Genomic DNA, 72,089 nt, shown 5'->3' on the forward strand with positions numbered 1-72,089 from the left:
TAGCCGTGTCCCTCGGTAAAAGGACGACCCGGGGTTGTACTTCGTCCTTATGACAACTAGAAGCGGATACTTAATAAAGCACACCCTTTCAAGTGCCAGATACAACCCGGTGATCGATCTCTCACAAGGCGACGACGAGAGGATCTTCGGGTAGGATTATACTATACGTTGTTACTTGGTGAACTTACCAGCTACTCTCTTCTACATGCTTCAAGATGGAGGTTACCAAAAGCGTAGTCTTCGATAGTACTAGTTATCCCCCTCTTATTCTGGCATCCTGCAGTTCAGTCCAAAAATACTACCCATTTCATTGATACCATTGCATATGTAGTGTAGATCCTTGCTTGTGAGTACTTTGGATGATTACTCACAGTTGCTTTGCTCCCTCTTTCCCCCCTTTCCATTCTTCTCAGACATCGCAACCAGATGTTAGAGCACATGAGCCAGATGCCACCGATGACAACTCCTACTACACCGGAGGTCCCTACTACTACGTGCAGGCCACCGCCGACGACCAGGAGTAGTTTAGGAGGATCCCAGGCAGGAGGCATGCGCATCTTTCGATCTGTTTCCCAGTTTGTTCTAGCCATCTTATGGTGCCTTGTTTAATTTATGTATGTACTCAGATATTGTTGCTTCCGCCGACTCGTTTATGATCTAGCTTGTGTATTCGAGCCCTCGAGGTCCCTGCCCTGTAATATAAAGCTTGTATTATTTTATTTGTGCCTAGAGTTGTGTTGTGATATCTTCCCGTGAGTCCTTGATCTTGATCGTACACATTTGCGTGCATGATTAGTGTATGGTCAAATCGGGGGCACACAGTAAACTGATAATCTAGAGCGCACGAGTAATGTCACTCATGCATTTGTGCCCTAGTGCAGTGCACCCTCCACATGATCAAGTTGTCGTGGTTGTAGATCTGCACCTCCAGACCAAGGCTGGAGATCTACAGGACGAGGAGGTCGCCGTGGACGACCCTGTGGCAGCGGCAGAAGTACTGCTAGCCCCGGCTAGGCACCATCTTCCCATGGATGTTCTGGAGCTAAACCAAGAACTCCCACAACTTGTTCACCAACAGCCTGACGACGCGTGGGAGCTTGACCACTAGACACTCCTTCATCACCTGCATGAACCTGGGAGAGATGATGAGCATGGAGAGATCCTCCATGTCCTTGATCTAGACATAGAAATGCAGCGGCTCTCGGGACCCCTCCGCGTGCCGATCCTCGGAGGTCGTCCCCTTGAACGCGGTAGGCTCATGAAGGCGACCCTATCAGGAAGGTTAACCCTCTTGAGCTAGCGGTTTGTGGGCATCAGGTCCTCGACGCCAACCACGACCTAGGCTCCTCCAACGGCTACATCCCACTCTGTCTTCATGATCTTGTCAGGTAAGATGACATGTGCTAGTGCAACAGCATTGGGATCTAACACTGATTAGTGGTAGTTGCACAAGAAAAAGTGTCACTAATGAGTGACACTTGATATTGGGCAAAGTGACACTTGCTCTTGCGTAACTGCCATTGATCAGTGTAGTTTCCTAAACATCAGTGGCATGATCTAAAACTAGCACTGCAAGTTGTGCCCACTTCCACATTTGAAGCATGCTACATTGGTAGTAGTACCTAAATGAGCAAGCACATTGGTCCTACAACGTGTATGAGCATGCACCTTTTGTCCTACCTACCATGAACACCATGCACGTAATGAAATCATGCATATACCCTGCCTATGCCAGCACCAATCTACCCTCAACATCAAGCACAAACCCTGCCTATGAACATGAAGCATATGTTGGCTCCATTCTACCATGAACAACATGAACATGAAGCATATGCTTACCCAATGCTAACTACAATGTAACTACCTATCTTGCAAGCATCAATCCATCATCGGGGAAGCAAAAAACAGCACCTACTATGCATGAACACCCGAGGAAGTGCATGAAGCAACAGCAACAGTCAAGAAGGAATCGATTGGATTTGAACCGATTCGATGGAATCGAATCCAGTCGATTCCAAGCCATGCCTAATGCAGAAAACCCCAATCTACATCTACGAGCAAAGGGGAAAATTGAAACTTACCGGAGCGGGTGTCGTTCGAGCGCAGGCCGGCCGGGGAGAAGACCCCGGCGGGAGGAGATGGAAGGTGAAGAGGAGGACGAGCCGGCAACAGCGACGGCCGTCGGCATTTGATGTCGCTTGAAGCCACGTCGGTATTTCCCCAAAGAGGAAGGGATGATGCAACACAGCGGCGGTAGGTATTTCCCTCAGATATGAAACAAATGTTATCGATCAGTAGGAGAACCAAGCAACACAACGTAAACAGCCCCTGCACACAAATAACAAATCCTCGCAACCCGCCGTGTTAAAGGGGTTGTCAATCCCTTTCGGGTAACGGTGCCAGAAATTGGTGTGTGAAGGGAGAAAGTTGTAATAGATTAAATAAATAGATCGCAAATAAAATAATGTGCAGCAAAGTATTTTGGGTTTTTGGATTAATAGATCTGAAAATAAATGCAAGAGAAAAATAGATCGCAAAGGCAAATATATGAGAAAGAAGACCCGGGGGCCGCAGGTTTCACTAATGGCTTCTCTTGAGAAAAATAGCAAACGGTGGGTAAACAAATTACTGTTGGGCAATTGATAGAACCTCAAAATAATTATGACGATATCCAGACAATGATCATTATATAGGTATCATGTTCGAGATTAGTAGACCGACTCCTGCCTGCATCTACTACTATTACTCCACACATCGACCGCTATCCAGCATGCATCTAGTGTATTAAGTTCATGGAGAAATGGAGTAATGCAATAAGAACGATGACACAATGTAGACAATATCTATCTATGTAGAGATAGACCCCATCGTTTTATCCTTAGTAGCAACGATACAGATGTGTCATTTCCCTTTCTGTCGCTGGGATCAAGCACCGTAAGATCGAACCCACTACAAAGCACCTCTTCCCATTGCAAGACGAATATATCAAGTTGGCCAAACAAAACCCAAATAGCGGAGAAGAAATACGAGGCTATAAGCAATCATGCATATAAGAGATCAAAAAACTCAAATAACTTTCATGGATATAAAAAGATAGATCTGATTATAAACTCAAAGTTCATCGATCCAAACAAACACACTGCAAACAAGTTACATCGTATGGATCTCCAAGAGACCATTGTATTGAGAATCAAGAGAGAGAGAGAGATGAAGCCATCTAGCTACTAACTACGGACCCGAAGGTCTACAAAGAACTACTCACGCATCATCGGAGAGGCACCAACGGAGGTGGTGAACCCCATCCTAGATGAAGTCTAGATTGGATCTGGTGGTTCTGGACTCTGCGGCGGCTGGATGAATATTTTGTCGACTCCCCTAGGGTTCTGGTATTTTTGGGATATTTATAGAGCAAAGAGGTTGTCCGGGGGCACCCGAGGTGGGCATAACCCACCAGGGCACGCCTGGGCCTCCTGGCACACCCTGGTGGGTTGTCACCTCCTCGGGACTCCCCCCAGGTGCAACCAGGGCCCAACATGTTCCTTCTGGTCCATAAAAAATCTCCGTAAATTTTCGTGGCATTTGGACTCCGTTTGATATTGATTTTCTGCGATGTAAGAAACACGGAAAAAACAGGAACTGACACTTGGCACTATGTCAATAGGTTAGTACCAAAAAATGATACAAAATGACTATAAAATGATTATAAAACATCCAAGATTGATAATATAATAGCATGGAACAATCAAAAATTATAGATACGTTGGAGACGTATCAGCATCCCCAAGCTTAACTCCTACTCGTCCTCGATTAGGTAAGTGATAAGAACAGAATTTTTGATGTGGAATGATGCCTATCATGTCATATCATATTCTTTTGTTTATAGCATGGACATTTGGACTTTTAGTTGTTCAAAGCAATAGTGTAGTTTTGACATGATAATTTAGATACTCAAGCATATCAACAAGTAACCATGTCTTTCAAAATATCAACGCTAAAATAAGTTATCCCTAGCCCATCATGCTCAAACATTGATCCATTCATGAAACACACTCGAATATTAGCTACACCCAATGCTTAAGTATGATCATATTGCCTCCTAGTTGGTGCTTTTATAAGAGAAGATGGAGACTCAAAATAAAAATTGCATAAAGTGAAAGAAAGGCCCTTCACAGAGGGAAGTAGGGATTTGTAGAGGTGCCAGAGCTCAAAGCAAAAAACTTAGAGATAAAAACATTTTGAGAGGTGTATCCATCCCACCAACGAATACGACTTAGAGTTCCCAATACTTTCATTGCACAGATATATCATAGGCGGTTCCCAAACAGAAAATAAAGTTTATTCCTTCTCCACCATAACTTTCACTTTCCATGGCTAATCGTATCCATGGGTGCCCTCCATACCAACACTTTCCAAGGAATTTATTGTTTGACAACATAAAGTAAATTCATTTTTTGCATTTCGGGACTGGGCATCCCTAATACCTTTGCCTTACTCTCGTGCAATGACAAGTGAATACACACTCGTCTTGAGAGTAACACATCTAGCATGGAGAATATTAGCCACCCCTCACCGCTCCGCGAGTGAAACAAACACACAAAAGAGAAGTTTATTTTGAAAATTAGAGATGGCACATGAAAATTTGCTTACAACGGCAAAGAATACCGCATATAGGTAGATATAGTGGACTCATGTGGCAAAACTGGGTTAAAGGATTTTGGATGCACAAGTAGTGATCATACTTAGTGCAAAATGAATGATAGCAAAAGATTGGGAAGCGACCAACTAAGAAACGAATAATCTCATAAGCAAGCATTAAGCATAAATAACACCGAATAATGCACCATAATTAGGATATAATTTTATTGCATGACTATTGACTTTTGTACTTGCATAGGGAATCACAAACCTTAACACCAATATTCTTACTAAAGCATAATTACTCATCAAGATGACTCACATATCACATCATCATATCTCAAAAGTATTACTAAGAATCAAGTTTATTTTGTCCAATGATCTTCATGAAAGTTTTTATTATATCCTTCTTGTATATCTATCACTTTGGGACTAATTTTCATGTATTGCTTTTGACAAGCTCCAACAAATATAAGTGAAGATCACGAGCATAATAATTTTTTCTTTCTCTCAAATTAATTTAAGTGAAGTAAGAGATAATTTCTTGAAAATTTTACTAACTCTCAAATAAATCTTAGTGAAGCAAGAGAGCATTTCTTCAAAAATACTAAAGCACACCGTGCTCAAAAAGATATAAGTGAAGCACTAGAGCAAGTCCATTGCTCATAAAAATTTAAGTGAAGCAAAGAGAGTAATTCTAACAAGTCATGACATAATTTTGGCTCTCACAAATAGGTGTGTCCAGCAAGGAATGATGACTTCAAACACAAAATAAAACAAGCAAGGACTCATATCATGCAAGATGCTCCAAGCAAAACACATATCATGTGACGAATAAAAATATAGTTTTGAGTAAAATACCAATGATCATTGGAAGAAAGTGGGGATGCCACTCGGGGGCATCCCCAAGCTTAGTTGGTTGCTCATTTTTAGATAATAGTTTGGGATGCCGGGGCATCCCCAAGCTTAGGCTCTTACATCCTTCCTTCATCCATCGTAAGATAACCCAAAACTTGAAAACTTCAATCATACAAAACTCAACAAAACCTTCGTGAGATCCGTTAGTGTAAGAAAATAATAAATCACTACCATAAGTATTGTATCAAACCAATTCATATTTTGTTTTTGTGTTATATCTACTGTATTCCAACTTTTCTATGGCAAAAACTCATCATATAAAACCATAGAGCCATCAAAATAAGCACACAACACAAAGAAAACAGAATCTGTCAAAACAGAACAGTCTATAGAAATCTGACTATTTCGAATACTTCTGTAACTCCAAAAATTCTGAAAAATTAGAACGACCTGAGAAATTTGTATATTGATCTACTGCAAGTGGAATGGGTATTTAACGCTCTCTGGTAAAAAAAACAAAATTAATTTCGTGAGTGTAAAAGTTTCTGTTTTTTCAGCAAGATCAAACAACTATCAGTCTATCACCCAAGAAGATCCTAAAGGCTTTTCTTGGCACAAACACTAATTAAAACACAAAAAACACAATCATAACAGTAGCATAATTGTGCTAACTCTCTAGAACAGGAAGCGAAAAAGCAAAAAATAAATTTTATTTATTGGGTTGCCTCCCAACAAGCGCTATAGTTTTACGCCCTTAGCTAGGCATAAAGCAAGGATCTAAGTTTTTTCTTCCAAAGTTTTGGTAACTTTTGTAAGGGTTTTCTCAAACCCGGGAGTCTCTTTACGCTTCCCTAAATTCTCCGGAAAAGAAACCATCTTAAGATCCAAAATATCCAATCGCTTATTACAAAGAGTAATCAGGGAATTCATGTGATTGATACTACCATTGAGGTGTTTGAAGGGTTCATTATATTTTTATTTCAACCATATGCTTATGCAAATCACCAAGTTTTGTCCAACATTTGAGCTCCCTCAGGGGTAAAAGGAAACCCCTTCTTTTGAGGTGGAATTCCCAGAATTCCCTCTAAGATTTCATAGGCAGCATTGGCATGAAGATCAATGAAGTTTCCTTTAGCAGCAAAATCGAGAAGTTGTCTATGATGCAAAGCCAATCCTATGTAAAATTTTTGAAGCAAAACTTTAACATCCCCCTTTAAGTTGGAAATACGATACGATTCCATAAGCCTATACCAGGCATCTTTCAAGTTTTCTCCTTGTCCTTGCTTGAAGTAAAGGACTTAAAAATCTGGTGACAAAGGAGGAGTAGGGACGCTAGCCATCGAGACTAGAAAGCAAGATAATGGCAACAAAAAAAAAGAGGCGAATAAAACGGCAAATTTTTGTGAAGTGGGGGAGAGAAAAACGAGAGGCAAATGGCAAATAATATAAATTGCGAGGAGATGAGATTTGTGATTAGGAACCTGGTATATGTTGAAGATCCTACCCGGCAACGGCGCCAGAAATTCCTTTTGATGTCGCTTGAAGCTATGTCGGTATTTCCCCAAAGAGGAAGGGATGATGCAGCACAACGGTGGTAGGTATTTCCCACAGATATGAAATCAAGGTTATCGAACTAGTAGGAGAACCAAGAAACACAACATAAACAGCCCCTGCACACAGATAACAAATCCTTGCAACCCCACGTGTTAAAGGGGTTGTCAATCCCTTTCGGGTAACGGTGCCAGAAATTGGTGCGTGAAGGGAGAAAGTTGTAATAGATTAAATAAATAGATCGCAAATAAAATAAAGTGCAGAAAAGTATTTTTGGGTTTTTGGATTAATAGATCTGAAAATAATTGCAAGAAAAAAGTAGATCACAAAGGCAAATATATGAGAAAGAAGACCCGGGGGCCGTAGGTTTCACTAGTGGCTTCTCTCGAGAAAAATAGCAAATGGTGGGTAAACAAATTATTGTTGGGAAATTGATAGAACCTCAAATAATTATGACGATATCCAAGCAATGATCATTATATAGGCATCATGTCCAAGATTAGTAGACCGACTCCCGCCTGCATCTACTAATATTACTCCACACAACGACCGCTATCTAGCATGCATCTATGTATTAAGTTCATGGAGAAACGGAGTAATGCAATAAGAACAATGACATGAGGTAGACAAGATCTATCTATGTAGAGATAGACCCCATCGTTTTATCCTTAGTAGCAATGATACATACGTGTCATTTCCCTTTGTGTCACTGGGATCAAGCACCGTAAGATCGAACCCACTACAAAGCACATCTTCCCTTTGCAAGATAAATAGATCAAGTTGTCCAAACAAAACCCAAATGTCGGAGAAGAAATACAAGGCTATAAGCAATCATGCATATAAGAGATCAAAGAAACTTAAATAACTTTCATGGATAAAAAAAGATAGATCTGATCATAAACTCAAAGTTCATCGATCCGAACAAACACACCGCAAAAGAGTTACATCATTTGGATATCCAAGAGACCATTGTATTGAGAATCAAGCGGGACAGAGATGAAGCCATCTAGCTACTAATTATGGACCCGAAGGTCTACAAAGAACTACTACTCACGCATCATCGAGAGGCACCAATGGAGGTGGTGAACCCCATCTGAGATGGTGTCTAGATTGTATCTGGTGGTTCTGGACTCTGCGGCGGCTAGATGAATATTTCATCGACTCCCCTAGGGTTCTGGTATTTTTGGGGTATTTATAGAGCAAAGAGGCGGTCTGGGGGGCACCCGAGGTGGACACAACCCACCAGGGCGCGCTTGGGCCTCCTGGCGCGCTCTGGTGGGTTGTCCCCTCCTCAGGACTCCCCCCATGTGCAACCAGGGCCCAGCATGTTCCTTCTGGTCCATAAAAAATGTCCGTAAAGTTTCGTGGCATTTGAAATCCGTCTGATATTGATTTTCTGCGATGTAAAAAATACGGAAAAAAACAGGAACTGGCACTTGGCACTGTGTCAATAGGTTAGTACCAAAAAATGATATAAATGACTATACAATTATTATAAAACATCCAAGATTGATAATATAACAGCATGGAACAATAAAAAATTATAGATACGTTGGAGACGTATCAGCATTGCTCTAGTGTTCGTGGCCACGCATGAGGTCGAGGAAGAGGACATCGTTGTCCATGGCCTTGTCGTGCTACCGGGAGAAAACCCTCGAATGGGGGTAAAAACCCCCCGCCCACAGGTGCCCCGAGCAGCGACACGGTGGATGTCCCCTCCGGCGGCAACACAAACCCAGGACCACGAGGTCCGGATACGACGGCGGAGTCGGAGCGGCCGGCACCGCATTGGCTAGACAAGGGGGCCTGGTGCAGAACGGCGACGACGCGCGGATGGCCGCCATCAGGTCGATCCCTGAGTTCGTGAGGCCAGCCAACCACCACTCTTGGATGCGGTTGCTGCCGACATAGATGGGGGTCAGGGGACGGTGCGGCGGCGGGCGAGCCATTAGAGGAGAGCAAGGGGTAGTGAGAAGAGTGAGAGAGAGTGGTGTGAATTTAGGAGTGGGCAGTGACACGAGAGAGGGAGGGAAGTTAATTATGAGACATCCCACCCGTCTCTCGCACTCCCCGAGGCCTGCGATGAAGAGGCACGCGTGGCCGCCGTGAGCCTTGTTGGTGATAAACTGCCGAGGTCATTCCGCGCGGGCCTGGCCTGGGAGTGCTTTAACTTCCGTGCGGCCCGAGAAGTAAATACATCCGAGGTAATCAAACAAACATTTTTCTTCCCGCGCGGGGCTGATTGGGCCTAATGCGTGTTACAAAACACGCCCTTTCTCTCTTCCTCACCTCGATCCCCTATTTCTCATCTTTGATCGGTACCAGCAGAGGAGCACACCGGCGTCAATTTCCGGGGGTTGAAGGGGGAGTTGGCAAACGGGAGGAGCGCAGTGAGCAACGAAGCAAATTGATCGTGGGGTTGGTGTTGGGGAACGTTGCAGAAAACAAAAAATTTCCTACGGTTTCACCAAGATCCATCTGTGAGTTCATCTAGCAACGAGTGATTGGATTGCATCTACATACCTTTGTAGATCACGCGCGGAAGCGTTCAAAGAACGGGGATAAGGAAGTCGTACTCGACGTGATCCAAATCACCGGAGATCCTAGCGCCGAACGGACGGCACCTCCGCGTTCAACACACGTACGGTCAGCGTAACGTCTCCTTCTTCTTGATCCAGCAAGGAGGAAGGAGAGGTTGAGGGAGATGGCTCCAGCAGCACGACGGCGTGGTGGTGATGGAGCTGCAGTACTCCGGCAGGGCTTCGCTAAGCACTATGGAGGAGGAGGATGTGTTGGAGAGGGAGAGGGAGGCACCAAAGGCGTGTTGTGAGAGGCCCTCCTTTCCCCACTATATATAGGGAGTCCAAGGGGGGGCGCCGGCCCTAGGAGATCCAATCTCCTAGGGGGGTGCGGCCAAGGGAGGAATCCCTCCTCCCCAAGGCACCTAGGAGGTGCCTTCCCCCTTTGGGACTCTTCCCTTCCTTGAACCCTAGGCGCATGGGCCTCTTGGGGCTTGTGCCCTTGGCCCATATAGGCCAAGGCGCACCCCCTACAGCCCACGTGGCCCCCCGGGGCAGGTGGCCCCACCCGGTGGACCCCCGGGACCCTTCCGGTGGTCCCGGTACAATACCGGTGACCCCGAAACTTGTCCCGATGCCCGAAATAGCACTTCCTATATATAATTATTTACCTCCAGACCATTCCGGAACTCCTCGTGACGTCCGGGATCTCATCCGGGACTCCGAACAACATTCGGGTTACTGCATATACATATCCCTACAACCCTAGCGTCACTGAACCTTAAGTGTGTAGACCCTATGGGTTCGGGAGACATGTAGACATGACCGAGATCGCTCTCCGGTCAATAACCAACAGCGGGATATGGATACCCATGTTGGCTCCCACATGCTCCTCGATGATCTCATCGGATGAACCACGATGTCGAGGATTCAAGCAACCCCGCATACAATTCCCTTCGTCAATCGGTATGTTACTTGCCCGAGATCCGATCGTCGGTATCCCAATACCTCGTTCAATCTCGTTACCGGCAAGTCACTTTACTCGTACCGTAATGCATGATCCCGTGACCAGACACTTGGTCACTTTGAGCTCATTATGATGATGCATTACCGAGTGGGCCCAGTGATACCTCTCCGTCATACGGAGTGACAAATCCCAGTATTGATCCGTGTCAACCCAACAGACACTTTCGGAGATACCCGTAGTATACCTTTATAGTCACCCAGTTACGTTGTGACGTTTGGCACACCCAAAGCACTCCTACGGTATCCGGGAGTTACACGATCTCATGGTCTAAGGAAAAGATACTTGACATTGGAAAACTCTAGCAAACGAACTATACGATCTTATGCTATGTTTAGGATTGGGTCTTGTCCATCACATCATTCTCCTAATGATGTGATCTCGTTATCAATGACATCCAATGTCCATAGTCAGGAAACCATGACTATCTGTTGATCAATGAGCTAGTCAACTAGAGGCTTACTAGGGACATGTTGGTGTCTATTATTCACACATGTATTACGATTTCTGGATAACACAATTATAGCATGAATAAAGACAATTATCATGAACAAGGAAATATAATAATAATGCTTTTATTATTGCCTCTAGGGCATATTTCCAACAGTTGGAGCATCAGCACCACTGCTTCCCCGATCCCCTTTTCTTATCTCCGATCCGTGCGAGCAAGGCAAATAGTAGAGGGCATGCTGGCGTTGATGCCCGGGGAGTCAAGGGGAGGTGACCGACCGGTGGAGCGCGACGAGCAGTGCATCAGGTCGGTCACGATGCTGGAGCAGCAGCACCGCCGCTTTCTCCTTCCCTTTTGTCAGAGCTTGAGCGATGTCGTGTTCGGCGTCGTGGTTGATGGTGGCGGTCGTGTTGCTTGGGACGCCATCACCCGCCTCCATTGTTGGACGACCATCAAAGATTTCCCCAAGTTTAAACATTAATATGCCGCCCAAAAGAAGAATGAAGGGCTGACAATCGTTGTTGAGCATGAAGAAGGAGAGAAGTGGCCGAGGGGTAAGACCAACTCCAAGATGGACGAGAAGCATGATGTAGCATCGTTTGCCTTGCAAGAAACTTTGTAAGGTATGATGACCCAAAAGGAAGCAACGGATGAGAGAAAGCGCTAGTAAAAAGAGGAGCAAATGACGGTCTACATCAAGCTCCAAACGAATAAGCTCGAGATGGAGGAGGGCGTCAAAAGGAGTAAGCTCGAGACTGAGGAGGCCGTCTGAACGAAGAAGCTCGAGATTGAGGCGACCAACACGAACACCAAAGCAACGAAGGTGGTGCTATCCTTCATTGCTAAAGGGTTGGAGATCATGACGGTGGACTTCAGCAAGATGTTCCCGAAGAGAAGAAGTTGGTTCGAGAACAAGCAAAAGGCGATGCACGAGCGAGATGATTGAGATACGACCAAGAGCAACATCATTTTGTATGATTGAGATGATTGAGATAGTGCCGGCATGAACTAGGGCCGCGAGACATGAATTATGGTCCTTTTTTGTGCGCTGGCAAGTGTGTCGGCATGAACCGTGAGGCTGATCATTTTGTAGGCTGACATGTGTGACGACCGTTGGCGCTCTGGCCGGCATGGCCATGGCTATGGCCGCGGGCTATCTTAGTTTTTCTTATTTTTCCTTGCAAAAGGAGCATGACGCCCCGTCGAAATGCGTCCGTCGATTGGACGCTGCGATCAGATTTGCTCCGTCGCAACCGGACAACAGTCCTTTGCCTGAACCAAATGGACAGAACCCGTACAAAATTGACGTTCATTTGGGGTCGCGCGTTGGCCTAATGTTTGACACTTTTGACAGTAGGGTTGATAGAGACCACTCTAGGGCACACGGACTAGTATCGCTGCCTTCGTGTGTGAGCCAGGCCACAATAACCTGAATCATGCGCTAAGAGAAATTGCTACCGGACTGTAGGTTCTAATAAAGATTCACACTCCCGTCTGAATGGAGACTGAGGTGTCCAACAAACAAACAGGTCATGTGCCACGCACTGTACGAGAATCCAAGAGAGGCTGCACAGAGCCAAGGGACCGTGGGCTGTGGGCGGCCTCCACAGTTGGCTCGTTGCCCGGGATCGTGTACCCACTGCAGACCGGTTGGTGCCTCCTTTATTGCCTTTGTGCCCATGCGCAGATACTTCAACTTGAGACTCATATTGCAAGGACCATATGTCCATGTCCCAAGCACCTCTTTCCCTTTTGCCTCTCCTCTCCACACATCCCCTAGTTAGTAATTCATTTTTGCACCACTCAAATGACACTGAAACCGGTTTCATGTGCTTACTACGCCGGTGACTTTGACACGCAATTTTCCTTTTTTTGCTTGAACTTCCTTCCGGTCATTGCGTTTTGACCACGAATGTAGAGCGACTCCAACTGCCCCGCAACGGCGCCTGCCCCAAAACGCAGAGGTGTCGCCAGGCGAGCGGCTTCTGGAGTTCTGGTCCTGCGTTTCTGTTACCTTGTCTGGCGCAGCGGCCATGAAGGAGCAGCACATGCTCGCCCTGCCCGGCCCGGCAGCGCTCATGGCCGCTTCTGCGCGTTCCTCCAAGCCGTTGCTCCAACCGGAATCTGGAGGCTGAAAACCAGAGAGGAACGCTCCGTCAACGGAACCGGAGCAGATTACGGCTAGCAGCAGCAGTAGCGCTCATCGTTCTCGTTCTCACCGCAGTCGGAAACGCGTCGCCAATGAGACTTTTTAATATTCGAAATTATCTTGCATTAAACAGCCGGGCCGTGCATCAATCTCTCCATGTGAGCTGTCGTGCGTTTTTGGAAGCAGTGGCCGGGGCGGGAAGGGGCCCGTGAGCGATCGGGACCAGCCGGTGAAATCTCGGGCGAATTGAATGCGGCGTCGTCGTCGTGATCACCGATCACACCGGTGCCGGTGCAGTGGCGCAGTGCAGACAGACAGAGCCAGCAAAGGCCGTCGCGTCGCTGCGTATCTCGACGCACATGCGGTGCCTCCGGGGGCAAAGGATTCGGCACGCGTCGCGTACCGTACCCAGAGGAACGTGCGAGTGTCCGGCCGACGACGCCGCGGGAGGAGACGAGAGGAGAGGTCTTGCCATGCAGCCTCGCTGGAGCACGGCACGAGGAGGGGCCCCTGCCGCGTCACCGGTCAGGTCAGTGGTCACCTACTCCACGGTTGGATGTACCCTTACCCTATGCCACCTCTTGGCACGCCCGGTGGGTGGAGTGAATGCTGTGGCTGTGAGCCGGTGACCTCTGTGGGTCTATATCTACTCTCTCAGTCCGAAATTATTTGTCACATGAATAGAAATAAATGTATCTGGAACTGTACATTCATTTCTGCGGCAAAAATTATATCTATATATATAAGGGCATTTTAGCTTGTCTGAATGTTTGTCTATATGCAGCGACGGAGTCGCGTCGAGCTCAAAAGTGGAGGTGATTCGTCAATCTTTTCTTCGGTGGCTGCTGTGGTGGTGTCGGAAGCAGGTGACAGACGTGAGTGTCAAGCTGAGAGATGTTTTGCTATCTTTTTAGTTTTGTCATGTCAATACTTATGTAACTTGTAAATTGATCTTTATGATATGAATGAGACATGTGTTACCATGAAAAAAACGTTTGTCTATATGAGATAAAAAAAACGTTCTCCAGCAGATTGTTTATATGATAGTATACCGCTCCACATTGTGTACATGTCGATGGACATTGTCTAAATATAGACGATAGGTAGACATTGTACAAATTTGGACTATGCAATAGTCAATCTGCTGGAGAGCGCTTTCGCTTCATATTATATTTCGTACACACAATCATTTCAATAGTTACAACAAGATATTAAACTATAGGAAAGAGCATATAGACAATTTGCTGAAAAACTAATTGTGTATATGAAGGAATCATTTTAGATCATTATCTATATGAACATATATACAACCAAATATATACAAGCCATTGGAGATGCTCTTAATCATTTAGTGTGATGTCTTCGACTGAATGTATCCCAATCGTTCTAATTTTCCATACTCTAGTTGTACCTCAAAAAGGAAGAAATGTTACCAGGCCAAAACACTGAATCTTATATCTCGCCCGTAGCGAGGCTAAACCTCCCAATGCAATATCTCGCCAATCCCCCAAGGTTACTCGCCTCTGTTTGAGGCTAGCAAGCTGGCTTAGCTCTACCGAGGGGTTTTGGGGAGCTTTTATGGTCTCGTTTGGATCTGTTTTAGAAGTTACTGTGCGGTTTTCTTTCTTTGTTTGTTTCTATGTGTTTTTCTTCTGTTCCTAAAAAGGTGTTTTCTTTATCGGTTTTAGCTTTTTTTCCCTTTCTTTTGAACACGTGTTAATTATTTTTTAATACACATTGTACATTTCGCATATAAACACGGAACATTATGTTTGGTAGACGCTGAATATGTTTTCAATACATGATGAATTAGTTTTTTCAAAACCATGTTTGGACATTTTTCCCGATACATGCAAAACATTTTACAAATACATGTTGAACACATTTATTTCCCAAACTACTTGAACATATTTTACATCGCATAACCTTGTTCTTGGTAGTGCCACGATCATATTCTCAAATGAGAGGGGCATTTTTCTGAATGGTACAATTTAGAAAAAATATGTGCACATTTTTTAAATCATATAAATATTTTTTAAATACGACAAACATATTCTCAAAAGACGTGATAATTATTGAAAAAAACACATGAACATTTTGCAAGTGCTTTTCAAAGTTGTGACTAACATTTTTTTGAAGGGTGTAATTTTAAAAAAAGAATTATACGATTTATTTACATTGTGTAAAAAAATTAGAAGAGTAAATAATATTCTTTAGAAACACATGTACATTTCTAAAATGTCACGGACAATTTTTTTTTAGTGTGCTCGAAACGTTTTAAAAGTTGTGCGAACATTATTTACACTGCATGAGCATTTTTCAAGATGTGCATTGAGCGGTTTTGAATTTTGAGTAAACTAATTTCAGAAATATATTTATTTAGAATATTTCCAAAATACAAATAAAACTAGAAAAACAGAAACTAATGAACGAGCCAAGCGACATGTCCCTACGAAGCCAGCTCTCTCTCACATGGGGAATCATATTCCCCGTGCGGGTGCAAAATTCTATATGTAAGGATTCCTAAGATGACCTACGGGCGACGATTAGCGGGTCTGTCCATCAGCGCGGCTGCACACTGCTGCTCGTCTCACGTTGTTGGTTTGCTCTGCTATGTTTCTTTTCCTTTTTGTTACTTGTTTTATCTTTTCATCGATTTTAGTTTTTTCATTTTACTTTGGTTTTCTTTGTTTCATCGGTGTTTTTTTCCTTTTTTGTTATACTTCCAGTTTCTTTGTATTTTTTTGTTTCTTTTCGTTTTCTTTGGTTCTTTTCTTTTTTTAGTTTCTTTATCGGTTTTATTTCTTTGAGCACATGTCTACATTTTCTCAGTAAACGGTATACATTTTTAGAGAAAATATGAAATATTTTCTGATACACATTGGATATCTTTACAACACCTTTCCGAATACACGGTAACATTCTTCAAATACACATACGTTTTTAGAGCACACGTGAAACATTTATCTGATACATGCTGCACGTTTTCAAATACATGATGTACAGTTTTTTAAACACATGTTTCGAACACTTTTCAAATAGTTGGTAATTTTTTGAATATTCATTGTACATTTCTAATGATAATAATTTTTTAAACTACGTGAAAATTTTATTTTACAATCTATATTATCTTAAAATTTCATGGACATTTTTGGGAAACATGTGAGTACATTTTTGAAATGCCACGTTCATTTTTTAGGGAAACATGTGAATAATATTCTCAAAATGTCACAAATATGTTTTTTAAACGTGGGAGTATTTGCACGTACATTTCTTTAATTGCACAAAACTTTGGTTCCTTGCTTTTCTTTTTGTATTTTTATCTTTTTTCTTCGCTTTCTTTGGTTCTTTGCTTTTCTTTTTGTTTCATTATTGGTTTTTATTTTTCTTAATACATACCTACTTTTTCTCAGTACATGATGTGCATCTTTAGAGCACACACGAACCATTTATTGATACACGTTGGATAAGTTGCAAATGCATGACATATATTTTTTAAACACTTTGTTGAATACACGGTAAGATTTTCCAAATAATCATACGTTTTTAGAGCGCACGGGAAAGAATTTTCAGATACAAGTTGGATATTATTCAAACACATGATGTAAAGTTTTTTAAAACACTTGATTTGAACGCTTTCTCAAATATACGGTACATTTCCCAAATACACATTGAACATTTTTAATGCCAATATTTTTCTAAACTACACGAACATTTTATTTTACACTGTACATTTTTTTTAAATTTCATGGACCTTATTTAGAAACATGTGAATATACTTTTAAAATGTCACATACATTTTTAGTGCAAATAAATATATTTGTAACCTACTTGAGCATTTTTTTCATCATATATAAAATTTTCAAAATGTCACAAGCATATGTTTTAAAGGCGGGAATATTTCCACATACATTTTTAATGGTACAACACTTTTTTATACTATGCAATCATATTTTTTACATTGTTTACAAAGCTTGCAAAAAATGTTGCATATAATTTTTGAAACGCTTGAACATTTTTCATTCTCATGAACTTCTGTTTGAAAATTATAAAAAAAATCAAGAACTGTGCTAACATTTTTTTACATTATGCTGACATGTTTTGAAATCAGTAGTTTTAAGTTTCGTATGTAAATTTAATTTTTTTTCATATATAAAAAGAGAAAAAAATTGATGGACGAAAGGGTGATGTCAGCCTGAAGACCCACGTCCTGCTCGGCCGGCCCACTACCGGTACCCTAAAAGGCGAGGTAGCCAGAGAACGTATCTTGTGCACCCGGCCGACTCATGCACCAGGTGTTCCGGTCGAAAGTGAGCCATTGGATTAAAAAGAGAGGGACATGATGCTCTGCAAGGGGAGCTATCGGTACATTTTGCACAATAAACCTCGAAGTCCTGTTCAATTCTGTCCTGCCCTGGCTTCTCTCCCGTTCCCTATATTCTTTCCCCTGTCTTATCTCATGTGCCACCGGACCATGGTGGGTTAGAAAAAGAAAAAAAATCGCCCATGTCATATCAATTCTTCCTTGTTATGTACACAGCGAAGGATCTCTCTCTCTCTCTCTCTCTCCTACGAGATGGCAACTGATGAAATTGAGTTCAGATCGTATCTGGTTGGCTCAGTCTTTGATTTTTTTTGGCACCATGTAATCAAGAATGTACACTTGCGAAAAAAATTAGTATGCGACCTTTTTTTGTAGTTTAGAGGGGCAGTTGTTGTACAGTTCTTGTGCGTGCTGGTGATGCTCCAGTCTGAAACACTTGATGTTCTTGCATGGAAGCATCTAAAGAAATGTATTCAGAGATCTTTGGTTCAGTTGCAAAACAACATCATTCACAACAGCTATTTATAAATATATTTCTCTCATATACTTAATATTACATAGTTGTAACTGTTGAGCTTTTCAATTGTTCGAAGAATAAATTACATGAAATTTTTGCATTTTTCGCAAAAGTCAGTAATGAGCAATCACGCAATAGTTACAACAACTGATACAAGAGCACAACTTGTCAATTTTTCTCAGGTGTTATGCACGGTTTGAAACAGAAGCTCGACCAAACAAATGTATAAATGAGGACGACACATGCCATCATATACAATCTACAGCAGAGCAACACTGCTACCTGAAAAGCAGCAGAGATTCATATATCTTAAACGTTACACATTCTATTGCATTGTCCATTTGAGGTTTCTCGAAATTCAGGCATGGGGCATGTCAAAGTTTGTATCGCTTCACTGCTGCAGGACTGCTATCCGGCTACAAATAGGCCTGAAAATAAAACATGGTATAATCAATCATATTTCTTGCTAGGTGATTACGACGAAAAGTAGGCGTTAAAAGGCAGAACAGGTAATCTTCGGAAAAGTTTGCAAATTACATCTGGTGTATATCCAGTCATTTCACAGAGCTATACCCCGTCATACCTTTTCCAAGTTTGCAGTGCATCACCATAGATAAACTGTGCACTCATAACAGAAAGCATTTCAATGTTTACTTTAGTAAGATTACATAACTTTCTGCATGTATTTGGCATGTCACATTCACTTCTTACATACAAACCTTTTTGCAGTGGACAATGTAAAGGCCTTTTCCATTTAATATCAGAAATGTGGATCGCAAACATCTAAAACATTACTAGTTCATGTACAAGAACATCACAGGAACAACTAGTAATTTACAAACTCTTCCTGTATACAGATGAAGTCCTAGGTACATATATGATTTCCCCAATTACAGGAACAACTGGTAATGTTCCTCTGAGCCCGACTCCACAGGAACATTACTAGTTCTGAGTAAATATATGATTCGGCTCTGAGAAGTTGTCCTAGGATTTAAGAGGGAACAAAACATTGCATAACATTTATCAGTTGTACACACTATTTTTCTTTGATAAATCAATTTGGTTTTCTTAATTTTTCAGTTCTTGCCAACGACTAGATTGTATTGTTTGCGTGCATCATTTTTTCCCTTTCCCATGGTAGAATCCTACTGCAGAACTAACTGTTTTCCAGTGGTAGTATGGAGGACAATACCGATGAAAGGAATTGGGGCTACTGTTGTTTGTCAAACCTTCTTAGCTAACCAGACACAGTTTACCATTGCAGTTTCACCTAGACATTTGAAGTGGTGAAAGGGTTTATGGTGGTGGCTGTTGTATATAGACAGAAGGGCGGATATAACAACACATCGATCGATACCATTTTGTTTATATGAAGGGTGTAACTTGAAGATCTATAGCAATGGATTAGGTGCTAAATTCTGTACAATATCAGTTAAAAACAGAGTAGATGAGGCTTAGCATTGTACTCTAAGTGATGTGGTATACGTACAATTAATTTTATCTAGATTCTGTACAATAGCAATGGTGCTGTAGGTACAATTAATTTTATCCTAATGATGCGGTAATATTCTCAAACTGTTGCATATGTCGTAGTTATTCTAGCCAGTTGTCGCTCTGCATCTTATTTGATCTATTGCCTACTGGAGTATGCAAGTTGTGATGTCTTGTTTCGTCCTGCGAATTATGTGTTGATATTTTCCATCAATCAGAAAATTTGCCCGATTACTAGGAATTAACAAACTCTTGCCATACACAAATGAAGTCCTAGGTAAAGATTGATATGCCATAGAAACTTTTCCTAAGCATCACAGGAACAACTAGAGTACTGGACAATGTTAAGGACCTTTTGCTAACATAGTTACTCTGAACATCGTGTGTTCACAGATAATTCTATACAGCTGAAAGATCAGACCACGCAGAGCACATCCCCTAATCTATTTTCAATATAACAATAGTAATTAGTTGTTAAACTTTACCATTATGGCTGCATCTTGCACATACACTCAAACAGTACTCTAGTTTCCAACGTGCATAAGCGAAGCTGAACCGAGGAATCAGCGCATGAATCAATACTCTAATTCGATGTACATACCTTGGATCCTTGAGCTGTAAAGGCCGATGGTCCTCTCCTATGCGGCCATATCGTCGATCCACAGAGGTACAACCCCACGTCGCTGCAGAGGCGCAATGGCAGGGAGCCGCCGCCGGACATCATGATTTGGATCTTTGGGCGCTCGTGCTTCAACGCCGAAAGCAAAGAGGAAGAGGTGCAGGAGAGGGGGGGGGGGGGGGGGATCCGCCCAATTTTTTCAGTTAACCCTAGCGGCGGCAACCTCCAGCAGACATGAGTGGTGCAGGACAGAGGAAAGGGGGATTGACGAACTTTGTTCGGGATTTGGATTCGTTCGATTTAGCTAGACATGAAGGCCTGTTCTGCAAAATGTACCAGTAACCCCCCTTGCACCGCATCCTGTCCCTCTCCTTTTAATCCAAGGGCTCACATTCCACCGGAGCACCTGGTGCACGAGTTGGTCGGGTGCACAGGATAACGTTCTCGAGGTAGCCATCTGTCTCGCAGCAAGCGGCATGGAAAACCCTATACGCCGCATTTTGCGGCAAAATGTCGACCTGTCGCATACCCATCGACCGTTCGTGGGCCAGCCCATGTTGGATGCCTCCTACAGAGAAATTCGTTAAAAAAATGAAGAGACGGAGGAATCGAACATCAAACCTCCCACAACTGGAGGTGCGTATCAAGCCACTCTAGCTTAACAACACTTGTGTCTTACACATGCAAAAAGGTCTGCTATTATCTGTTTCTTTCTTTCACGTTTTCCGTTTTCCCGTTTCTTTCTTTCTTTTATTTTTGTTCTAGAAATATCGCAATTTCAAAAAAGTTCACTATATTCAATACTTTATTCGGCTTTTTATAAAAAATGTTTGATTCTTTTTGTTCATGTTTCAATAAACATTTTGTTCTTTTCAAAAAAATGTACGAAATTTGTTTGTGTTTCAAAATGTGTTCGGTGTTTCCAAATTTGTTCGTGATTTTCAACGTTTTCAAATTTGTTCAAGCTTTCCAAAAAATGGAATTTCACATTTGCTGTCATTTTTCAAAATTTGCATGTTATTTTCAAAAAATGTTTGCGTTTTCAAATTTGTTCAAATTTTCAAAAAAGTTTTGGAATTTCACATTTGTTCCATTTTTCAAAAAAAAATCGTGTTTTTCAAAAAATTATTCGCATTTCAATTTTTTTCATGTTTTCAAAACTTGGATAGAAAATTTATAAATGTTCAAGAATTTCAAAAAATGTTTATGGTTTTAAACTTTTGTTCATACTTTCATGAAATATTCCATTTTTATTTTTTTGTTCACCAATAAAAAAATGTTTGCTGTTTGAATATTTGTTCGGAATATCATGAAATGTTCCATTTTTCAAATTTTTGTTCACAAATTCAAAAAATGTTAGCGGTTTCAAATTTGTTTGGAATTTCATAATTTGTTCACATATTCAAAAAATGTTCACGGTTACAAATTTCTTTGGAATTTCATAATTTGTTCACACGGCTTCAAATTTGTTCACAAATTCAAAAGGTGGTTCACATTATCACAAAAACAATTTCTGACTTTTCAAAATTTTTTGTTCACATATTCGAAAAATGTTCCTGTCTCTATTTTTTCATCAATTCAAAAAAGGTGCGCACTTGTTTAAAGAGACATATTGAAAGAAAGTATACTTTTAAAAAATCAATACAACAAGTAATTTCGGGTTCGCTACAGTAATTTGGATCCGGCTTGCCTGCTCCCTTCCCATGCTCCCATCCGTGCTCCCACTTCATCCTACGGTTGTCTTTTTTTCTCTTTTCTTTCTAATCTAATCTAATCATCTCCCCCCTGATTTTACGAGGATGGGGCCGGACCTTATTTTGTTCCAATCAAATCAAGCCACATACGCGGAGCACGGATGGGCACACGCCGGGGGAGCAGGCAAGTCTCGTCCCAGTAATTTGTTCCTCGTCGCGCCTGCCTTTCATTTTTGCCTTTTTCGTCCCGCGGTGAAGCTTCATGGGCCGGCCCAGTCGAGCTGCCCCTGTGCATCTGGCCGCCAATTTGACGCAAAGAGCGTCCAATAGGAGCTCTCAAGTGGCACATGGCCACTCTTCCGTGAGGGTCGGGGGATAGAGGCCATACGTGCACCATCGCCGCAAAAATAGGCTGGTCCATTTCCTCTGTTTTCGGTGTTTTGCTTCTCTGTGTCCCAACCGGTTTTCTGAACATTTTTTTTTCTCTGGGATTTTCTTCTTCTTTTGTAGGTTTCCCCTTTTTCTGTTTTTTGTTCTAAAATTCAGGACATTTTTGGGAAATTCTATATAATTGATAAATCCGGATGTAATTATTTGGATACATCAACATTTTTCGAATTCTTGGAACACCTCTTTTAATTCTTGAACATTTTTTGAATCGGTCAATTCCCGAATTGGCAACATTTTTTGAAATGCACAAACATTACTTGAATATGTGAACATTTAATGAAAATTTAAAAAGATATTAAAAATCTGTGAACATTGTTTGAATTTGTGAAAAGCATATTAATTAATAATTTTTTTGAAAAAAAGTGGAGAACACTTTTCAAATTTGTGATCATTTAGTTGAAATTATGAGAAGAATGTTTAAACTCCAGAAACATTTTTTAAAATTCATGAAAATTTATTAAATCCGAAATTTAGTTTAAAGTAGAAAAATGAAAAAAGATAAACAAAAGATAAAAAAACGAAAAAGAAAAGTAGGGGCGCCCCACAAAAGGGCCGACCCAAAGGGGCGCACATTGAATCGTATGGGGTGCGCGTTTGGGTGACTCCTATCGCCCTAAATGAGGATTAGGAGCTCCGTCTCACATCAGGTGAGACAAAGCGATGCTTGGCCAAAACCTAACAGACATAAATGTATCCTTATCAGGAATTTGAGGCCCCGGGACAAAATATAAAACGTGGCCCTAAAATTATAAAATAAAAATCATATAACTTTGAACTATCCTGGAAAATATATCGTTACTAGATGCCAAGACGAAGCAACTAGCAGGCGGGGCTTGACTGGGGGAGAGCAGCGGCCGCCGATGAATTGCAGCAGACCGGCAGACTTTGACTTGTCGGTCCGTCGAACCAGAGAAGGCGAGAGGCGGCGCGAGTGTGCGGGAGGGAGGGCCGTAGTCCTAAGGCCAACTCCACCGCGCAACCCTATCTTGTTCGGCCCCGTTCATTTAGAGTAAAACGGACAAACAAAACGGCCCAGCGCGCGATGACCCGGATTCATCTTGTCCGTTTTGTGTTCAGGCCGACCCATTTCGAGCGCAAACTTGCGTCGGGTTTGGGTCGCGACGGACACCAAACGGACTCGCGCCTCGTCCGCGTCCGGGCCGTGTGGCCGGCGGTCACCTACCTCCCATCCGCACATCAATGCGCACGAGCGGGCGACCCCACCTGTCATCCGCACATTCAAATGTCGTCGTCCTTCTTTAAAGTGGGAAGCGTGGACGAGTCGTCGTCCACACTGCCCCACGCCATCCCGCGGCCTCCTCGAAACCGGACAGCGACGAACCCAAACCCTAGCCAAGAACTCGCCGGCTGGCCGCCCGCAGCCATTGGCCTCTGGAACTACGGCCGCAAAGGCAAGCACGACCGCGAGGTTGGTTCCTCGTCGGGACGCCGCCGCGGCTCGGTGAAGAAGGAAACGCCCGCGTCGCCATCGCCACCACGTCGGGCCCCCGCGCCGCCCGCATTCTCCATCGCGCCCCCGGCCGCCGGCGAGCGCGACCGGCACTACATCGAGGCGGCCGTCTGCCGCCGGTATTGGGAAACGAGGACGCTGCTACCCTGGAGCGACGTCCACCTCCCCAATAAGTGGCACCTGTCGGCCAACCACGTGCCGATCCCGCCCTCCCGCAGAGCGGCCGTGCGCGCCGCCAGGAGATCGAGCGCCACCGCCGCCTCCTCCCGGACGACCTCTACTACGACGAGAGGTACGCCCAGACTCGCCATTGTGGGACACTTGGCTTCGCGATGAGCACGACGTGCGGCGGGCGTTATTCTTTGTCGGCACGTCGACAGGGCCGTGGCGGCCACGTGAGCCCCGAGCGGTTCCCCAGGCGCGCGGGCGTACGCGGGTGTGCGGCCTGACGCCCACGCCGTCGCCGTCGCCATCTCCATCGCCACCCCCACCTCCTTGCATGACGGCGGAGGAGGAGGCCCGGCTCATGGCGCGTGTGCTGGAGGACTCCAAGCACATGCACGACGAGCGCCAATGGGCGGACCCCGAGGAGACGATGGTGTTGGGTAACGTAGTAATTTCAAAAAATTTCCTACGCACACGCAAGATCATGGTGATGCATAACAACGAGAGTGGAGAGTGTTGTCTACGTACCTTCGTAGACCGAAGCGGAAGCGTTGACGCAACGTAGAGGAAGTAGTCGTACGTCTTCCCGGTTCAACCGATCCAAGCACCGTTACTCCGGCACATCCGAGTTCTTGGCACATGTTCAGCTCGATGACACTCCCCGGGCTCCGATCCAGCAAAGCTTCGGGGAAGAGTTCCGTCAGCACGACGGCGTGGTGACGATCTTGATGTTCAACTGTCGCAGGGCTTCGCCTAAGCACCGCTACAATATGACCGAGATGTAATATCATGGAGGGGAGCACCGCACACGGCTAAGGAACGATCACAAAGATCAACTTGTGTGTCCTAGGGTGCCCCCTTGCCCCCGTATATAAAGGAGCCAAGGGGAGGGGGCGGCCGGCCAAGGAGGGCGCGCCAAGGGGGAGTCCTACTCCCACCGGGAGTAGGACTCCCTTCTTTCTTAGTTGGATAAGGAGAAGGGGAAAGAGGAGGAAGAGGGAAAGGAAAGGGGGGGCGCCGCCCCCCTTCCCTTGTCCTATTCGGACTAGGAAGGGGAGGGGCGCGCGGCCACCTCTTGCCTCCTTTCCTCTTCTCCCTTAAGGCCCATGTAGGCCCAATAACCCCCCGGGTACTCCGGTAAAATCCCGTTTTCACCCGGAACGATTCCGATATCCAAATATAGGCTTTGAATATATCGATCTTTATGTCTCGACCATTTCGAGACTCCTCGTCATGTCCATGATCACATCCGGGACTCCGAACAACCTTCGGTACATCAAAATACATAAACTCATAATGAAACTATCATCGTAACGTTAAGCGTGCGGACCCTACGGTTCGAGAACAATGTAGACATGACCGAGACACGTCTCCGGTCAATAACCAATAGCGAAACCTAGATGCTCATATTGGTTCCTACATATTCTACGAAGATCTTTATCGGTCAGACCGCATAACAACATACGTTGTTCCCTTTGTCATCGGTATGTTACTTGCCCGAGATTCGATCGTCGGTATCTCAATACCTAGTTCAATCTCGTTACCGGCAAGTCTCTTTACTCGTTCCGTAATACATCATTTCGCAACTAACTCATTAGTTGCAATGCTTGCAAGGCTTATGTGATGTGCATTACCGAGAGGGCCCAGAGATACCTCTCCGACAATCGGAGTGACAAATCCTAATCTCGAAATACGCCAACCCAAGATGTACCTTTGGAGACACCTGTAGAGCACCTTTATAATCACCCATTTACGTTGTGACGTTTGGTAGCACAAAAAGTGTTCCTCCGGCAAACGGGAGTTGCATAATCTCATAGTCATAGGAACATGTATAAGTCATGAAGAAAGCAATAGCAACATACTAAACGATCGGGTGCTAAGCTAATGGAATGGGTCATGTCAATCAGATCATTCACCTAATGATGTGATCCCATTAATCAAATAACAACTCTTTGTTCATGGTTAGGAAACATAACCATCTTTGATTAACGAGCTAGTCAAGTAGAGGCATACTAGTGACACTCTGTTTGTCTATGTATTCACACATGTATTATGTTTCCGGTTAATACAATTCTAGCATGAATAATAAACATTTATCATGATATAAGGAAATAAATAATAACTTTATTATTGCCTCTAGGGCATATTTCCTTCAGATGGCCCTCTCCGCGGCCGGCGACGTCGCCATCCCCGAGCAGGAGATGGCGCCGAAGGAGGAGGTCGTGAAGGAGCCGCCGGTGGCCGCGTTCCACCCTGACCTGGTGGGCCAGGGGTGGAGCTGGTCGTGCTCCGCTGAGCAGATGGCGGCCGCCCTGGGGGCCGTCAACTGGTGCCCCATGCCGCCGCGGTCGCCGGAGCGGGAGGCCTCGCCTCGGGAGGAGGTGGTGCAGGCACCGCCCATCTTCCAGCCCGCCGCCCTCGTGCACCACGGACCGCCGGCCCACCTGTGGACGCCGCCGGACTACGTCGACCTCGTCAACGATGACGACGACACCGGCGGCCAGTGAAGACGGCGACGACGACGGCCACGACATTGACAGGCGCGGCAGGAGCGCGCGGGAGGCGTTTTTTTTATTTTGGTTTTATGTTAATTATGAAACTGGGCCTGAGAAACTGGGCCATTATATGGCCATACCCTATATAAGTTTTATGTTTTTTTAACTGTGTTTATTTACTTTTTTAGTCATTTCATTTAAGTTTTTTAATTTTTTTTATTCACGTCCACCCCGGACAGGTTTTGAGATGCGGCCGCGCGTTGGACGCACCCACGACCCATCGGACATGGGCGAATCCATCCGCGCCCCAAAGAAATAAAATCTGGACAAACCGAACATCCGTTTGGAGTCGCGCGGTGGAGATAGCCTAAGGCTAAAGCCCGTAATGGGCGTCCGCAGAGATTGCAGGGGATAAGCGTCAATGTGCGGGCCAAAACTGGTTTCCTCCAGTTTTCTTTTTGACAGGGGCCCTGTGCGGTGGGCCACTTCGGCCGCCCTCATAGACGGGCCTGATCCTTACGATGGTAATGTTTTCTAGCCCTTCATCAAGCACAGCCAACCCATTTACTATCGTTTTCTCAAAAAAAAAAATTTTACTATCTCCATTAAAAAATACGTATAAGACGTTTTGGTAGGCCATTCGGCCTATGGAAAGGCCTGCAGTTTTTATAGAGAGAGAAAGGGCACCCGCCCCTGTCCATTTCATAGAAATGTAAACAACAAGGCCTGCCCAGCAAGGCCTGCAGGATTTACTCAAGAAAAAAAAAGGGAAAGGCCTCCAGGGGCAATAACTGAGCAGAAATGTGCCAGTACGAGTATTATCTCAGAATAAACCACACAGAGTTCCGTCCCAAACAGGCAGAGTATGTCATTTATAGGCTACACCATAAACATGGGGGCTAACGATATATGCAGATGACAGGCGCACCGCGTTCAGGCTCAAGCTCGAGAACCCGGCTTCCTTGATGTTTTCAGCTGTTTTCCTGGTGAGGTGGCACCCGTCAGCGACAAATTGCTGCAGAGGATCAAGGGCACCTTGCACGAACTGGAGGAAGGAACCATCTACGAGCGGACAAAATGAGCAGGAAATCAAGCAATGCACAGCAGCACAGGGACATATGTCTTCAACATAGAATAACAATTAACAAGCAACCACCAGAGGTTATGCATGCTAGTAGCTGGGGGTACCTGCTGCAGCAACATGCTCAATGAATAGGTAGAGACCACCGGGCTTTAGGACTCTCTTTATTTCTGCAGAAGTTAATGCCCAGAGTTATTCAAATAGAAAATGGTGGTTCTTAAAAGGAAAGGAAATACCGAAACATAGAAATGGAACTTAGGTCAGTAGCCAACTAGCCAATAACCTCAACTCATGGTGAGTGTGATGCGTAAAAATGGAGGCCAGAGTGTGGTCTGTAGTCTTTTTGAAACGAAGGTAGAGAGATCTCTACATAATATTCAAAAAGGCCAAACAGGCCAAGAATACAAACGCAGCAATCTCAGACCAAAGGTTGAAGAAAAGAGCTGCCAATGCCCGAAAGCAAAGACAAAAACCACAAAGAAGCCAAACAGAAAGATAAAAGGAAGGGAAAACTTAGGTGCCCCAGTCAAACAACATACTCCCTCCGTCCCAAAATTCTTGTCTTAGATTTGTCTAGATACAGATGTATCAAATACTAAAACGTGACTTGATACATCCGTATCTAGACAAATCTAAGACAAGAATTTTGGGACGGAGGGAGTACTATGTAATATTTATTTATAGCAAATGCAATGCCAATAATCCATGCATCATTATTCAGTAATGCAAATGGTACTCCTAAGGAAATGATAATGACTTTTAACTAGACAAGAATTGATGACATAGCATCATAGTCATTTTACCATTGAAATGTTTTTTGACTAGGAATTCGCCAACACACTGCTCTGCAATTCAATGTTCTGTATGTAGGAGTTATCGGTAAATGAATGCCCTATGTTGAACAGTATATCGGGTTAAATATTTCCATCTTAGTGCATCAACAGAGGACAATCCAGTTAGGCAGTTACCATTTAGCCAAAAAATAATAGTATGATGCGTTTTGTCTGTTGGAAGGCAAACTGATGGTATAGAGAATGTGTCATAAAGTGGTATCTTCTTAGCCAATCTAATTGCAACAACAACAAAGTCTTCCAGTCCCAAGCAAGTTCGGGTAGGCTAGAGTTGAAACCCCCATAAGATGTCGAAACCTAGTCATGGTTTTGGCACATGGATAGCTTAGCCCATCTAATTGCCTTACCAACAAAACTGAAGTTCTCAGATGACATAAACTTAGAACTATGTTACCTCTTAATGCCATATCAGTGTCCTTTACCGAACACAGCACCAATGTACCAATAACTGCATCCATGGAATCATCCTCTGCTGGCAAAGCTTCGGCGACCTAGGTAAAGCCATGCATACAAAACAGTTCTCATGCTAACAAAATGTAAGCAGACACCTAGTCCATGATCATAACTCATAAGGCATCATACTTCCATACCCCTCTTCTGAAAGTGAAATTTGATTGCGGAAGCCCGGCAGAATTTGCTGCTGCTCTAGAATACTCCTCCATGTACATGTTAGGATCTACCCCAGTTACATTTACACCATCAGCACTTGCATAGTACTTTAAGTTGGGGCCTGTCCCAACACCAAGCTCCAGAATGTTCTCTCCCGCAACTGACAATTGGGAGAAGAGATTCGATTTATACTGCGCAATCTGCAAGCTTCACCAAGTGAAATGTTTAGTGAGAACATAACACGTTGTAAATATCACATCTCCGTTCCTGAAAACATATGACTGTATTTTTTATAGTAAAACTAAAACTACTGATCAGGTGATCATGGATATAACAAATAAGTACTAACACTTAACAGAACAGCACTCCAAGTGCCCACTTCTGACATTTATCTTCTCACCGGATGAAAATAAAAGTATGCATTACTTGAGACGCTTCACGAATCACGAGTTCACTATGTCATATTGTGCAATTCAATCAGATAGGAAACCAGACCGGCAATATCACAGATTGAAACATCCGAGAATTTGGGTTCGGTGGGTTCAGTTAGCTGCCCAGTTGCTGACACAGACTTGCAATCCTATGATGAGTTGTCTCATGGAAGTTGGTTAACACGTGACAAACTTGGGAATGATAAAGCAGTGGAACAAATATTAGGGGAAAATTATATACCTCGGCTTCATAAGACTGCATGCCCTTGTCCATGGCCGTCGCGTAAAGCTTCTCGTACCAGCCAGGCCTCGCTGGGTGCACCCGTTCAAGCATCACCTGCACCAAGCCACACCAAGTAAAATATAAGATTGTCACGAAGCCATGTAATTTGCATCGCAGATAGTGAATTGGTGACCGGAATAAGATTGGGCGTGAAGGAGCTTACGGCGGGGTCGATGGCTGGGGCGGCGAGGCACGGGGGGTTGACGAGATGGAGGAGGCCGGCGGCAGAGGATGCACCAAGGAGGTGGCGGCGGCCGCAGCGGCAGCTCCCAAGGATAGCTACTAGAGTGCTTCTGCGGCGGGGTTTGAGGTTAGGATGTGAGCCGCGGCTGGGGACGGCGACCGCCGGGAGCGCGACGAGGCACCGCATGCCGAAGATGTTGGGGAACGGGGAGAGGAGTACGTGAACCAGGCTCGAAGGCGTAAACCACAACGCTCTGACACGGTTTTTTTTTCTTTGATAATCTGACACGGTTAGGCTTATAAATTGCCGGGACATCGAAAGCCCAAAATCCCATATTTAGTTAGGTCGAGCCCATCAATATCTGGACATACTCCTTTTAACGATATTCTATGGGCTTTCCCTAGGCAAACGATATTCTATGGGCTTTCCTAGGCAAACGCCCGACGCGGCGAATCCTATTCCCCGCGTAGCTCGGGGAATAGTAATCAAAGGTGCACCCTCCGGCACGCCTCGTCCTCTGTACAAAGAGACGACCCGTTGTACCTTTTCCCCCACTGGTTTCGAGGAAGGCTAGCAAATTCGAAGGAATCATTGAATGAAAAAGGAGCAAAGAATGAAAAAAGACAGTCTCTACTAGTCTTCACTCTTGTGGTTTTCTCTTTGTCGGTTTTTGTTTTCTTATTTGAAACCTTTCTTGAACCAGTTTTTTTAAACATTTTTCATTATTATTTTCATTTTTTTAAATCTTCAACTTGCAAAGTTTTCTTAAATCCCCGAATATTTTTTGAAATTCTTGATTTTTTAAGAAAATGATGCACACCTTTAAAATTTTGAACAATTTTTTTAAATACGTGAATATCCTGTAAAATTGTGAAAATTTTCAGGTTTGCAAATAAATTATGAAATCACTAAAGATTTTCAAAATACATATCATTTTTTTTATTTCATGAACACTTTTCAAAATCACGATTTTTTTAGTTATGAAATTTTTCATAACCGTAATTGTTTTTTGAAATTGCAGATAATTTTTGAAATCATGGACATTTTTTAATTCATGATGTTTGAAAGTTAAAAACATTTTTTTGAATTCGTGAACAACCCCGAACATTTTTTATAAAGTCATGAACATTTTTTCAGATTTGGGATTCATGAACATTTTCGAAGTAAAAACAAGCAAAAAAAAGAAACAAAAAACAGGGCACCCCGTCTCGCACTTGGGCTGGCCCAAAGTGCGCACACGAGAAGGGGGGGGGTGGTGCGTGATTCCTCGCTTTGCACGACGCGGCGCGAAGAATAGGAGCTCTCGCCCGCGTAACATCGTGTCCTAGGAAGCTCGAGCTCGGCGAGACGAGGGTGGAGCTACGGTGGTGAGCAGAAGTGGTGGTTGACGGACAACGAAGAACTGAGTATGAGTCGACGACGACACAATGGTGAGCCGTGACTATGCATGTGTAGGCGAGGAAGGATTGCGGCGGAGAAGTGGTGACACAAAACAACAATTTGCGACAAACTTGGTGGTGAACGTACGACGGGGAACGGGCCTGAACCAACGAGGACGTGACAACAAGCACTGTTGGCACATGTGTAAGCGAGGATGGGATCACGTTAGAGCTGGCCGCAACACAGTGGAGGCGAGGATGAAGCTTGTGGGTGGGGGTGGGGGTGCTCGTGTAGCGTACTGGTGTTGGAGAGGGGAAGGGTGGGGTTGGAAAGAAAGTAGGGGAAGAGGTTGACCAGGGGAGGCAACATGACAGCGAAAACGAGTGGTGGGGGACACCGGTTCGACCGTGTCAACTGGAATGCAGGGCGGCAAACACGAGGGAAAACAGTGGGTTGTGTGTTCCTAATGACGCCACATGTAGCTCGCGGAATAGAAGGTCTCCTTTCGCCGTGTGTGCACAGTTAGAGCAACTTTCACAAATGTAGCCATAACGGTAACTTCCATAACACACACGAAGCATAGTACATAATTTTTGCAGGGCTGTCCGCAAACACATAGTCGCCGTAATATAGTCTTCAAATTTTCTTTGTTTCTATATCTTATTTACAATTTATATCAAACGTTGCAATAATTCAACAAATATTATTACAAACCATTAATAAAAAATATCACATAATCCAAATGCAATAAATAATACAATCAAATAAATTGTGAAAGTAAAAAATAAATTAACTTTAAACAAATTTAAACATATTATCTTCCAACTAGCTGTCAATGATGCTCAATGAGTTTCTCCTTTGACTGATGATGGAACGCCCAGTCTTAAATCTTTTGATACGCCTCAAGAAATGATTAATTGCGGCTTCTGTCCTTGTGAGGCCTGGCAATTGTGCCAATATCTTCAGTTAGTTGGGATTGCGATATCCCTATCATATTCTATGACTATGTTGTGTATGACCACACAACATGCTATAATATTTGTAAGACATCCTCCCAGACAATTGAAAACTTTGCATGCAGCACTCCAAATGCCCTCGGATTGTCTTTCCTCTAAGCCTCCTGCACTTTGGCGATATGCTTAGGTTTCCTACTCTCGGTATTAGACACCCTGTTCACAAATATTGACAAAGATGGATAGGTGCCATCGACTAGATAGTAGCCTTTCACCTTTGTCATACTTATCATCGTTCAGTGTGAAGTTACAAGGTGAAGAAGTACCACCAGCTAGCCTTACAAACTGATGAGATCTCCGCAGGACATTGATGTCATTGTGAGATCCACAACCTAAAGTAACAATGCCATATTCATAAATCTTCGGAGGCAACAACTTTTTAAATTATTGTTAAATCCTTGCAATGCCAAGTGAATTAGTCGTGCCAAGCTTCAAGGCAATTCTTCCACCTCTAATGCATTCAATCAATACTTTCGGTTTCCTACTTTTTAAAGACTCTGCTAGAGCAGCCTTTTTAACCAAAATTATCATAATGACTGTTATTATGACAATCAAACCGATACGTCGACTCCCCATAGGTTGCTCTAACACCCGGCACAGTTCAGTCATAGTGATCCTAAGAAACATTTAGCAGTTGCTAAAAGAGAGAAGTTCAGTCATAACGATACGTCGACTCCCCTTAGGTTGCTCTTACACCCTGCACAGTTCAGTCATAGTGATCCTAAGAAACATTTAGCGGTGGCTAAAAGGAGAGAAGTTCAGTCATATCGGCATTGCCCACTATATGCGTGTACAGTTATGTATGCTAGTGTTGATCTTGTCGAAGTTCAGAGAGTGTAAACCTTCAGCCAAGGCTTCAGCTCTAGCTTGTACGCATGATCATTCAGACGCATGGTTTGGCCTCGTGTGCTGCCGGAGCTTGGCCTCTGCAGTGCCGCTGCCGCACCATCACCTTTCTCTCTTGTACTGTTTCATCAAAACTGACAAGTGACAGGGGGGCAAAGGCGAGACAGGGGCAACCGGAGCCGCAGAATCACACTAGCTAGACGCGTGGTTCGGCCTGTCTAACTGTCTTTCGCCGAGCGGGATGTGATACGTGTCGGGACCGCGAGCTCAGTACCACGGCGACGTCCAGGTCTCTCTCTGTCTGCATGTGATGCCTCCTTCCCTGCTCCGATGCTTCTCCCATGGTTTACCGCTCGAGACACGTCGTTTCGCCGCTGTCGAGTGGTAGAGCAGGAGGTAAAAGGCTCCTTGGATCCTCTCGAGTTTGTTATTACCGGCGCGAGTACAAGGGTACACTTCTCCCGTTTCACCACAGTGCCTTGTAGTAGTACTACCTAACGTACTGCTGCCGTCTTTCACTGCTCAGGAGTCGGGTGAGCACATCGCAATTAGGTCATGTTTGGTTCCAAATAAGTCACCAACTTATAAGTTAAAAAATGAAAAAAGTGATTTATTTTGCCAACAGACTCAATTTATAAGTCACCTCAACTTATAAGTCATAAGTTGCTCCACCACAACTTAAAACTTATAAGTCACTCCCTTTTGTATGGGTCCCACCACCTTTACATAAAAAAACAAGGTGAAAAGGTGTGCTCAGATGACTTATAAATCAGATGACAACCAAACAGGCGTAACTTATAAATTACTCGTTTTAAGTCGCCTGACTTATAAGTCAGATGACTTATTAGAACCAAATAGGCCCTTATGCTGCCGATCGGGGAGGCCTCTTGCTAGCTTGCTGTTTTTTTTCTGCCACGCGCCTCGTCCTTGATGCCGGAAAATAAAGCGACCCCAACTTCTGTCAAAGCTCATCCTCACCCAACTAACACACAACGTGTTTGTTTTTTTGTCTCTTTGAGTCGGTCAGACGGACACCAAAGTTTGGACATGTCGGACAGCCCATAGGTGCGCCGTGCCGAATGCTTTTCTATATTCTTTTGACAAATTTCTAAATTAAAGAAATATACATTGCTGCCAAAAGTTCGTTCGTTTATTAATTATAAAACTAAAATCATTAATTAAAATATAAATAAAGGACGACCATAACTGTCACACGTGTATGCGTTAAGGAATCTGCCACATATTTTGTGTGGTGTCTCAGATGACCAGCCCACACGTCTACGTCTGGGAAAAACAACTAGCGTCCACACGTCTTTTTTTTCTTGCGGTCCCTCTCACACACCTACGTGTGGGCAAAATGCATAACACCCACACGAACTCTCTCAGCCACCTACCTCATGGTGCCGCACGCCCCGCATGACAGTCACCACGCGTCTCCGCAGTTGCCATGGTCCGGACCCTCTTCAATGTCCGTTTAACTGCAGTTGCCATGTCGCTGAATTACAGTTGCCATGTCGAACAACTACAGTTGCCATGGTTGCTCAACTGCAGTTGCCATCTCAGGTCAAGTGCCAGAGGCCATTTTGGACAACTGCAGTTGTTGCCATGTATGATCTGGTTTATTATAGTTGCCATGATTTGAAAACTTTAGAGGTTGCCGCCTACTAACACTAAGCAGTTGCCATGTATGGTCTGGTTTACTACAGTTGCCAAGATTTGAAAACCTTAGGAGTTGCCACCTACTAACACTAGGCAGGTGCCGTGTAACGCTACAAAGAGACATGGCAAAACAATATGTTCGGGTAAAAGAGAGAGTATCCATCTGCTTACAAGCACACTAGGACAGTTGCCGTGTACCCTGCAAAACACATGGCAACTGACATGTTCAGGTAAAAAAAAGAGAGAGTTGACATCTACTTACAAGCACACTAGGGCAGTTGCCATGTACACCGCAAAACACATGACAACTGGCAGATTGGGTATGGGAGAGAAGACGGGCGTGTGGACGAGATGACAAATGCCCACACACCAGCCCTTGTGCGTGAAAATTGGCGTGTGGGCGAATTAAACGCCCACACACCGGCCCTTTCGTGTGGTCAAACGGACGTGTGGATGACCGGGTGAATGCCCACACACTAGTGCAGTCCTACGTGGTACCACAAACATGCCAAGATCCGTGCACCCATAAACGAACGCGGATCCACGCATGTGGGCGAAATGCAAACGCCCCCATGTGTGGGCGTTAGTGTTTTCGTAAATAAAAGCCTACATCTAGTGGCCACCGTTGCAATTGTCCTCGTCGGTGAGGTTGATGTAGACCAGCGTCGGCGCGTAAACTGGCGCCTTTTGCTCTTGCTCTTCCTGTTGCTGCGCCTTCTCCTCCTTCCCTTCCATTGCCTGTTGCTGCTGCTCGTCCTCCTGTTTCACGCCCACCCACTCGAGCATGGACAACACCAGCTCCGACATGCACGGGAGCATGGACGCCCATGACCACAAGTGCCCCACCAGTGGCGCCAATGGCCACATGTCGTGTTGTAGCTCCGGCATGGCGTGAGCGGGGGAGCGTCGACCTACACTCCGGCTAATTTGGCAAGTGCCACTGGCAGGCCAGGGAACCTGGTGAGCTCTTCAAGCTCGGAGTCTACAATGGCCTTCCTGTAGGCCTCATCGGGCTCCTCCTCCTCCACCGTCGGCTGTGGTGATCGAGCGCGTGGGGCGCGGGGCGGCGCACGACCCGAGAAGCATGACCGGTGGCGCTGGTCGTGCTCGTCGGTGAAACACATGTTCCGGTGTATGGGGTCCAACACATGGATGCATTTCGTCCGTTTTTGTCCGCACGACAACTCTAATGCATGGATGCATGTTGTCCGTCTTGGTACGCGTGGGCAGGAATGACGGTCCAACACATGGAGGCAACCCTATTTTGTATCTGTCTGTTGTCTGTGTGGATCAGATACACCCCAAATTTGGGTCGGGTTTGCGTCCACACGGACGCGCTACGCATCTGCTCATTGTCTTTTTAAATGACACGTGCAGGGGGGGTGGACTACATCACCCACTCTTCTCCCTCCCCCTGCTCCCCAGATGCCCGAAAGTCACAGTCAAACCTAGCTATTGTGGCTGCTCACCATGCCGTGGAAGTGCATGCCCGAAGTGCACGACCATGAGTTGGGCTCCACCTCGGGGAGCCGCAGCATGGCGATCTTCAACATGACGTTGCTGTTGGGGAACGTTGCATGGAAAACAAAAAAGTTTCTGCGCACACGCAAAATCTATCCATGGAGAGGCATAGCTAAGAGAGGGGAGAATGTGTCTACGTACCCTTATAGACCGTTAAGCGGAAGCGTTTATCAACGCGGTTGATATAGTCACACACCTTCACGATCCGCCCGATCAAGTACCAAACGTACGACACCTTCGCGTTCAACACATGTTCAGCTCGATGACGTCCTCGCCTTCTCGATCCAGCAATACGGGCGAAGTAGTAAATGAGTTCTGGAAGCACGACGGATGATAGACTACTCATATCAATAAGGAATTCCTTTTTTTCGGAAGCCCATTCGGACATAACTCCAAAGTTAAGTGTACTTAACTTGGAGTAATTTCAGGATGGGTGACCGACCGGGAAGTTGCTCCTGAATGCGCATGAGTGAGGACAAAGTGCACAGAAAAGACTAGTATTGATCTATGGGGCCAGCCTAGATCCCACCAGGAGTAACGACCATCTGCGGGTGTGTCCGGGGCGTTACAAGTTGGTAGCAGAGCCGACCCTCGCGGTTACACGGATGTTCGCGGACAGGTGCGCGGTCATGTTGTTCATGACGTTTGTGACCCGTCGTGGGACACGACATGGCACATGTACCGGACTAGTATTGATTTGTGGGGCCAGTCTAGATAGCGCCAGGAGTAACGACCACCAGCGGATGTGTCTGGGGCGTTACATGAAGCAACTATCTCCGCAGGGCTTCGCCGAGCACTACGAAAATATGACTGAGGATGAACTAGACGGAGAGGGGCACCACACACAGCTTGGGGATCATGGTCTGTGTTGCCCCTCTCCCTCCTCTCATATATATAGGTGGAGGGGGGAGAGGAGGCAGCCCTAGGGCGCGCCCCAAGTGGCCGGTGGCTGCCCTAGGCGCCAGCCTAGCCGCGCCCCCTTCCATATTTGAACATGGAGGGAAAGGAAAGGGGGCAAGCTGCCTTACGGCGCCACCCTTCCTTTCCCTCCCTCCTTGGCACGTGGGTGATGTCTACTACACAACCTTCTTCTTGTAGACGTTGTTGGGCCTCCAAGTGCAGAGGTTTGTAGGACAGTAGCAAATTTCCCTCAAGTGGATGACCTAAGGTTTATCAATCCGTGGGAGACGTAGGATGAAGATGGTCTCTCTCAAGCAACCCTGCAACCAAATAACAAAGAGTCTCTTATGTCCCCAACACACCCAATACAATGATAAATTGTATAGGTGCACTAATTCGGCGAAGAGATGGCGATACAAGTGCAATATGGATCGTAATACATGTGTGAATATATAGACCACAACATGTCCCTAGTAAGCCTCTAGTTGACTAGCTCGTTGATCAACATATAGTCATGGTTTTCTGACTATGGACATTAGATGTCATTGATATCGGGATCACATCATTAGAAGAATGATGTGATGGACAAGACCCAATCTGAAGCATAGCACAAGATCGTGTAGTTCGTCTGCTAGAGCTTTTCTAATGTCAAGTATCTTTTCCTTAGACCATGAGATTGTGCAACTCCCGTATACTGTAGGAATACTTTGGGTGTGCCAAACATCACAACGTAACTGGGTGACTATAAAGGTGCACTACGGGTATCTCCGAAAGTGTCTGTTGGGTTGGCACGAATCAAGACTGGGATTTGTCACTCCGCATGACGGAGAGGTATCTCTGGGCCCACTCGGTAAAACATCATCGTAATGAGCTCAATGTGACTAAGGGTTGGTCACGGGATGATGCGTTACGGAACGAGTAAAGTGACTTGCCGGTAACGAGATTGGACGAGGTATTGGAATACCGACGATCGAATCTCGGGCAAGTAACGTACCGATTGACAAAGGGAATTGAATACGGGATTGATTGAATCCTCAACATCGTGGTTCATTCGATGAGATCATCGTGGAATTTGTGGTTGGCTATTGGCCGAAGAGTTGTCTCGGTCATGTCTGCATGGTTCCCGAACCCATAGGGTCTACACACTTAAGGTTCGGTGACGCTAGGGTTGTAGAGATATTAGTATGCGGTAACCCGAAAGTTGTTCGGAGTCCCGAATGAGATCCTGGACGTCACGAGGAGTTCCGGAATGGTCCGAAGGTAAATATTTATATATAGGAAGTCCAGTTTTGGCCACCGGGAAAGTTTTGTGGTCGCCGGTATTGTACCGGGACCACCGAAAGGGTCCCGGGGGTCCACCGGGTGGGGCCACCTATCCCGAAGGGCTTCATGGGCTGAAGTGGGAAGGGAACCAGCCCCTAGTGGGCTGGTGCGCCCCCCATGGGCCTCCTCCTGCGCCTAGGGTTAGAAACCCTAGGGGTGGGGGCGCCTCCACCTGGCTTGGGGGCCAAGCCAACCCCTTGGCCGCCGCCCCCCATCTAGATGGGATCTAGAGGGGCCGGCGCCCCCTAGCCCCTATATATAGTGGAGGGGAGGGAGGGCTGTCTCACCCAAGTCCCTGGCGCCTCCCTCTCCCCCCGTGACACCTCTCCCTCTCGTTGGTGCTTGGCGAAGCCCTGCCGAGATCCCGCTGCTTCCACCACCACGCTGTCGTGCTACTGGATCTCCATCAACCTCTCCTCTCCCCTTGCTGGATCAAGAAGGAGGAGACGTCTCTCCCAACCGTACGTGTGTTGAACGCGGAGGTGCCGTCCGTTCGGCGCTCGGTCATCGGTGATTTGGATCACGACGAGTACAACTCTATCAACCCCGATCTCTTGAACGCTTCCGCTCGCGATCTACAAGGGTATGTAGATGCACTCCCCTCTCCCACGTTGCTAGATGACTCCATAGATTGATCTTGGTGATGCGTAGAAAAATTTAAAATTCTGCTACGTTCCCCAACACCTTATTCCATAGTCCATCGAATCTTTATCCAAAACTTGAAAACTTCACAACACAAAACTTAACAGAAAACTCGTAAGCTCCGTTAGTATAAGAAAATAAATCACCACTTAGGTACTATTGTGAACTCATTCTTTATTTGTATTGGTGTAATATCTACTGTATTTCAACTTCTCTATGGTTCATACCTGTCATAGCCTGGCTTATTAGGGATGATAGACTACTCATATCAATAAGGAATTCCTTCTTTTCTGGGAGCCCATTCGGAAAGAACTCCAAAGTTAAGCGTGCTTAGCTTGGAGTAGTTTCAGGATGGGTGACCGACCGGGAAGTTACTCCCGGGTGCGCACGAGTGAGGACAAAGTACGCAGAAAAGACTAGTATTGATCTGTGGGGCCAGTCTAGATCCCACCAGGAGTAACGACCACCGGCGGGTGTGTCTGGGGCGTTACAAGTTGGTATCAGAGCCGACCCTCGCGGTTACACGGATGTTTGCGGACAGGTGCGCGGTCATGTTGTTCATGACGTTTGTGACCCGTCGTGGCACACGACATGACATATGTACCGGACTGGATGCATAGACGTATGTGCCAAGAGGGAACGTTCCCGTGGCCCGACGAGGACGTCGGTTCCTCTGAGTGGGGGTGTATGTCATAGCCTGGCTTATTAGGGATGATAGACTACTCATATCAATAAAGAATTCCTTCTTTTCCGGGAGACCAGGAAGTTACTCCCAGGTGCGCCCGAGTGAGGACAAAGTGCGCAGAAAAGACTAGTATTGATCTGTGGGGCCAGTCTAGATCCCGCCGGGAGTAACGACCACCGGCGGGTGTGTCCGGGGCGTTACAATACCCTCCGATACTACTCATAGATTCATCAAAATAAGCAAACAACACATAGAAAACAGAATCTATCAAAAACAGAACAGTCTGTAGTAATCTATAGGTTTCGAATACTTCTGGAACCCCAAAAATCCTGAGAAATTAGGAAGTCCTAGGAAATTTGTTTATTAATCTACTGCAAGTGGAATTGGTATTTTATCGCTCTCTGGTAAAAAATGAAAATTATTCTCGTGAGCGCATACTTTCTATTTTTTACAGGAAGATCAAATAACAATCACCCAAGAAGATCCTAAAGGCTTTACTTGGAACAAACACTAATTAAAACATAAAACTACATCTAAATAGAGGCTAGACGAATTATTTATTACTAAACATGAACAAAAAGCAAGAAACAAAAATAAAGTTGGGTTGCCTCCCAACAAGCGCTATCGTTTAACGCCCCTAGCTAGGCATGATGATTTCAATGATGCTCACATAAAAGATAAGAATTGTAACATAAAGAGAGCATCATGAAGAATATGACTAGCACATTTAAGTCCAACCCACTTCCTATGCATAGGGATTTGTGAGCAAACAACTTATGGGAACAAGAATCAACTTGCATAGGAAAGTAAAACAAGGATAACTTCAAGATTTTCAACACATAGAGAGGAAACTTGATATTATTGCAATTCCTACGAGCATATATTCCTCCCTCATAATAATTTTCAGTAGCATCATGAATGAATTCAACAATATAACCATCACATAAAGCATTGCTTTCATGATCTACAAGCATAGAAAATTTACTACTCTCCACATAAGCAAAATTCTTCTCATTCGGAATAGTTGGAGTATCATAAGAAAATCGCATACTATAAATTGTTTCCACATTAAAAGAGTAATGTTCAGAAAAGGGTAATCATAATCATGACAAGTTTTATAAATATAATCATCACTACTTTTTATAGCATAAGTGTCATCACAATAATCATCATAAGTAGCAACTTTGTTCCCATCATAATCGATTGAAACCTCTTCCAAGGTAGTGGAATCATTACTAAATAAAGTCATGACCTCTCCAAATCCACTTTCATAATTGTCAAAATAGGATTAAACATCCTCCAGAATAGTGGGATCATTACTTCCTAAAGTTGACACTCTTCCAAACCCACTTTCATCAATATAATCATCATAAGTAGGAGGCATGCTATCATCATAATAAATTTGCATATCAAAACTTGGGAGACTACAAATATCATCTTCATTAAACATAGCATCCCCAAGCTTGGGAAAAACATTATTTGTAGCAAATATATTTTCAAAAACATCATCTTCATCAAACATAGCATCCCCAAGCTTGGGCCTTTTCATATCATAAGCATAATCACTCTCATCATTAATAGTATGGATAGCACCAATAGTATATCAATTATCATCATCACAATGAGAAACAGGAGCAACATCATTTGGAAGGGATACATTTTTACCTTTGCTTCTCCGTCTTTTCTTTTTCTTCTTCACATCATGTGTGGGTTTAATCCTCTTTTCGGAGCTCCTTATTAATGAGATTGGTTGAATAGGAGGCTCCTCCTCGTTACCTGATTCATCATAAGAAATAATAGGAGGATATTAGGAAGTCTCTTCCCTTTCATTAGTATTCTCTTCATCCTCTATTTATTTTCTTTTCTTTATGTAATTGGCAATATAAGGATTTTCAATGCGATTCACCGCATAATACATATAAATTTCCTCTAGATCAAAATTAAGAACTCTATGAAGGGCAAATTCTGGAATAACCTTAGATATACGTTTCATTTCTTCATAACCCAAGAGCAAACTAAGTTCATTATGATGTGCAAGGGAAATCAAGTCATCACAATTTTTGGACATGATACGATCATGAAACAATTTGCATTGGGTACTGAAATGATCACGTTCATTGCAAACTTCACAAGTAGGGCCAAGAAAGTTTAAATTTTCAGCACAAACATCTAGCCTTTCTTGCAACCATTTAGTTTCCAAATACTTATGCCTCTTGCAAAATCTATCTTCCCTCTTTGGTATGTAATTGCAAACTCTATGCACTCCACAAAAATCGACATGCTTATAAGAGATATTTTCATCATGACTAGTGCAATCATCATTAGTACTATGGATATTCAAAGAGTTCATACTAATAACATTGCAATCATGCTCATCATTCAAAGATTTAGTGCCAAACATTTTATAGACTTCTTCTCCTAGCACTTGAGCACAATTTTCCTTTCCATCATTCTCACGAAAGATATTAAAATGATGAAGCGTGTGAGACAAACTCAATTCTATTTTTTGTAGTTTTCTTTTATAAACTAAACTAGTGCTAAAACACGAAACAAAAAGATTCGATTGCAAGATCTAAAGATATACATTCAAGTGCTAACCTCCCCGGCAATGGCGCCAGAAAAGAGCTTGATGTCTACTACACAACCTTCTTCTTGTAGACGTTGTGGGCCTCCAAGTGCAGAGGTTTGTAGGACAGTAGCAAATTTCCCTCAAGTGGATGACCTAAGGTTTATCAATCCATGGGAGGTGTAGGATGAAGATGGTCTCTCTCAAGCAACCCTGCAACCAAATAACAAAGAGTCTCTTGTGTCCCCAACACACCCAATACAATGGTAAATTGTGTAGGTGCACTAGTTCGACGAAGAGATGGTGATACAAGTGCAATATGGATAGTAGATAATGGTTTTTGTAATTTGAAAATATAAAAACAGCAAGATAACTAGTGATAAAAGTGAGCGTAAATGGTATTGCAATGCTAGGAAACAAGGCCTAGGGTTCATACTTTCACTAGTGCAATTCCTCTCAACAATAATAACACAATTGGATCATATAACTATCCCTCAACATGCAACAAAGAGTCACTCCAAAGTCACTAATAGCGGAGAACAAACGAAGATATTATGGTAGGGTACGAAACCACCTCAAAGTTATCCTTTCTGATCGATCTATTCAAGAGTCCGTAGTAAAATAACATGAAGCTATTCTTTCCGTTCGATCTATCATAGATTTCGTACTAGAATAACACCTTAAGACACAAATCAACCAAAACCCTAATGTCACCTAGATACTCCAATGTCACCTCAAGTATCCGTGGGTATGATTATACGATATGCATCACACAATCTCAGATTCATCTATTCAACCAACACAAAGAACTTCAAAGAGTGCCCCAAAGTTTCTACCGGAGAGCCAAGACGAAAATGTGTGCCAACCCCTATGCATAAGTTCACGAGGTCACGGAACTTGCAAGTTGATCACCAAAGCATACATCAAGTGGATCACATGATATCCCATTGTCACCACAGATAAGCACGTGCAAGACATACATCAAGTGTTCTCAAATCCTTAAAGACTCAATCCGATAAGATAACTTCAAAGGGAAAACTCAATCCATTACAAGAGAGTAGAGGGGGAGAAACATCATAAGATCCAAATATAATAGCAAAGCTCGCGATACATCAAGATCGTGCCACCTCAAGAACACGAGAGAGAGAGAGAGAGAGATCAAACACATAGCTACTGGTACATACCCTCAGCCCCGAGGGAGAACTACTCCCTCCTCGTCATGAAGAGCGCCGGGATGATGAAGATGGCCACCGGAGAGGGATTCCCCCCTTTGACAGGGTGCTGGAACGGGTCTAGATTGGTTTTCGGTGGTTACAAAGGCTTCTCACGGCGGAACTCCCGATCTATTCTGCTCTCCGATGTTTCTAGGGTATATGGATATATATAGGCGAAAGAAGTCGGCCAGGGGGGCCACGAGGCAGGGGGCGCACCCAGGGGGGTAGGGCGCGCCCCCACCCTTGTGGTGGCCTCGGGACTCTTCTGGCCCACCTCCGGTACTCCGTGGGCTTCTTCTGGTCCAAAAATGATCTCCGTGAAGTTTTAGGTCAATTGGACTCCGTTTGATTTTCCTTTTCTGCGATACTTAAAAACAAGGAAAAAACAGAAACTGGCACTAGGCTCTAGGTTAATAGGTTAGTCCCAAAAATCATATAAAGTAGCATATAAATGCATATAAAACATCCAAGGTTGATAATATAATAGCATGGAACAATCAAAAATTATAGATACGTTGGAGACGTATCAGTGGGCAGGGGTGGAGGGGCACGCCAGCCCCCTTGTGGGCTGGTGTGCTCCCCCCTTTGGCCCATAATTGCCCATCCCTTACCGATGGCCTCCTGGAACCCCTTCCGGCACTTCGATAAATCCCTAGTACTTCCGAAACCTTTCCGGTGACCAAATACTATCGTCCTATATATCAATCTTTATCTCTGGACCATTCCGGAGCTCCTTGTCATGTCCGTGATCTCATCCAAGACTCCAAACAACATTCAGCCATCCACTCACATAACTCATATTATACTATATCGTCAAAGAACGCTAAGCGTGTGGACCCTATGGGTTTGAGAATGATGTAGACATGACCGAGGCACCTCTCTGTTCAATAACCAACAACGGGACCTGGATGCCCATATTGGTTCCTACATATTCTACGAAGATCTTTATCGGTCGAATCTTATGACAACATACGTAATTCTCTTTGTCTGTCGGTCTGTTACTTGCCCGAGATTCAATCGTCGGTATCTCCATACCTATTTCAATCTCGTTACCTGTAAGTCTCTTTACTCGTTCCGTAATACATCATCTCGTAACTAACTCATTAGTCACTTTGCTTGCAAGCTTCTTATGATGTGTATTACTGAGAGGGCCTAGAGATACCTCTTCGATACACTGAGTGACAAATCTCAATCTCGATTCACGCCAACTCAACAGACACCTTCAGAGATACCTGTAGAGCATCTTTATGATCACTCAGTTATATTGTGACGTTTGATAGCACACAAGGTATTCCTCCAGTATCCAGGAGTTGCATGATCTCATCATCGAAGGAAACCTTAATCATCTTTTGATGTGATCCCTAATGATGTGATCCCGTTATCAAATGACAACTCATGTCTATGGTTAGGAAACCTTAATCATCTTTTGATCAACGAGCTAGTCTAGTAGAGGCTTACTAGGGACACAGTATTTGTTTATGTATCCACACATGTATTTAAATTTCCGGTCAATACAATTCTAGCATGAATAATAAACCTTTATCATGATTAAGGAAATATAATAATAACTATTTTATTATTGCCTCTAGGGCATATTTCCATCAGTTGCCGGCGCGCGACCGCATCTACGTTTCGTCCAGCGGTGCTGACACTATTGGGAGAATGGACATCCCCGTGCCTTGGCTAGACGTGAACCTGTCATGCGGCTGGTAGTAGAACTCAGATAGGGTTCCAGTGCCACCCGTGCCGGCCGCAGGTTGCACGCAGGAGGCGGAGATCCGCCACCGTCACGGTCAACTGCAGGCCGACCTTTGCCAAGACTCGGTGTGGACTACACGCACTATGACATGTGGTTCACTAATGAGCACGACCAGCGCTGCGGGACGTGCTTCTTGGGCCATGCGCAAGTGCCCCATACCCTGCACGCATGCGCTCCACCACCACAGCCGACGTTGGATGACTCGGAGGAGAAGTCCGACGAGGCCTTGAAGAAGGCCATCAAATACTTGCAGCTCAACGAGCTCACGACGTGGCCTGCCCTGCCACCAGCACTGACCGAACCGACTGGAGTACAGGTCGCCGCGCCCTGGCGCCCGTCCTCGCCTGTGCCTGAGCCAGAGCAGTAGCCGTGGACACTGGCGCTACTGGTGGGGCACTAATGCTCGTGGACCTCCACGTTCACATGCACACCTGAGTGGGTGGGCGTAGAGCCGGAGCAACAGGAGCCCGTGCTGCAGGCAGAGCCGTAGGCGCTGGAGTAGTAGAAGCCCGTGCAACAGGTGGAGCCGTAAACGCCGGAGGAGTAGGAGGTGCCCCCGCATGTGCCGTCGGCAATGTGCATGGCCATTGCCTGCTCCGGTCTACATCGACCTCGTGGACGAGGACGACGGCGACGACCATCAATAGACCAGGGCTTTAATTTAATTTTAATTAATGTAACAAATGGACTTTTGGTGGCAATTTATATATTTTAATTTGAAAATTTTGTCAAAGATCTGAAATGCACGCACTTGTGGGCCGGCGACACGTTCGAACTTTTTGTGTCTGACTCATGACCTAAATGGACAAAAAGTGGACACATTTTATGCTCGTTTGGGTTGGCCCATTGGAGTTCCCTAAGGCATCTTCTAATGTACTGATGCTGAGATTAGGTGCTAAGCACATTAAAATAGCAACTAAAATCCCCAATGCATATGATGCTTAACTTGTTGTAACTAAGTTTCCTTCATTTAATTATTTAGCAACTAAAACATTCCATGCATTGGCGAGCTTCCATCATTTAAATATTTTGCTTAGGTTCACATGCTTGTATTATTTCTTCCTAGGGTCATCAAAGTGATCCCTCTCCACCGTAATTACTTTGACATGTCATTTTCTCGCTTATGTGTCATGCTTAGCACACGTATACCCCTAGAGCACTGGGAAGCCCCAAAGGGCATCTCCAATGCCATACTTTGAAAGCGTCCCTAAGTGTTCAGACCGTATGGTCTAGACACTTTTAGCTACTTATTTAATACGATGCACCAAACGTCCGTAGACCAGTTTGGACCACTGAAATCCGCTAAATCTCACACAACCGTGGAGGAGCTTTGGGGAGTCCAGACTGTCAAGTTGGCGTGCTATCAGTTGAATCATATGTTCTCACAACTCATGTGCCTGTTTTCCTTTATTTAAGTTTGTCTGGCCAGCCAACCGTTCCGATTTGATGTACTTCCTCCGTTCGAAATTACTTGTCGCAGAACTAATTAAAAATGGATGTATCTAAAACTAAAATATATCTGGATACATTCATTTCTCTGACAAGTATTTTCAGACAAATGAAGTATGTGGTTGGATGACCGGCTTGTTATCACTCTCCGCGCACACATCCGAATGTATCCATGGATGTTTGATGTGTTCAATTGAGATATAGCGTTGGAGATGCCCGGCCCTAAGCACAGTTTCTGTATGATCTTTTCCCGTGAGTTGTACGTCAATCTTAATCTTATTGGGCATTCTGGCTTGCATGGTGGGGCGCGCGGACCAGCATCGTACGGCATGTGGTTCACGTGCCAGTATCTGCAAAAAGTTCTACTATGTCCGTTTGAGTTTATTAGTCCTCGTCGTATTTTGGTTAAGTTTGATTTGACTAACAATTGTTAACACATGTCATAAAAAACTATATAATGTCAAAAACACATTTATATTATGGGACGGAATGAGTATTTATTTTCTACGTATATCTACTTTATTTAGTAAAATTACGTTCAAAATATGACCTGCAACAAAAAGAGAGTAAACCAGGCCGGAGCTGGTAGCAACGAGGCATGCATGCCTGAGATGAAACGTTACCAAGCCTAGCAGCTGCCTCCTCTCCTGTTTGTGTAGACCTGTCGGTTCGGCGATGTGATCACATCCATGCAGCGCAGCAGGCCAGGGGGGGGGGGGGGGGGGGGGGGGGGGGGCGTGTTGGGCTCCTGTGCCCAGCGATCGAACGGCGATCTTCATTAAATACACATCTCTTCTCTTCTGATCTGTGTCGCAGAGCGTCCGAGGGCCCGTGAGTCTGTCTCTCCCACAGGCACCCGGACTCGTTGCTCGCTTTGCAGGCAGCTTATTTATAGGCGCTCGCTCCGCCTTCTATCTGCTCTAGCTATACGGCCGATCTCGCGTTGCCCACCGGGCGCTAGCTTGTCTTCCTCCTCCTCCTCTAGAGCCGTCAGGTGAGAGCGCGTCCTATGGGTGACGATGAAGAAATCATCCAAGGTCTCGCATGTGGGGATGAGGTGCTCCTGTTTGTGTAGCCAAGGATGACTTGCCGGCCCCTTCTCCACTCGAGGTCGGCAAGTTTTCTTTGGCTACATGATAGCCTCGTTCTCTCATGCAAGACCTTAGATGGTGTACGCAGTTTTGCTTGTGGTTGGATTAGCAGCAGAGGGCGGCATCATATACTCCCTCCGTTCATTATTACCCCTCGTTCCAAAACAAGTGTCATGGTTTTAGTTACGACGCTTTGGAACAGAGAAAGTATAAGATGTTTTAACTTTTTTTGATATATAGATATGTTTTAATGTGTTCGTTCACTAATTTCAGTTCGTATGTGATCCATATTCAATATTCTGTAACAGTGAATTCATGCTCCCCGTTTCTGTCTTCAATCATGAAGTAATTAATAATTATGCCCCAGCTATGCAGCGCGTCCCTAGTCTAGATTACTTAGGCTTTTGCCACAGGTAAACATGCATATGATCAGCTGGGGCCTATATACGTGCGATGTGCTTTTTGACTTCGGCAGGCATTAGCTAGGAATGCAATGCAACACCGTCGTGTAGAATACTGTCGTTTGTTTCTTTGCAGTTTTGTCAAGCAAGTGGATGCACTAGAGTTCCCCGGAGTTCCTTTGCGTTGTAACCTTAGCTATGCACGTGCAAGCTGGAACGCACCCAAGCATAAACGCCGAACAATCAAGTTTCTGAGGAGTTCCTCTAACTAACTTGCGATCAGAATTGTATACTACTCTCTCCATCTCGAATTATTTGTCGCAGAAATGAATAGAAGTAGATGTATGTAAAATTAAATACGTCTAGATACATTCATCTTCGCGACAAGTAATTCTGGAAGGAGTACTAGCTAACTCGTACTATGCATTTCTAAAGTTAAGTTCACAGGTATATTAGTTGGGTGTACAATTGCAGAACATAACAGGTCAGCTGACCTCTATAAAAAATCAATGCTTATGCTAATAATTGCATGATTGTTTTCAATGGTCCAGCTATATGTAAGTTGCCTAAAAAAATATTTTGGGTAAATCGAATTTTTGGGCATTTTGATTAAGATCAAAATACGCCCTTGTTTATTCTTCCTTCTCCAACCGTTCCTTCTCCCACAAAATCCACTTAGACAGATAGTAAGTTCGGTCAGCTTACATTTAGCTATTGTGTTTTTCAACCGGGCAACATATTTTCTTTTAGTTTGATGCACACCCCTTCTCGTTCATATTGGTCGGCGAGCCGGAGACACTATGGCACTGCAAGAGGCAAGCTTTGTGTCCAAGCTAGAGATAGTGTTGCCGCGAACATGACCTCGATGGAGACAAGACACTCTTGGGGCTGGATCAACTGTTGTTGCGGATGCAGATGAACCAATTGAGACGAGGTGGATTCGAGGTGAGATGATGTCTTAGTTTTGTAACAATTGTGCGGGGAGAGGGAATCCCCACATCAGTGCATTACTCAAAGAGTGACAACAAACTGGCAAGAGTTACTTCCTTCATTCACAACTATAAGATGTTTTAGCTTTTTTTCCTGAATCGGTGTAGAATGTTTTAGTGTTTTTGTTCACTCGTTACAATCTATATTGAAATATGTAAAACATCTTATATTTGTGAACAGAGGGAGTACATGCTTGCACCAAGGCACGAGGAAAGGGCCTATCTCCAAAAAGTAGCCAAGTGAAGATCTTTACTTCATTGAAACCTTGGAAGAGTGTATCGATGCTGCACCAGAGTCCTCTTGTCTTTGTGCATAACAAGATTATATGCATCCTTGGAGAAGGTGGCCTAGAGGGAGTGATGGCGATCAGGGCCACCAGATCAAGATAGCATGAGACAAAATCCGGCATTTATAGCACCAATAATGGTGTAAACATATGATGTTGTTGCATAGGATGAATATGTTTATTTATATCAGGTCGATGCTAAAAATGTTCACATATCGGTTGTTGGAGATGCTGAATTTATTTTTTATATCAACTAAATAATTGCCCGTGTGTTGCAACAAGATAAACATATTCTAGTATGTTAGCATGTGATTTACCTTCCCAAATTAATGTAATTATATAAATAAATTTTTATAAAATCCTACCCGTGATTTACCTACCTAAATAAAAATCGCTTATTTGATAAGAACTTTTCGGCTTACACAATCTCTTATTACCCATAGGTTGTTGGAGTATAATTTTATTTGATAAGTCAATAAAAGATAGGACATTCAAGAGGTTTTTAAGGAAAACCGGTGAAAAAAAACAGAAATATAAGGGGGGGGGGAGGGGTCAAAACGGTGAGACCATGGGGGATACGTAAGGTTAGACGAAAAACTCTGTTGGCATGAAAAGAATGTTATTCATTTTTTAAATAGTAGACATTTAAGTAACTCTCTCATACGTATTAATTGTCGCTGATAGAGGGAGTAGTAAAGATAGAGACTTGATATATTGATTGAAAATAACCAGTTTAGCCACACATCAGTCACCTGAAAACGCATTTTGAGTCAGTGGGGATTTCGAAAGGAACAAGCAGCCGACAGAGGATAGAAAGAAGTAGCAGACGGCTCGCTGGAGAAAGTCCTCTTGGTCTATCTTAGGGTGAAAGACGACCCCTGTATCTATCTTAGACTGGCAGATGGCCCCATTATATATCCTAGGGGTGTGGGGGTGGTGCAGTTTTGCCGGAAAAAAATTGTCATCGTTGGGGTTAGAGGGATGACCGTGGACGTTAGTGGGAGGCAGTTGAGGCGAGGGCAGGACGGCGAGGCTGGCGCGGGAGCGCCACCCTCCGCGGTTGGCGGCGGCTGGCGGTCCGGCCGTTAGTCCATGGGGTGGCTTGGGGAAGAAAATGAATAGGGAAGGCAGAAGGTTGGAGAAGGGCATCTGACCGTTGGTTTTGCATCCGACGACCCGAGTGGGCTGACCCCGAAACAGTTTTCCGTCGATTTACATAATTCTATGGAAAACGATAGCGGCAAGCATGCCAAGCAACCTAAAACGATACAAACGTAAGTGAAGTTCACAGCACCCGAAAGTCGAAACTTCTTCTCGGGTTCCCATGCGCTCAGCAATCATCAGCGCCCACAGCTTCTCGGATGCAGCCGGGCGTGTCCCTTCGGCAATCGGAGGGGGTCTGGAACTCTGGATCGCCGCTCGTCAGCCTGCATGCTGCAGCCAGCGGCGAGGCCAGTATAGGTACACCTTTTCCCTCCAGTAGTCCAGTGTCTACGTACGTAGCTGCTAGGCGCGCCTGCAGACGGCCGGTGTCGGACAGCACCGGCCGGGCCATGCCGTGCACCGGCTGATGTGGAGCGCAGTCTGATCAGAACTGACCTGTGTGGCTAGCTATCTAGGTGACACGTTAAGGGACCGTGCTAGTAGACAGCAGTGATGGTCTGCTGCTACTGTGCGTGCATACAGTGCCGTGCATACCGAATACTGTACACAAGAAGGTACTAGTACGCACTTGTACGCGGTGACCTTTTCGTATGGCAGTATACAGTACTCACTCCGTTCACAGTTAAATCAGTAATGTTGTTACTTCAATAGTTAAATCAAATCTAATCCTCTTAGACCTCTCTTGATTGAAATGTATAATTATGAATAGGGTAAATGCAAGATTAAAATGTCGCGTGCTATACCATACATTTAGTTCGGAAACCATGATTCTGCAATATATGTATTTGGATGGTGGAAAGGAATTTAAGGTTCATAATATCCATAGGGTCATTGCGGATGGAGATGAGCGTATCTTTAGCATATTGAGGATCAAATAGCCTCTATGGACCAAGTGTATGGCCACAATGTGAATATGCCCCTCTCCCTTGCCTCCATCCGCATAGCAGACACAATCTCCACCACTAAACTGAAAAATGAACATAGACAATGGGCCACGCTCGCGCACTCCCAAATGTTTTTTTAAAGATCCTTTCACTCTTTGCTATTGATGGTAAATTTTGTTTCTCCAGACCAATTGCACCGCACAATTCACCCACCAAAAATAGACGTTCTTTTTGTGCATAACCACCTAGGAAAATCCCATCTTACCGTCCTCCCTAGAGAAATTAAACTTGTGAATGACCTCATGAAGCACGATGATCCCATAAAGAATGCTCACACCTCGGGTAAAGGCAAACTGGTTTGGATGCACCACTCATTAAGAAACCGTGAGAGAAATACTTTGGCAATGAAATCACAAATCATGTTCATCGGTACAATAGGTCGATAATGCCTAATCTAGTCCGCCTCAGGGACCATATGAATTGACTTTAGAATATCGAAGTTCAACGTCTTTCTTTTATATCCACTACACCTCCCAAAAATACCTTCCAAAGCTAGAACACACGTTCCTCGAGGAGAAGCCAAAACTTCGAATAAAAGATTTCAACAACAATAACCTATCTACCCCTAAAGCCATGCTATCTTGGTTGCCTTGATCGCTTCCTCAACCTCAGTTGTAGAGAAAGGTGTGGCATCGCTACATTGAGCGAGTCCCACACCCTCCTTTTGGATTCCCATGAATTATGTGTGATCAAGCCTCCTCCTTGATCGCATGACCCCGACAAGGTTCGATGAAACTATTATATGTGTTGTTGGAACACCAACGACTTAGATAGTACGCAATTATTGTCCCACGACAGGTGAATGGCGCATCAATGGTGTAATCAATGTTGTGTGCAATTAGCTATGGCATGGAAGGAGGTGTTAGTGTGGTCCTCTATCAGCCATTGTCGACGGTCCCATAGTCGCCAGTAAAGTTCCTTGCATCTAATCTAAGAATGAACTACATTCAATCCTCCAACTAGTAGCGCCTGGCCCACTCTGTCACATAGGTGTCCAATAAGTTTGCTTTCTCATCAAGGTAGTCTAGCTCAGCTAAAAGGTGGTCTTTCTTTCCTTGAGGTGATTACCAAGACTGGCTTCGCAACCCTAAGGTATTGGTGGAGGCCCCAGATAACGTTCTCACAAGTTTATTGAGTTGCACAGAGGCCCATATCTACACAGATTAATTGAATAGGGAATTTTCCTCCCTAAGTGGTTTTGATGTTGATGACATCGCAATTTGCGGACTAATTGTGTACTTGAGCTACACATGCATATTCGGAAGTGGCAAAATACAGTTAGGTTTCCCTATGTAAGGAAAGTGTGAAGACGACGATTTATTTTCTTTGGGTTGTAGGAAATCCGACTATTAAGAGGGGGTTTGCGTTGGAAGGTATGGGTAGAATCAAACACGTACATAAGACCAAAGTTGCACCCACATTACCTTCCCATGTTTTCGAGTAGAGCCTCAACTTCTTCCAGTGTGCATGATGACTGCTACCTGGTAGTATCGCCATACCAGGCAGTAGTACCGCTCCCCAAGTGGGAGCAGTACTTATGCTGACACTCCAGGTTGATAGTACCACTTACTAGGCCAGTAGTACTGCTCCCCTGCTGGAGGGGCACTACCGGGCCAAGTACCGCACCTGCTACTGCAGTGGGGCGATTCCCTACTATTTTGGAGTAGTACTAGAGCGAAAGTGCCAGCTATATATTTGAGTCGACACTACCGGTGTATTAACCGGTTGTACCTTTTGGGACGTGTGTACTTTAACTCTACAAGTAGGCCGGTAGTACCGCCCCTTGACCAGAAGTACCACTCCCCTGTTGGAGAGGAACTACCTGGCCAAGTTCTGGACGAAGTACTGCAGTGGGCTAATTCCCCACTGGTTTCCCCATGGTACCAGGGCAGTACTGTTACAACAATACCAGCTATTTTTAATAGTAGATACTACCACGGTTCTAAGCAGCGGTACCTCTTACATCGTCGCGTTACTGTTTGAAGGGACCAAGTGGTAGTACCGCTCTCCGGAGCAGAAGTAGCATTTACTGCAAAAGATACGGATAATAGTTGGATTCGGGAGGGGGGCTATATAAAGGAGGTTTTTTCTCCTTTGACAAACCTCTTGCCCCTCGATCTCTCCTGCATTGTTGTCCAAAGCTTATTTTTTCCTGATCTCTCTCACTAGCCACTCAAACTTGTTTATCTTCTAGGATTTGAGGGAGACGACCTAAGTCCACACTTACACCAAACAAAATTTGACCCCCTACTTTTTCTTGTGGATCATGTTACTCTAGGGTGTTTGGGCACGCACACGAAAGAGGCCACTTCAGAGCCACAATACATTATGGTGAAGCTTTGATAACCCATAAGTATAGGGGATCGCAACAGTTTTCAAGGGTAGAGTATTCAACCCAAATTTATTGATTCGACACAAGGGGAGCCAAAGAATATTCTCAAGTATTAGCAGCTGAGTTATCAATTCAACCACACATGGAAACTTAATATCCGCAGCAAAGTATTTAGTAGCAAAGTAATATGATAGTAGCGGTAACGGTAGCAAAAGTAATAGTTTTGGTTTTATAGTGATTGTAATAGTTGCAACGGAAAAGTAAATTGATACGTCTCCAACGTATCTATAATTTTTGATTGTTCCATGCTATTATATTATCTGTTTTGGATGTTAATGGGCTTTATTTTACACTTTTATATTATTTTTGGGACTAACCTATTAACCCAAGGCCCAGTGCAAATTGTTGTTTTTTTGCCTATTTCAGTGTTTCGCAGAAAAGGAATATCAAACGGAGTCCAAACGGAATGAACCTTCGGGAGCGTGATTTTTGGAACAAACGTGATCCAGAGGACTTGGAGTGGACGTCAAGAAATGAACGAGGAGTCCACGAGGCAGGGGGGCGTGCCCTCCCCCCTCGTGGGCCCCTCGTGGCTCAACTGACCTACTTCTTCGTCCTATATATGTTCACATACCCCGAAAACATCCAGGAGCACCACGAAACCCTATTTCCACCGCCGCAACCTTCTGTACCCAATAGATCCCATCTCGGGGCCCTTTCCGGAGCTCCGTCGGAGGGGGCATCGATCACGGAGGGCCTCTACATCAACTCCATGGCCCCTTCGATGATGTGTGAGTAGTTTACTTCAGACATTCGGATCCATAGTTATTAGCTAGATGGCTTCTTTTCTCTCTTTGAATCTCAATACAAAGTTCTCCTCGATCTTCTTGGAGATCTGTTCGATGTAACTCTTTTTGCGGTGTGTTTGTCGAGATCCGATGAATTGTAGGTTTATGATCAAGTCTATCTATGAACAATATTTAATTCTTCTCTGAAATCTTTTATGTATGATTGGTTATCTTTGCAAGTCTCTTAGAATTATCAGTTTGGTTTGGCCTACTAGATTGATCTTTCTTGCAATGGGAGAAGTGCTTAGTTTTGGGTTCAATCTTGCGGTGCTCGATCCCAGTGACAGAAAGGGAAACGACACGTATTGTATTGTTGCCATCGAGGATAAAAAGATGGGGTTTATATCATATTGCTTGAGTTTATCCCTCTACATCATGTCATATTACCTAATGCGTTACTCTGTTCTTATGAACTTAATACTCTAGATGCATGCTGGATAGCGGTCGATGTGTGGAGTAATAGTAGTAGATGCAGGCAAGAGTCGGTCTACTTGTCACAGACGTGATGCCTATATACATGATCATGCCTAGATATTCTCATAATTATTCGCTTTTCTATCAATTTCTCGACAGTAATTTGTTCACCCACCGTAATACTTACGCTATCTTGAGAGAAGCCACTAGTGAAACCTATGGCCCCCGGGTCTATTTTCCATCATATAAGTTTCCAATCTATTTTACTTTGCAATTTGTACTATCAATCTATATCATAAAAATACCAAAATATTTATCTTATTATTATTATCTCTATCAGATCTCACTCTCGTAAGTGACCGTGAAGGGATTGACAACCCCTTTATCGTGTTGGTTGCGAGGTTCTTATTTGTTTGTGTAGGTACGAGGGACTTGCGTGTGGCCTTCTACTGGATTGATACCTTGGTTCTCAAAAACTGAGGGAAATACTTACGCTACTTTGCTGCATCACCCTTTCCTCTTCAAGGAAAAACCAACGCAGTGCTCACGAGGTAGCAAGAAGGATTTCTGGCACCGTTGCCGGGGAGATCTGCGCACAAGTCAAGACATAGCAAGTACCCATCACAAACTCTTATCCATTTCATTACATTATTTGCCATTTGCCTCTCGTTTTCCTCTCCCCCACTTCACCCTTGCCGTTTTATTCGCCCTCTTTTTCCGTCCACCTTTTCCCGTATGTATCTTTCTTTGTGTTTCCATGTGCCTTCTGTTTGCTTGCATCTTTGCTTGCTAAAAATCTATTGATATGGATCCACTTAAAGTGTTCTACTTGGATCATCTTCGATCCTTATGCGCTCGTGCTGAAACCCGAACTAGCCTAGTTGATGGGAAATCTTTAGATGAGCATGCTAATTTTGTGCGTCACCGTTTGTCTGAAAAAGGGAGACTCTTATGGGATCAAATAAACATATTGCTATGTTATGATTGGAATCTTTGTGAAATTTGTGATCTTACTTGTTGCTCTAAGAACCCTAAAAAACACCTCCCCTACCTATGTGAGTTTAATGATAATGAAATCTTATCTTCTTATGCAAAGGGTATTTATAGTTACTACGATATCGAACAAATTGAAGAATTTGTTACTTTTAAGGGAGCTTATGAAGTTGCTTCTTTGATTGAAAAGTATGATATTACTCTCTACGAATCTGAAAATTTTGGAAAGAAGTGTATATACCCCCTTAACTTTCACGTTTGGGGTACATCACCCCTCAACTAAAAAACCAGTTACTTAATCCCCCAAACTTTGCAATACCAGACAAAACACCCCCTAGCACCGTGATTAGTGGTTTTCGATGGTGGTTTTGGCAACGAGGCAAAGAGGAGAAGCATCACTGCGTTGGCAGTTGGTTGAACACTTCTTGTGCGCCCGCCTAAATTTTTTGTTCAATGCCCTCGGCTAGCTAGCTGCTCAGTGCAATCAACAAATCCGTCTAGTACTAGCTGACTGCTTACACGCTCGGCCAGCTAGCAGCTAGGTGACCTCATTTGCAAACTAACCATGGCGGATTGGTTGTGACGGACCGTGGTGGGCACCTTGCCTACCCTGACATGCAAGAAACTGATGCCTTGTGCACCTGCTAGTGTACAGACCGTGCGACCCTTGCGGCATGTCGCTTCCCGTCGCTGTGGCGCACCACTACCAGCCCTCTCGCCCTAGGCCAGGCTACCACCAGCACCGTCGATGTGTCCGACCTCCACACGTCGACCACCAGGAAGTCCACACATGCGGGCATAGCAATCTCCCTTGCACCAAATGCGGTGGCGAGGGTGTGCTCGTGGCGGTCTCCCGTGCGCTGAGCAACGACTTCAAGGACGTGCGCGCCGCGGTCTCCGGTGTGCTGAGTGACTGCTTCAAGGACGTCCTCGTCACGGACTCCCATGCGCTGAGTGACGGCTTCAAGTGCGTGCTTGTGGCAGCCTCCCGCGTCGAACGATGACAACAATGGCAAGGCTCGTGGTGGCCTCCTGTGCGCCAAGCCATGGTGGCGAGGGCTAGGCTAGTGCCGGCCACTCGTGCGCCGACGGACGGCGGTGACGCCAAACGCCAAAGCTCGTGGCAGCCTCCAGTGTGCCGAGTGGCAGCAGTGAGGGTGAGACTCATGGCGGCCTCCTATGCGCCAAGCGACGGCGGCGAGGGTAAGGCTCATGGCGGCCTGCCGAGCGCGGCAAGGGCGAGGCATGTGGTAGCCTCCTGTGCGCCAAGCGGCGACGACTAGGGCTCCGCACTGGCACTCTCGGTGTCCAACGCACTCGGAGCAGGGGCTCTGCAGTGGCAGTACATAGCTCAACCAACGAAACCAGGTCATTGTGCCACGTCAGGGAAACCATCTTCAAAACCAGCTTGAAAGTCTTCCGGGGGGTATTTTATCCGGTATTGCAAAGTTTAGGGGATTAAATAACCTGTTTTTGAGTTGAGGGGGTGATGTAACCCAAACCTGAAAGTTCAGGGGGTTATGTATACTTCTTTCAAAATTTTGACATACTTAAATATTGTTATGAAAACTATGCTCATAATGTCTATGTCAAAGAATTTATTGAAAGAATGACCATTGCTTTGGAAGAAAATAATGATATGCATGAATCTATAGATAACTATGATTCCGATGATTTGATTGAAATATCCCTTGATGAACATGATGCTTGCTATTCTTGTGGCCATGATGCCAATATTTATGAAGATGAATTTGCTATAGTTCCTTACGTTAAACATGAGATCGTCGCTATTGCACCCATACTTGATAGTTCCTTTGATGAAAAGCGTGATTGCAATGGTGTTATTATATTTTTTTCTAATGTCAATTGTGTTAATGATATGCAAAAGCTCAAGCTTGGGGATGCTAGTTTTGCTATGACTACTATTTGTTGCAATGATCATGATTGGGGTCATTCTTCTTTTGATATTGAAATTTATTTAAGCCCCATGATGAATATGAGATTGATAATAGCGTTTGCAATATTATTGAAAGTGGGTTTGGAAGAGTGTCAACTTTAGATCCCACATATTTGGAGAATGTTCAATCTTATGAAATTTTTGATAAAAGTGGGTTTGGAGAGGTCATGACTTTAGTTAATTGGGGTCATTCTTCTTTTGATATTGAAATTTATTTGGAGATGTGTTTGTCACGTGTTTTATGATGCTCTCTTAGTGCTTCAATTCTTGTCTTTCATGTGAGCATCATCGAAATTGCCAATGCCTAGCTAGGGGCGTTAAACGATAGCGCTTGTTGGGAGGCAACCCAATTTTATTTTTGTTTCTTGCTTTTTGATTCTGTTTAGTAATAAATAATTCATCTAGCCTCTGTTTATATGTGGTTTTATGCTTTTAATTAGTGTTTGTTCCAAGTAGAACCTTTGGGAAGACTTGGGGAAAGTCTTTGCGATCTTGCTGTAAAAAACAGAAACTTTAGCGCTCACGAGATTTGCTGCCATTTTTTTACTGGAGAGATATATTTAGTTAATTCTTTTTGCAGATGATTAATAGATAAATTCCTCACTTCCATCAATTTATTTTAGAATTTTTGGGGTTCCAGAAGTATTCGAAACCTACATATTACTACAGACTGTTTTGTTTTTGACAGATTCTGTTTTTCGTGTGTTGTTTGCTTATTTTGATGAATCTATGGCTAGTAATAGAGTTTATGAACCATAGAAAAGTTGGAATACAGTAGGTTTAACACCAATATAAATAAAGAATGAGTTAATTACAGTACCTTGAAGTGGTGGTTTGTTTTCTTTTACTAACGGAGCTCACGAGATTTTCTTTCAAGTTTTGTGTTGTGAAGTTTTCAAGTTTTGGGTAAAGATTTGATGGATTATGGAACAAGGAGTGGCAAGAGCCTAAGCTTGGGGATGCCCAAGGCACCCCAAGGTAAAATCCAAGGACAAACAAAAGCCTAAGCTTGGGGATGCCCCGGAAGGCATCCCCTCTTTCGTCTTCGTCCATCGGTAACTTTACTTGGAGCTATATTTTTATTCGCCACTTGATATGTGTTTTGCTTGGAGCGTCTTGTATGATTTGAGTCTTTGATTTTTAGTTTACCAAAATCATCCTTTCTGTACACACCTTTTGGGAGAGACACACATGAGTTGGAATTTATTAGAATACTCTATGTGCTTCACTTATATCTTTTGAGTTGGATAATTTTTGCTCTAGTGCTTCGCTTATATCTTTTAGAGCACGGCGGTGGTTCTATTTTATAGAAAAAATTGATCTCTCATGCTTCACTTATATCATTTTGAGAGTCCTTTAGAACAACATGGTAATTTACTTTGGTTATAAATTTTAACTTCTAAGAGAAGTTGGATGCTTGATAGTTGTTTTGAGATATAAAGGTGGTAATATTAGAGGTGTGCTAGTTGAGTAATTGTGAAATTGATGAATACTTGTGTTGAAGTTGGCAACTCCCGTAGCATGCACGTATGGTAAACGTTGTGTGACAAATTTGAAGCATGGGGTGTTCTTTGATTGCTTTCCTTATGAGTGGCGGTCGGGGACGAGTGATGGTCTTTTCCTACCAATCTATCCCCCTAGGAGCATGCGCGTAGTGCTTGGTTTTGATGACTTGTAGATTTTTGCAATAAGTATGTGAGTTCTTTATGACTAATGTTGAGTCCATGGATTATACGCACTCTCACCCTTCCATCATTGCTAGCCTCTTCGGTACCGTGCATTGCCCTTTCTCACCTTGAGAGTTGGTGCAAACTTCGTCGGTGCATCCAAACCCCGTGATATGATACACTCTATCACACATAAGCCCCCTTATATCTTCCTCAAAACAACCACAATACCTACCTATTATGGCATTTCCATAGCCATTCCGAGATATATTGCCATGCAACTTTCCCCCATTCCATTTATTATGACACGCATCATTGTCATATTGCTTTGCATGATCATGTAGTTGACATCATATTTGTGGCAAAGCCACCATGCTTAATTTTTCATACATGTCACTCTTGATTCATCGCAATCCCGGTACACCGCCGGAGGCATTCACATAGAGTCATATTTTGTTCTAAGTATCAAGTTGTAATTCTTGAGTTGTAAGTAAATAAAAGTGTGATGATCATCATTAGAGAATTGTCCCATGTGAGGAAAGGATGATGGAGACTATGATTCCCCCACAAGTCGGGATGAGACTCCGGACGAAAATAATAATAATAAAAAGAGGCCATAAAAAAAGAAGGCCCAAACAAAAAAAAGAGAGAGAAAAAGAGAGAAGGGACAATGTTACTATCCTTTTTCCACACTTGTGCTTCGAAGTAGCACAATGATCTTCATGATAGAGAGTCTCTTATTTTGTCACTTTCATATACTAGTGGGAATTTTTCATTATAGAACTTGGCTTGTATATTCCAATGATGGGCTTCCTCAAATGCCCTAGGTCTTCATAAGGAAGCAAGTTGGATGCACATCCACTTAGGTTCTTTGATGAGCTTTCATATATTTATAGCTCTAGTGTATCCATTGCATGGCAATCCCTACTCCTTGCATTGACATCAATCGGTGGGCATCTCCATAGCCCATTGATTAGCCGCGTCAATGTGAGACTTTCTCCCTTTTTGTCTTCTCACACAACCTCAATCATCATATTCTACTCCACCCATAGTGCTATGTCCATGGCTCGCGCTCATATATTGCGTAAAAGTTGAAAGAGTTTGAAAAGGCTAAGTATGAAACAATTGCTTGGCTTGTCATCGGGGTTGTGCATGATGAGAGCATTTTGTGTGACGAAAATGAAGCATGGCCAAACTATATGATTTTGTAGGGATAAGTTTTCTTTGGCTATGTTATTTTGATAAGACATAATTGCTTGATTAGCATACTTGGAGTATTACTATTTTTTATGTCATCAATAAACTTTTATCTTGAATCTTTCGGATCTGAACATTCATGCCACATTAGAGAAAATACATTGAAGAACATGCTAGAAAGCATTCCACATCAAAAATTCTGTTTTTACCATTTACCTACTCAAGGACGATCAAGAATTAAGCTTGGTGATGCTCGATACGTCTCCAATGTATCTATAAATTTTTATTGTTCCATGCTATTATATTATCTGTTTTGGATGTTAATGGGCTTTATTTTACACTTTTATATTATTTTTCGGACTAACCTATTAACCCAAGGCCCAGTGCAAATTGCTGTTTTTTTTTGCTTATTTCAGTGTTTCACAGAAAAGGAATATCAAACGAAATGACACCTTCGGGAGCGTGATTTTTGGAACAAACGTGATCCAGAGGACTTGGAGTGGACGTCAAGAAACGAACGAGGAGTCCACGAGGCAGGGGGCGCACCTACCCCCCTGGGCGTGCCCTCCCCCCTCATGGGCTCCTCGTGGCTCAACTGACCTACTTCTTCCTCCTATATATGTTCACATACCCCGAAAACATTCAGGAGCACCACTAAACCCTATTTCCACCGCCACAACCTTCTGTACCCAAGAGATCCCATCTTGGGGCCTTTTCCGGAGCTCCGCCAGAGGGAGCATCGATCACAGAGGGCCTCTACATCAACTCCACGGCCCCTCCGATGATGTGTGAGTAGTTTACTTCAGACCTTCGGGTCCATAGTTATTAGCTAGATGGCTTCTTCTCTCTCTTTGAATCTCAATACAAAGTTCTCCTCGATCTTCTTCGAGATCTATTCGATGTAACTCTTTTTGCGGTGTGTTTGTCGAGATCTGATGAATTGTGGGTTTTGCATCAAGTCTATCTATGAACAATATTTTATTCTTCTCTGAAATCTTTTATGTATGATTGGTTATCTTTGCAAGTCTCTTCGAATTATCAGTTTGGTTTGGCCTACTAGATTGATCTTTCTTGCATTGGGAGAAGTGCTTAGCTTTGGGTTCAATCTTGCGGTGCTCGATCCCAGTGACAGAAAGGGAAACGACACGTATTGTATTGTTGCCATCGAGGATAAAAAGATGGGGTTTATATCATATTGCTTGAGTTTATCCCTCTACATCATGTCATCTTACCTAATGTGTTACTCTCTTCTTATGAACTTAATACTCTAGATGCATGCTGGATAGCGATCGATGTGTGGAGTAATAGTAGTAGATGCAGGCAAGAGTCGGTCTACTTGTCACAGACGTGATGCCTATATACATGATCATGCCTAGATATTCTCATAATTATTCGCTTTTCTATGAATTGCTCGACAGTAATTTGTTCACCCACCGTAATACTTATGCTATCTTGAGAGAAGCCACTAGTGAAACCTATGCCCCCCGGGTCTATTTTCCATCATATAAGTTTCCAATCTATTTTACTTTGCAATCTTTACTATCAATCTATATCATAAAAATACCAAATTTTTTATCTTATTATTATTATCTCTATCAGATCTCACTCTCGTAAGTGACCGTGAAGGGATTGACAACCCCTTTATCCCGTTGGTTGCGAGGTTCTTATTTGTTTGTGTAGGTAAGAGGGACTTGTGTGTGGCCTCCTACTGGATTGATACCTTGGTTCTCAAAAATTGAGGGAAATACTTACGCTACTTTGCTGCATCACCCTTTCCTCTTCAAGGGAAAACCAACGCAGTGCTCAAGAGGTAGCATAAATAAGCGAAGAACAATATGTGAAAAGCTCGTAGGCAATGGATTAGTGATGGATAATTATGTCGGATGCGATTCCTCATGCAATAGTTATAACATAGGGTGACACAGAACTAGCTCCAGTTCATTAATGTAATGTAGGCATGTATTCCGAATATAGTCATACGTGCTTATGGAAAAGAACTTGCATGACATCTTTTGTCCTACCCTCCCGTGGCAGTGGGGTCCTATTGGAAACTAAGGGATATTAAGGCCTCCTTTTAATAGAGTACCAGACCAAAGCATTAACACATAGTGAATACATGAACTCCTCAAACTACAGTCATCACTGGTAAGTATCCCGATTATTGTCACTTCGGGGTTAACGGATCATAACACATAATAGGTGACTATAGACTTGCAAGATAGGATCAAGAACTCACATATATTCATGAAAACATAATAAGTTCAGATCTGAAATCATGGCACTCGGGCCCTAGTGACAAGCATTAAGCATAGCAAAGTCATAGCAACATGAATCTCAGAACATAATGGATACTAGGGATCAAACCCTAACAAAACTAACTCGATTACATGATAAATCTCATCCAACCCATCACCGTCCAGCAAGCCTACAATGGAATTACTGACGCACGGCGGTGAGCATCATGAAATTGGTGATGGAGGAAGGTTGATGATGACAATGGCGACGGATTCCCCTCTTCGGAGCCCCGAACGGACTCCAGATCAGCCCTCCCGAGAGAGATTAGGGCTTGGCGGTGGCTCCGTATCGTAAAACGTGATGAATCCTTCTCTCTGATTTTTGCTCCCCGAACACGAATATATAGAGTTGGAGTTGAGGTCGGAGGAGCACCAAGGGGCCCACGAGGCAGGGGGCGCACCCAGGGGGGTAGGCGCGCCCCCACCCTCGTGGACAGGGTGTGGGCCCCTAGCCTTGATTCTTTCGCTAGTATTTTTTAGATATTCCAAAATTAATTTCCGTTGATTTTCAGGTCATTCCAAGAAGTTTTATTTCTGCACAAAAATAACACCATGCCAATTCTGCTGAAAAGAGCGTCAGTCCGGGTTAGTTCCATTCAAATCATGCAAGTTAGAGTCCAAAACAAGGGCAAAAGTGTTTGGAAAAGTAGATACGACAGAGACGTATCAACTCCCCCAAGCTCAAACCTTTTCTTGTCCTCAAGCAATTCAGTTGACAAACTGAAAGTGATAAAGAAAAACTTTTACAAACTCTGTTTGCTCTTGTTGTTCTAAATATGTAAAGCCATCATTCAAGGTTTCAGCAAAGATTATGAACCAGCCATATTCACAATAACATTTAGGTCTCATGTTTACTCATATCAATGGCATAATCAACTAGTGAGCAATAATAATAAATCTCGGATGACAACACTTTCTTAAAACAATCATAATATGATATAACAAGATGGTATCTCGCTATCCCTTCCTGAGACCGCAAAACATAAATGCAGAGCACCCCTGAAGATCAAGGGCTGACTGGAAATTGTAATTCATGGTAAAAGAGATCCAGTCAAGTCATACTCAATGTAAACTAACAATAATACATGCAAATGACAGCGGTGCTCTCCAACTGGTGCTTTTTAATAAGAGGATGATGACTCAACATAAAAGTAAATAGATAGGCCCTTCGTAGAGGGAAGCAGGGATTTGTAGAGGTGCCAGAGCTCGATTTTGAAATAGAGGTGAATAATATTTTGAGCGGTATACTTTCATTGTCAACATAACAACTGAGAGATCTCGATATCTTCCATGCTACACACATTATAGGCGGTTCCCAAGCAGAATGGTAAAGTTTACACTCCCCCACCACCAACAAGCATCAATCCATGGCTTGCCCGGAACAACGGGTGGCTCCAACTAACAACAATCCCGGGGGAGTTTTTTTGCAATTTATTTGATTTGATTTGAGCATGGGACTGGGATCCTGGTGACCAGCCATTTTCTCGTGAGTGAGGAGCGGAGTCCACTCCTCTTGAGAATAACCCGCCTAGCATAGAAGATACAAACATCCCTAGTTGATACATGAGCTATTCGAACATACAAAATAGAATGTTTATTTGAAGGTTTAGAGTTTGGCACATACAAATTTACTTGGAACGGCAGGTAGATACCGTATATAGGAAGGTATGGTGGACTCATATGGAATAAATTTGGGGTTTATGGAGTTGGATGCACAAGCAGTATTCCCGCTTAGTACAAGTGATGGCTAGAAAGAGACTGGGAAGCGACCAGCTAGAGAGCGACAACAGTCATGAACATGCATTAAAATTAATCAACACCAAATGCAAGCATGAGTAGGATATAATTCACCATGAACATAAATATCGTGGAGTCTATGTTGATTTTGTTTCAACTACATGCGTGAACATGTGCCAAGGCAAGCCACTCGAATATTTCAAAGGAGGATACCACCCTATCATACCACATCACAACTATTTTAATAGCATGTTGGCACGCAAGGTAAACCATTATAAACTCCTAGCAAATTAAGCATGGCATAAGCAACTATAATCTCTAATTGTCATTGCAAACATGTTTCATTCATAACAGGCTGAATCATGAACGATGGACTAATTATATTTACAAAAACAAGAGAGGTCGAGTTCATACCAGCTTTTCTCATCTCAATCAGTTCATCATATATCGTCATTATTGCCTTTCACTTGCACGACCAAATAGTGTGGATAATAATAATAGTGCACGTGCATTGGACTAAGCTGGAACCTGCAAGCATTCGATTCAATGGGAGAAGACAAGGTAATATGGGCTCTTTGTTAGATCAACAATAATGCATATGAGAGCCACTCGACATTTTCATTAAGGTCTTCTCCTCTCGACCCCCAAAGAAAAAGAAAAGAAACAAAACTATTTACACGGGAAAGCTCCCAACAAGCAAAAGAAGAATGAGAAATCTTTTTGGGTTTTCTTTTTAATTACTACTACATGCATGGGAAGTAAACTAGCTAAAAGCTACAACTATTTTTTTAGTTTTTCTTATGGTTTTTTCAAACACACAAGAAGAAAGCATAAAAGGAAAATAAACTAGCATGGATGATACAATGAAAAAGTATGAGCACCGACAACTGGCATGAGTGTGTAAACATGAATGTAATGTCGGTGAGGAATACGTACTCCCCCAAGCTTAGGCTTTTGGCCTAAGTTGGTCTATGCCCACGGATCAAAACGCTGGTGTACTGAGGAGGGTCTTCGGGGCGCCATTGGTTGGCGACCTCCTCCAGATCCCACTGATAAATAGACTGACGGTGAGGATCAGATTGTGGCTCCGGCTCTGGAGCTGATGTCAGGCTCTGGTATGCTTGAACAGCCTCCGGCAAAATAAGGTACGTGCCTGAAAATATGTAGAACAAAGAGGGAGCAGGCAAGGTAATAGTCTCAAAGTGTTTCTTATCAAATATCAGTCTATAGTTAAGCATCTTCTTCTTATGCTTAACAATAAAATCATGTGCTACCATGCTCTTATAATCTAGAAAAATATGAGGCAACAACTTTTCCTCTTTCTCATAATGCCTAATAGGTATGTTAAAGTGTGCAGCAAGGCGCGAGGCGAAGATGCCTCCCAAGACGGGACCCTTTGTATGGTTCAAATTTAACCGTTTAGCAACAATAGCGCCTAAACTGAAAGTGGTATCACGAAACAAAGCATGGCGCAAAATAACAATATCGGGGGCACTAAGATTTCCACAGTTCCCGCAACCAATTAAGCATCTACTAGCAAATATTGCAAAATAGCGTAGAACAGAAAAATGTATGCTAGTGATTCTTGCATTAGAAACTTTCCTCGTTTCCCCTACAGCAATTGCATCAATAAATCCCTCCACATCATTACGCTATGGTTCCTCTATGCTGCCCTCAAAGGGTATCCTACAAACCCGGCAAAAATCATAAAGTGACATCTCCTTATGCTCATCATATAAATAAAATTCCACCGAAGATGCTGATCTCCTAGCATGGAAATGAATTTTTTTGCACAAAAATATTGGTGAGTAAGAGATACTGTTCGCGCTGGTTGTGGAGGAAGTCGGTGGGGCCTGCATTCTCAGCCAAATAATAAAAATATTCATAAATCCCGACCTCTTTCAAGAACTCATCAGAAGGCCATTCACATGGCTGAACCTCCGCAGTACGAGGAAGATTATACTTGGGCTTCTTATTTTCTTCACTTTGCTTATCCTTAGAGCTTCGGCTCGATGAGCCCCTCAAGAATCTCTTCATCTTTTTTCTAAAAATTTCTGAAATTTTTAGTAACTCAAAATAAAAGTGAACCAAACTCAACAAAATTGATAGCAACTACTCCTACAAGTGCCTAGAGGCTATATCATGCATTAAAACTACTTTTGACCACATAAATTTGACATGCAAGCTCAAGAAAAGGGTCACCTAAAGCAAAAATTTGCAATAAATAAAGCACTAGAACAAAAACTAATTAGACCATTGGAGGAGTCACATACCGAAGAACAATCCCCCAAAGAAGTTTTGTGAATAGAGCTTTGAGCAAGGAGATCGAAAATGGCAGCAAGATGAGCTAGAACACTGGTTTGAGCTGGTGGATGATTTTTTCTGGAGCAAGACGAAGTGTATGGATGCAAGGATAAGTGGAGGGGACCCACCTGGGGTCCATGAGGCACGGGGCACGCCCAAGGGGGTGGGCGTGCCCTCCACCCTCGTGGGCACGTGGCTGCTCCCCCTGCTGTGTTCTGAGTGCCTAAGATCCTTAAATATTCTGGAAAAAAAATCATATTTCATTTTCAGGGCATTTGGAGAACTTTTATTTTCGGGGTATTTTTTTATTGCAAGGATAATTTAGAAAACAGACATAAAAATACTATTTTTGCTTTATTTAAGATAAATAATAGAAAGTAAAAGGAGGGCACAGAAGGTTGTGCTTTCTAACTTCATCCATCTCATGCTCATCAAAAGGAATCCACTAACAAAGTTGATCAAGTCTTGTTAACAAACTCATTCCGAATCGCATGAAACCAGAGAAATTTTGAATAACACTAGGTTACCTCAACGGGGATATGCACATCCCCAACAATAAGAATATCATATTTCTTCTTGACAGTAGGAAGAGGAAATTCAAAACCTCCAATAGTAATCATTGAAAATTTTCCAATAGAATTTATACTATGGACTTGAGGTTGTTTCCTCGAAAAGTGTACCATATGCTCATTACCATTAACATGAAAAGTGACATTGCCTTTGTTGCAATCAATAACAGCCCCTGCAGTATTCAAAAAGGGTCTTCCAAGAATAATAGACATGCTATAGTCCCCGGGAATATCAAGAATAACAAAGTCCGTTAAAATAGTAACGTTTGCAACCACAACAGGCACATCCTCACAAATACCTACAGGTATAGCAGTTGATTTATCAGCCATTTGCAAATATATTTCAGTAGGTGTCAACTTATTCAAATCAAGTCTACGATATAAAGAGAGAGGCATAACACTAACACCGGCTCCAAGATCACATAAAGCAGTTTTAACATAGTTTCTTCTAATGGAGCATGGTATAGTTGGTACTCTTGGATCTCCAAGTTTCTTTGGTATTCCACCTTTAAAAGTGTAATTAGCAAACATGGTGGAAATTTCAGCTTCCGATATCTTTCTTTTATTAGTAACAATATCTTTCATGTACTTAGCATCAGGATTTATTTTAAGCATATCAGTCAAATGCATACGCAAAAAGATAGGTCTAATCATTTCAGCAAAGTGCTCAAAATCCTCATCATCCTTTTTCTTGGATGGTTTAGGAGGAAAATGCATGGGTTTCTGAACCCATGGTTATCTTTCTTTACCGTGCTTTCTAGCAACAAAGTCTCTCTTATCATAACGTTGATTCTTTAATTGTGGGTTATCAAGATCAATAGCAGGTTCAATCTCTACATCATTATCATTGCTAGGTTGAGCATCAACATGAACATCATCATTAACATTATCACTAGGTTCATGTTCATTACCAGATTGTGTTTTAGCATCAGAAATAGAAATATCATTGGGATTCTCAGGTGTGTCAACAATAGGTTCGCTAGAAGCATACAAAGTCCTATCATTTTTCTACTTCTTCTTCTTAGAAGAACTAGGTGCATCAACATTAGTTCTCTGAGAATCTTGCTCAATTCGCTTAGGGTGGCCCTCATGATACAAAGGTTCCTGAGTCATTTTACCCCTTCTAGTCATAACTCTAACAACATTATCATTTTTCTTATTATTTAATTCATTGAGAAAATCATATTGAGCCTTAAGTACTTGTTCTACTTGAGTGGTAACCATAGAAGCATGTTTACTAATAAGTTTAAGTTCACCTTTAACTCTAGACATATAATCACTCAAGTGTTCTAGCATATCAGCATTGCGGTTCAATTGTCTACCAACATAAGCATTGAAGTTTTCTTGTTTAACAATAAAGTTACCAAACTCATCAAAGCATTGGCTAGCAGACTTATAACGAGGAATATCACCTTTATCAAATCTATAGAGATAATTTACCTTTACTACCTGTGTCGGGTTACCAAGACCATGTATTTCTTCAATAGGTGGTCAATTCTTAACATCTTCAGCTTTAATACCTTTTTCTTTCATAGATTTCTTTGCCTTTGGCATATCGTCGGGACTGAGAAATAGAATACCCCTTTTATTCGGAGTTGGCTTAGGAGTTGGTTCAGCAAGTGTCCAATCATTTTCATTACTCAACATATTATTCAATAGCAATTCAGCTTGATCAACAGTTCTTTCCCTGAAAACACAACCAGCACAACTATCCAGGTAGTCTCTGGAAGCATCGCTTAGTCCATTATAAAAGATATCAAGTATTCCATTTTTCTTGAGAGGATGATCAGGCAAAGAATTAAGTAATCAGAGAAGCCTCCCCCAAGATTGTGGGAGACTCTCTTCTTCAATTTGCACAAAATTATATATTTCCCTTAAGGCAGCTTGTTTCTTATGAGCGGGGAAATATTTAGCAGAGAAGTAATAAATCATATCCTGGGGACTACGCACACAACCAGGATCAAGAGAATTAAACCATGTTTTAGCAATACCCTTTAATGAGAACGGAAATAACTTAAGGATAAAGTAATAGCGAGTTTTATCATCATTAGTGAACAAGATGGCTATATCATTTAATTTAGTAAGATGTGCCACAATAGTTTCAGATTCATAGCCATAAAAAGGATCATATTCAACCAAAGTAATTAACTCAGGGTCGACAGAGAAATCATAATCCTTATCAGAAATAAAGATAGGTGAAGTAGCAAAAGCAGGGTCATATTTCATTCTAGCATTCAAGGATTTTTCTTTAAGCTTAGCTAATAATTTCTTAAGATCAGATCTATCATTGCAAGCTAAGAAGTCTCTAGCAGTTTCTTCATCCATAACATAATCCTCAGGAACAACAAGCAATTCATATCTAGGGGGAGAGTCTTCATCATCACTTTCATCAATATTATCAGTTTCAATACTTTCATTCTCTCTAACCCTAGCAAGTTGTTCATCAAGAAATTCACCTAGTGGCACAGTATTATCAAGAATAGAAGTAGTTTCATCATAAGTATCATGCAAAGCAGAAGTGGCATCATCAATAGCATGCAACATATCAGAATGAATAGCAGGTGTAGGTGTTGCAAGTTTACTCAAAACAGAAGGTGAATCAAGTGCAGAGCTAGATGACAGTTCCTTACCTCCCCTCGTAGTTGAGGGAAAAATCTTGGTCCTTTGAATTTTCAAGTTCTTCATAGTGACCAGCAGATATAAATCCCAAGTGACTCAAAGAATAGAGCTATGCTCCCCGGCAACGGCGCCAGAAAATAGTCTTGATAACCCATAAGTATAGGGGATCGCAACAGTTTTCGAGGGTAGAGTATTCAACCCAAATTTATTGATTCGACACAAGGGGAGGCAAAGAATATTCTCAAGTATTAGCAGCTGAGTTGTCAATTCAACCACACCTGGAAACTTAATATCTGCAGCAAAGTAATATGATAGTAGTGGCAACGGTAGCAAAAGTAATAGTTTTGGTTTTATAGTGATTGTAATAGTTGCAACAGAAAAGTAAATAAGCGAAGAACAATATGCAAAAAGCTCGTAGGCAATGGATTAGTGATGGATAATTATGTCGGATGAGATTCCTCATGAAATAGTTATAACATAGGGTGACACAGAACTAGCTCCAGTTCGTCAATGTAATGTAGGCATGTATTCCGAATATAGTCATACGTGTTTATGGAAAAGAACTTGCATGACATCTTTTGTCCTACCCTCCCGTGGCAGCGGGGTCCTATTGGAAACTAAGGGATATTAAGGCCTCCTTTTAATAGAGTACCGGACCAAAGCATTAACACATAGTGAATACATGAACTCCTCAAACTACGGTCATCACCGGTAAGTATCCCGATTATTGTCACTTCGGGGTTAACGGATCAAAACACATAATAGGTGACTATAGACTTGCAAGATAGGATCAAGAACTCACATATATTCATCAAAACATAATATGTTCAGATCTAAAATCATGGCACTCGGGCCCTAGTGACAAGCATTAAGCATAGCAAATTCATAGCAACATCAATCTCAGAACATAATGGATACTAGGGATCAAACCCTAACAAAACTAACTCGATTACATGATAAATCTCATCCAACCCATCACTGTCCAGCAAGCCTATGATGGAATTACTGACGCACGGTGGTGAGCATCATGAAATTGGTGATGGAGGAAGGTTGATGATGACGATGGCGACAGATTCCCTCTCTGGAGCCCCGAACGGACTCCAGATCAGCCCTCCCAAGAGAGATTAGGGCTTGGCGGCGGCTTCATATCGTAAAACGCGATGAATCCTTCTCTCTGATTTTTTCTCCCCGAACACGAATATATAGAGTTGGAGTTGAGGTCGGAGGAGCACCAGGGGGCCCACGAGGCAAGGGGCGTGCCCAGGGGGTAGGTGCGCCAACACCCTCGTGGACAGGGTGTGGGCCCCTGGCCTTGATTCTTTCGCTAGTATTTTTTATATATTTCAAAAAAAATCTCCGTTGATTTTCAGGTCATTCCAAGAATTTTTATTTCCGCACAAAAATAACACCATGGCAATTCTGCTGAAAATAGCGTCAGTCCGGGTTAGTTCCATTCAAATCATGCAAGTTAGA

The 72,089-nt window shown here is 43.5% G+C and overlaps 1 protein-coding gene and 1 long non-coding RNA gene across 2 annotated transcripts; both read right to left on the reverse strand.

Annotated features, from left to right (window-relative positions):
* Window positions 1–18,166: 18,166 nt before the first annotated feature.
* On the reverse strand, window positions 18,167–20,444 carry LOC125512550. The gene is made up of 2 exons (XR_007285418.1): window positions 20,121–20,444; window positions 18,167–18,456 (listed from the first exon to the last, which is right to left on the reverse strand). It is a non-coding gene; the product is annotated as an uncharacterized LOC125512550 (long non-coding RNA).
* A 6,731-nt stretch (window positions 20,445–27,175) lies between these two features.
* On the reverse strand, window positions 27,176–30,116 carry LOC125514641 (putative methyltransferase-like protein 7A). The gene is made up of 6 exons (XM_048679981.1): window positions 29,832–30,116; window positions 29,627–29,722; window positions 28,936–29,154; window positions 28,740–28,836; window positions 27,602–27,664; window positions 27,176–27,475 (listed from the first exon to the last, which is right to left on the reverse strand). Exons 1-6 carry the CDS (start codon window positions 30,036–30,038, stop codon window positions 27,282–27,284), a joined length of 876 nt encoding a protein of 291 aa, XP_048535938.1. The 5' UTR covers window positions 30,039–30,116; the 3' UTR covers window positions 27,176–27,281.
* Window positions 30,117–72,089: the final 41,973 nt, after the last annotated feature.

Source organism: Triticum urartu, chromosome 6 (genome assembly GCF_003073215.2).
Source record: "Triticum urartu cultivar G1812 chromosome 6, Tu2.1, whole genome shotgun sequence".
NCBI lineage: Eukaryota > Viridiplantae > Streptophyta > Magnoliopsida > Poales > Poaceae > Triticum > Triticum urartu.

Bases quoted from the DNA above. Each gene is read 5' to 3' on its own strand.
- LOC125514641 (XM_048679981.1), bottom strand. From the start codon at position 30,038: ATGCGGTGCCTCGTCGCGCTCCCGGCGGTCGCCGTCCCCAGCCGCGGC. The intron at 29,155-29,626 runs GTATATAATTTT...TGAAGCTTGCAG, and splicing joins TGCAGTCTTATGAAGCCGAG to ATTGCGCAGTATAAATCGAA. The intron at 27,476-27,601 runs GTACCCCCAGCT...GTCCGCTCGTAG, and splicing joins TGAGCATGTTGCTGCAGCAG to ATGGTTCCTTCCTCCAGTTC.